General features: G+C 35.1%; 1 protein-coding gene across 1 annotated transcript; it reads right to left on the bottom strand.

Moving 5' to 3' along the window:
* Positions 1-13945: 13945 nt before the first annotated feature.
* Positions 13946-61149, bottom strand: EIF3E (eukaryotic translation initiation factor 3 subunit E). Its single transcript, XM_019750651.3, has 13 exons — positions 60993-61149; positions 55647-55761; positions 54005-54122; positions 51056-51098; positions 49837-49941; positions 44604-44729; positions 43799-43923; positions 32183-32309; positions 30634-30735; positions 29206-29315; positions 15514-15616; positions 15106-15240; positions 13946-14138 (listed from the first exon to the last, which is right to left on the bottom strand). Exons 1-13 carry the CDS (start codon positions 61080-61082, stop codon positions 14100-14102), a joined length of 1338 nt encoding a protein of 445 aa, XP_019606210.1. The 5' UTR covers positions 61083-61149; the 3' UTR covers positions 13946-14099.
* Positions 61150-72089: the final 10940 nt, after the last annotated feature.

Genomic DNA, 72089 nt, shown 5'->3' with positions numbered 1-72089 from the left:
AGAGGAAAGACCCTGAAAGGACACACCAAGAAGGTGGCGATCTGCAAGCCAAGGAGAGCGGCCTCAGAAGAAACCAAACCTGCTCATACCTTGATCTTAGCCCACAGAACTGTGAGAAAATGAATTTCTGTTGTTTAAACCACTCAGTCTGTGGGTTTTTTTCTTATGGCAGCCTTAGCAGACTAATACAGTGGCCAAAAAGGACAAGTATCCACTAAAACTCACAAGAGATAAAAAAGGAATAAAATTATTTTCTAGTCAGACTAGTCATTAGCCATGGAGGGGTTTTGACCGGGATGTTGGAAAATGATTTATATCTTGATGTGGGTAGTGGTTATGGAGGTGTTTGTGTGTGTGTGCGTGTGTGTGTAGCTATATGTGTCTAAAATTTCATTGAGCTATACATTTTAGGTTTGTACATTTTACCATATGTATGTTTTACCTCAAATAAAAAGTTAATTTTAAAAAAACTACCACAAAAATGCTTGGCACCAGTGTTGCTGGCAAAGTCGTATTTTCAAAGACTAGACATTTCTCAGGCTATACAAATTGCCATAGAGTTTGTAAGTAAAGCTATTGAATTAGTTTTATGAAATTAGCATAACTATGAAACTGAGACAAGAGGACTGAACCACTTTCACATAGAAATAAAGATTTTAAAAATAAATTATTAGCAAGACACTTCAAAAGTACATTAAAAAGTTAATCTTTCACCAGGACAATGCAGGATTCATTCCAAAAATGCACATAGTTCACTTTTGAAAAATTTATTCATGTATTCTACCACAGATGTCAGTAGATGTCAAATGCCATTCCATAAAATTAACAGGTTGTTAGCAAAGTAGCAGAATAGAAGACAAATATGCTAAAGGTAGTAGCTTTCTTTTCAGTCAGCTAAAAAAAATTGGGAAGAACGATTGCATTTGCTCTAGAAATAAGAAACATAAAATAATTTTAATGGAAATTATGTAGGGCTCATTTGACAAAGTTATAGCCCTTTCCTTATATAAAATCAGCTTCAAATGTAGAAGCATACCATCGTCCTGAATGAACAGGCTAATTTTGCAAAGATATCATTTCTTCCTAAATTAGGTATGGGGTGGCTTTGTAATGTGTCAACTTTCCTTTCTATTTCTCATAAAAGTAGACAGGAGAGATTCTTATGGGAGACTTGAAGAGTGAAAGTGAAGCAGCAGTCATTTTATAGTTTGTACACATTGTCACTGATCTGTACTTTTATCTCTTGGTGTGATATAGTGTCCAGGCCTGCAACGCTCTGCCTTCCCCTGGAGCCTCCTTCAGCTGCTCTGACTCTTGGGCCAGATATGTGTTTGGCCCCTTGACCAAAGGAAGACAGACACCCACAACACACCACCAAGGGCAGAGCCAACCAGAAGAGGGACTTGTTTCACTTCCTGTGAAACAAGAAGCCCAGGGAGTGAAATCTTGTCCTTACTCTTCCCACTTTACCTCCATCTTTGCTTCCCAACTGCTTGCCCGCTGGACTTCAAACTCCAGCATTACGCGCAAAGAACGCAGCCTTGCAGACACTGTTTAACCAGCTCCTACAATTGCATAAGATCACTTAAAGGCAATCAAAAAGCATCATAAATGTTTAATGTCTTTGATATATAAAGAGTTCCTATGAATAAATTCTTAAAATGCTAACAATAGCTGAAAAATGGAGGAAAATATGAATACTCATGTCAAAAAATGTAATTGGTCATTAGACATATGAAATCAATATGGAATATCAATTTTATTTAGAGAAATACAAATAAAAATAAAAATTGCCTACCAATTATAATTTACTAAACTGTTAAAAACCAAAGTCTAATCTCACTTACTGATAGTGAGAAAGTAAGTTAATATATGGTTTTAAGAGGTCAGTTTGGCCAAACATATCAAGAGCCTTGAGAGAAATAATTCTGCTCTTAGAAATCTAACCTAAGAACACAATTAGCATTTGTACACTTAATACACAAAGATGTTCCTTGCAGTGTTACCTATGCTAACAAACCACTGCATACAGTTATTTGTAAATAGGAAATTGTTTTGACTATATCATGGTACATTCATAAGATGAAACCATAAGTCTCCATTAAAAATTACATATTTGAAATATTAAAATAATAAGGTAATGTCCATAATATAATGTTACATGAAAAGAATGGCCTACAAAACTTTGTAAAGTATAGGTTACATTAAAACTTATAAGTGAAATTAAATATAAAAGTAGTAAAATAAAGGACTAGAAGAAAAATACATCAAAATGTAAGTGGTGATTATGTAGGGGATTATGAATTTTTTTTACTTTTTTCTTTTACTTTACTTTTCTTATATTTTTTTCTTTATGCTTTTTTATATTTAAATTTTCTAATATTTTTATAATCATAAGAGATAGGTGTTATTAATATACCAAATCATTGTTCCCTGATGATGGGATTAGGGGCAGGTTTCTGGTTTTACGGAGTCCTAGTGTTTTTTTAATGTATTGAATTTATAATCTGACTTTTTATAAAAATCACCCTTTTCACATTATACGTAGCCTCATCTCAGAGGCCAAGTGAGAACACTTGAAAGTCTCTGACGTTCCTGCAAAAGCTGAGCAACCTTTCTGTCCCTCAAAGTGTGAGATCTCTGAGCTAGAAGATGAGTAGAAACAGTTAAACTGATTAGTAAAAGTCTTTCCAGTTCTAACTGTTTGAAAACTCTCATCTAATTGTTTCCAACAAATGGTTCTAATTCTATCCTCTTGGGCCACACAGAGTATATCTAATCCTTCCTTTACATGCAAGCCCTTCAAATATTTTGAAGTTTTCATTTTCCCTGGTCTTCTCAAGGCTAAATATCTCCAAATTCTTTAAGTATTTCTCATAGGTCATGATTTTGTCTTTTCAACTCGATGCCATCTTTCAGCTATGTTTCATTTTTTTCACATAATAAATGGATGAGACAACCTTATTGACTAACCATGAAAAAAATAAAAGGTCAATGGTAAGAGTTTTAGATTTATTTTTCAGTACTATTTATTAGAAAGGAATTTATTTTTCCTTTTAAAAGTTGAATTTCCAGGAACTGTTCACTCAAGTACTCAGAAAATTCTAGGCTAAGGATACATTTTACTAAATTATTTAATTATTCCTGGAAGCAGGGGGGCAGTATGGACTAATGTTCAGAAGCAGAGGCTCTGGAATCGGACCATCTGGGTTCAAATCCTTCTCAACTATTTATAGCTATATGACCTTGACCATAACTCTGTTTCCTTCTCTGTAAAATGGATGGTAATAATTGGACACATTTCATAGGTTACTGAGAATTAAATAGAATAACGTATGTAAAACACTTAAGTCACAGTGCGTGGCACACAGTAAAGTCTTTTTAAGTGAAACAGTTTATATACGCTCCCAAAGTCATTGAAAAATCTTCAAAATAAGTCTATATGAAGACAGCAACTACATGAAGCATCTATATGAAGGAAGAATGTGATCAGAAAACAAAAGCTATGATAGTTACTAACAGTGGCAATATTTCATTTTCCATTCCCAAATGCATGATTTGATTTAAAACCTGTACTGTTACAAATTCAAGTCAGTGGACACAGACCTTTAATGTGAAGGACAGAGCTTAATAGGGCATGGCAGACCAATTAAATAAATTCAGTATTCCGGGGAGACATGATGAGGGCTTGAGTCATGGAGAGGAGGAGGTAGTTTATGACAACGAAAACGACCATTTTATTGAGTGCTTACCTGGTGCCAAGCACTCTCACTCAATGAAGAGGAACAGGAAGCAGAAGAGAAGGGAAGATAGGGAGAGGAGTGTGGGGAGGGGACGGTGGGGAGAGGAGTCCAGGGAGGGCAAGGGCAGGAAGCAGGAAGAGGGGAAGAGTGGTAGCTCATATGCATTGAGTGCAGGCTCTGTGTTAATTGCTGCACATGAATTGTTTCATTTAATCCTATTAACCTACAAATAGGTATTAATGTTACTTGGCCACAAAGGCCACAAAATTTATAAATGGCAAAGAATTCAAACCTAGCTCTTAACCACTAAATTATCATTAGGGAAAGACTGTTTAGATAGTGGGAGCAAAAGGACAGGGAAGAAAAAAGATTCTGTCTAAATAACAGAATCAGTGGTGATAAGAAATACAGATTTGAGTGGGGACAGGAGGTGGAATAGAGAGTAGAAGAATTTTTTGGTTTTTGCATTTCTGAAGGCACTATCCAAGGCACTCTAAAGAAAATCGGGACATTTAGATTACACTAAATCAGTTTCACAGTTCAAAGGAACTGACAGCTGAAGGTCAAAAATAACACTTAAAAGACAAGGTAACATTCTCAAGCCTTCCTTTTACTCCATTTTGATTTCTGGGAAAGTAAAATGAAACATGGAAGATAACAAAAACAGTTTCCTTTTCTTTTTTTATCAAGGTGGTTTTTTAATGTGGTAAATTTAGAAACGTCCATGTTTGCCTTGATTTGATAAAATAAAATTTAGTAACAAGAAATAGCTTTAACCAATATTTCCTTAAATTCACACACTAAAGGAAGATCCATGCAGGATCCAGCAGCATGGTTTCGTCACGCCATGCTCACTCTCAGAGAAGCACAGAGAATCTGGCTGGTGAATGGCCATGCGCATGCTTTCTTCTGGATACACACCTGATTAAAGGCTACAGGATCAAAGAGCAAAGTGCTTACAAAGCACTTACAGCAAAGTGCTGCAGACCCGAGAGCTCATCTGTGAACTGAATCACTTAAAACTATTTTAAAGGGTCATCACAAAAGGAGTGCTTATTTTTAGAAATGAGTTTTCTTTTGATACAAAGAAAAATGTTGGCCATTTCCCTTATGTTTATAACAACATTCCAATTTAATCTTCAGTTTAAAAATTCTTTAATTATTGCCCAACACTGTTTTGTTGATTGCATAACACCCACATCTCTGATACTAAAATCTAGACTTTTCTACAAGTGTGTGTGTGTGCGCACGTGCGTGCGTATGTATCTGCATGTGTATGCATGTACACACATTTTTTCCTTTATGTCAATAATATACATTAACGTTATGGTTTACAATTTTAATTATTTTCAGGGGAAAGCTATAAACATGAACAACAGAAAAAAACATGCCTGTTATAAAAACATTATATTTTTGCTAATTTCATTTTTACTTACCCAAGTCTTTTTCTGGTAACAGCAGTGGAGCTGGAAAGAAGCATGGTATTGTGCAGGTATCTGTTCCAAAAGTTTGTTCTTTGGAATTCCACATCCCTGTTCTCCACCACTTAAAGTCACTGACATATATATATATATATACATAAGGTCTTCAAGTAAAAGTAACTAATAGGTGTTGGAATTATTTTTAGGGTGATGATTAGAATCTCCTACAGAAAAAGGCTTTCCAATCTAAATTTCCTTTGTTGGTTATCATGACTATCATTGAAAAATCTGGAAGAACATATGCCAAAACACACAACCGCATGTTTTTTGTCCAGTCATACAGAAGAACCCAGTATAATTATTCTTGAATTAAAATCAAAAGCAAGTTTATAAGAAGAGATCTATGTTCTTTTAAATACTGAGACTTCCTCTAGTATTCAGTTGATAACAATCACTGTATTTACTTGACTTTTGTTTATAGTAAAATTAAAAGTTGAAAGCCAAAATGTCTTACCAATTTAAATAAATTATATGAAAAAAACACCACATACCACCTTATACCTATATATGCCTTTGGCATTTCTATTTTGAGCAAATATATTGTTCTAATGTAGTATAACTTTAATTTTCCTTGTCTTATATTGTTATATAAAATTTAATAGTGAACTTTTAAAAACAAACAAGCAAACAAACAAAAAACAAAAGAAGTTTGTGTGCTCCTGGAAGACAGAACCAAAAAAACATTGGGTAAATTAAAAAAAACACACACACATTAGTTTTGCTTCTCTACAATTTAGTCATTATAGTAGAATATAAGTTTCAAACACACAAAACCTCGAGTCTCCTGGTGCATCTTGTGTTACCATCTCTTATTCCACTGGCATTCCTATGTTGGAGCAGAGTGTTCTTAGGATAATTTAGCTGAAAAAAAAAAAAAAAAAAAAAGCTACAGTTCTTCCCTGTTGTCTATTCAAATATTCAGATGTCAAAGGGAGTTTTTGCACTTTTTTTCCTTAGGTGCTCTAGATGGAAGCAATCTGTTTCAGTAATTTGTTTTTTACCTTGATGAATGATGTTTCACCTAAACATTCATTGTTTTCTAATACGAGAAATGTTAACATTTTATGAAAGAAATAATTTTATCAGTATGAAACTATATATTTTTTTCTTTTTTTCTTTATAGTCAACTGTTCTTCCCAGAGCTCCTGAAGTCACTAATGGTCAGACAAGAAAGGGTTGCCAGAGGGTCAAATGGTAAACACAAAGAATAATGTCCAACTTACATTACAAGGCTGTTCTGAGACTCATTTGAATTGATGTAAATGATTACAAGTGAATGTTAAGTAAAAGTGAAAATATGAAGTAAATAGAAGTATTACTACTGTTAGTGAACACTCATTTGAGTCCTACAAGTCTTCAGAGAACAAGCCTCAAGTCCAACGTAAGGGAGTTATGGCTGGAACACCAAGAGGGTTCTCTAATTATGCCATCTAGTCAAACCTGAGACATACCGATCATGTAGAGCTCTGGACGATCTCAGAATCAATGAGACCATCCACATTCCACCCAATATTTTCTAGGGAAGAAATTTCAGTTTTTAAGTAAAAATGATAGCAAAAGTTCCAATACTCATTTGTCACAGTTCCTTAAGTTTTGTCCCTATCGATGTAGTGTTTACATTGACAGCAGCACATACGGCATCAACAGCACATACGGCATCAACGTACTGACCTTTGAATATACATAGATAAAGCTTCTGATCTGCCATTATGGGATTCATGCTTTAAGCTTTGTTTGTTTTGTTTTTAAAAGCCGTGACGATTTTAAGCTGATCTTTGTGCACTGTTTTCTGGTCTCCTTCACATCCAACGGCATGCACTTAGGAAACAGCTGGCAAAGGTTCAACGTGCAAATCTGTGGCTGGAAGTGGAGAAACACTAACTGGCTTATTCACAGATGGACCAACAGCTCTGACCTGATTAGCCAACTGAACAAAGACACAGCTAATCACATGCTTCCTCTCTATACAGACTATTTGTCTCTAAAATTAAGTGAAAAGCTGCATACTCCCTAGAAGAAGAAACCAGAGGGAATCACAGCGATATCCTCCGTTAGACTGCTGCTTTAACATTTCCCAAACATCACCAGTGTACCTGAATGAACAAATGGGTAATGAAGGAGCAAATATGTACTAAGTACCTACTATTATGCCTACTGTGTGGGGACTACAAAGATGAACAAATCATGGTTACTGTGCTTAAAGGGCAATGTAGACGGCAAGGAAAAAATGTCCACAAATAAGTGTAATCCAATAGTATTTCATTTCCCTAGGAGAGCTGCCAGATTTTAAGTCCTGATTAAATACGAGTGTCTTTCTGCGATCCAATTTTTTTTCCCACGCCATTAGGCACATAAGCCATGCATCTCTGGTCCCCAAACAGTTGCTGCCTAGCACTGATCACGTGGAATCTTAGATGTATATCTTTCAGCAGGCAGACTTACATATACACACGTAAGTATACATCGCTTATTTACCTGGCATTGTGCCTAAGTGCCCAAGCTGTTTGCCAGTTCAAAATGTCAACTTCTCACAGCTCAATTGTCCTCGCAACACTTAAAAACAAAATTAATCAATCTGGCATTGTTCTCCCAATCTCATCAGACTAAATGGAAGTCAGCACAAGAGTCACAGTTTTAGAACCAAAATAGGAGATGGCCTTAGATTAATGTTATTTCTTGCAGATTCTAACAGTCAAACAGTTTATTAAATACATGAGATGAAAAATTAACAAAACATAACAGTGTTTGTGCTACCTCTCCAGGAAGTTAACACTTTTCCAGAGAATGGCTTGATCTCTGAGAGAATTAAAAATGCATGGGAATAAATTATGCATGGAAAGCACACAAAACAGTTTAAGAGCAGGCTATTTTCTAAGAGTCTAATTAAAGCCTCATTGGAAGTTTTAAACATTTCACTCTAGCACATAGTTTGGCTCTGATCTTGATTACTTACTTTTCTTACTGATGGTCTTTACTGCTCAGTATTTTACTACTGATCTTGACTGCTAAGGAGAATCTGATTTAGCAGTAGCACTAGAACCAAAAGGGTTTACTTCCCAGCTGACCTCTTCAACACCCAAGCGGGTATTTAAGGATACCTGTATCCCTTCTTTTGTCTACACATCCACCAGCTGGAAAACAAAACAGTGGTCATGTGGGGATCAACAGTAGGCTGACAAACAACATGAGTTCAGAATATTGTGAATTTGGAAGTCAATAGTTTTGTACGCTGTCCAGCTGTTTTCCTGACCTGGTCACTGGGAAGTAGAGAGGAAGGAAAACATCTGAAATCGTTAGTATATCTGTCTTTATTTTTACTTCCACCATGACTAAGGAACAGCCAAGACCAAGGGAAAGACAAGTTTTGAAACTTTTCACAAATTGCAGTAACATAATGATTTTAACAAATCTTCAATTGACCTTAACCATAAAAGAAGTATCTTACAACACTTCATAAGTCTAAGTGTTTTCACCTACAGTAGTACTTACCATATTGTATTATGTTTGTGTCTCAGACATCAACTGTGAACTCATAGAGAAAAAGGCTGTGGAAGTCATTTTTTGTTTGTGTTTAATATCAAGTAGCCAGGCACACAAAGCGGTTAATATTGCCATTAGACAATTAGGAAATCAGAGAATAAGAAATACATGATTTTGTTCAAGATCACCTGATAATAACAATGAAGTTTTTTTTTTTTTTGACAAGGTACATTTATCAACCTTTTCCCTTCAAGTCCATTTTTTTTCCATTCTACCATTCTGAACAAAATTTATTTATTGTTTCATTAATTTAATAATTTATCGAGAGCCGATTATGAGCCAGGCATTAGGGATTCATTAATGAATGACAGCCTAGGACAGGCATTTACCAACTAACTATAGAATTAATAATGTAAATTACAAGTGGGGTAAATAACACAAATGAGACTGACAATAACAGAGAAACCTAACCTTGTCTAGGGGTAAGGAAAATTTTTCCTTGAGAAAGGAAATGCCAAGTTTTCCTTGATAACTGAGTTGAGTTCTGGAGGACAAATAAAATACAAACTACAAGTATATGTGTGCATGGGAATTGGGAGTTGAAGGAAAATTCTCAGGTAGCAGGAATAGCATTGAAAATATCAAAGCATAGGAAGAATTGTTGTTCTTTAGAGAAGTGCTTTTCAAATGTGGATTGATACCAATTAGTGGATTACAAAATAAATGAAGGCAAAAATCACCATTAAATAGAATAAAAATTAATAGAGATCACATATTGTAAGGGTGGGTATTTTATGAAATTTTTGCATTAAATATATAGTTAAAATATATTAAATATATTAGTTATATATACGTTATATATACTAATATGTATATATATATTAGTTAAATATATATCATTAATATGATGTAAAATGCTTTTTTTTTTTTACTCTGTAGCAGTCAAAATATCTTGAAACTACTGCTTTAAAGGACGGAGAGGCAGCCAGTGGGGTTTGAGGCTGGCATTAGATGAGGCTGATGCAGCAAGCAGGTAATAACAAATAATGAAAGCACCTTAAGGATTTAGTCTTTAGGCCAAGAACAATGAAGGATTTTAATCAGGGGAGAAAAAAAACTGGTCAGAATTTAACTTTGAAAAGATTACTCTAGTTCTATACTATAGAATACAGGAGAGAGTAAGGATCAAGAATAGTTAAAAAGAATAATTTAGAAGCTAATTTATGCATAAGTGATGGATGATAACTTGGGCAAAAATGATGACAGTAGATTCAAAACAAAATATAAAATAAATTTAAAGAATACAAGTGGGCATTGAAAGTATAATAAAAGAATAAGAGACTAACAAAGATGAAAAAAATAATTGAAATATAAAATCAGTGGATGTTTAACAGCAAACTAGACACAGTTGAAAGGATAATTAATGAACTGGAAGGCAGATCTGAAGGAATTACCCCAAGTGCAATCCAGCACAGGTGACAATGATAAAAAAATATGAGAGGAAGGGAGGTTTTTCTGGAGTGGAAACTCAAAAACTGGAGGAACCAGGAAGAAATACCCAAAGAATAATTTTCTAGAACTGATGCAAGACAAAAGCCATTTTTAGAATCAGGAGGTCCAATGAATCCCAACCAGTATAAATAAAAATAATATTCACAGTTAGACACATCATAGTGAAACTGCAGAACACTAATGAAAAGGAGATCCTTGAGAAAAAAAGTCTAATTACAAAAGGAATGAACAAGAAAAATGGTATTGTATAAAATGTCTCATTTTTGAGGTTTCAATAGAAAGGACAGGAAGATGATTACAGTAAAAGCTTTCCTCATATTGTTGGGTGGACAGAGATTAATTTTAAGACTTTAAATTAAAACATGTTGAAATTTCTATGGTTACCCCTATAATAGAGTATTGCCCAACTAATAAGAGAGAAAAATGGAACCATATAAAGGCAAGAAATGGGAAGGACAAATTGGAACAAATAGAAAGCTCATAATAAGATGGTAGAAATAAAACACATATATTAGTAATCATAATAAAAGGAAATGGATTTAACTCTCCAGTTAACAGACACATGGTTGTCAGGCTGGTTCCAAAAACTCCAGAATAAGCTAGAAGCTGGAAATACCCTGTGTTCATCAATACTTCAATGAATTAATATGGTATATTAAGATAATGTAATACTACAAAGCAGTGAGTGAACTACAAAATGAATAAAACATGGATGAATCTGTGTTGGGAAAAGCAAGTCACAGAATATCAAGTATGATTTCAACTAAACGTGAAAACAAGCAAAACTAAACATTTTTGTTAGAAATACAGACACACACAAACACACACACCAGGCATGCCAAATGTATACAATTGGACACTTTCGTCATTGTTGCTCAAGCAGTTTGCCATAATCAGAAGTGTCTGGATGCTGATGATAACCACTTTGAGCACCTCTTGTAATTGTGGAAGTCAAACGTGACTTGTATTCTTTTTGTTATCAGTATATATTACAATTTTAAGTTTTCCTTTCTTAAAATGTCTAACATGTTTTTGGCACCACACACACACACACACACACACACACACGATAAAACCGTAAATAAAAGTGAAGGAATTATTAGCACAAAAATCATGATAGTGGGTATTTCTTAGGGGCAAAGAAAATACAATTACTGAAGGGCTCTTGAGTAGGAGGTAGGAGGTACTGTGTGTATGTGTGTGTGTGTATAATACTTCGTATTTTAAAAAGCATAAACACAAATCTTTGTGAATGCATAGAAACTCAAAAGACAACTCTTCAATGTAAGCTGCTGACACATAGTCTCGCTGTATGTTGAATGGAAACAAAGAACACAAAAGAAAATTAATCAGTACATAATTTGTGCTCAACAACTTACTGGGACAGTTTACCTGTTATCAAAACTTCAGGTTAAATCCAGAACTAAGTAATTTGTTTTCATGGAAACCAAAAATGCACTTAACGATGAACAAATGTTTGGTAATGTGTAAAAATGGCCATTCGTTTTTTTTGTTTTTTTACTAGTAATCCATAGTAGCATTATCGCTCAAGTTCAAAGGGCAACAATATGTGAAAAGCAAAAAGTATTAGAAAAAGTGAACATTAATTATTCGTATAATGGATAACCTTAAAGAGAATAAAAAATCAGATATTCTTCAGTTTTTTACGTTCCAATAGGTTTTTTTTTTTTTTTTTTTTTTTTTTTGGTAAGGCCACTAGTATCCAATGATTATACTGGTTAAAAAATATAGAATACCCTTTTGCTCTCATTTGATGACAATGTTGGCAAGAGACTTAGTAGTTTCATGGATCATAAACATAATTTACAACGTACTGAACACATATACTGGTTAACCCTTTGTAAATTTAGTCTGGAAGGATACATAAGGCGACGATATAAGGAGGGGCAGTGTGATATAACTAAAAGCTGGTTTCCAACTCCTTGCTTTCACATTTACTAGGTGTGACCTTGAGTAACCATCTGAGTGTTTCCTCATCAATAATATACAAGTATTAGCATGAAAATTTCAGTGTTTCCAGGCATAAGTGAGGCACTCAAACATTTGATTCCTTTCCTTCTCCTTAGGGTTGTTTAGATAGATGTAAAAATGCCTAACACACAGTAAATGCTCAATATTAGCTTTCTTTCTTCCCTGGGGTTTTCTATTGGTCCACTAAGGCACTTTACAGAACTTAGACTTGCTTCTCACTGCTGGCTATGTAATCACCTAGAAATCTTTGCTATTAATGTGGCTTGGTCGAGCTGCTGTCTTAGGATAAAAAGTGAAGATTAATGTGCCTCTAAGAACTTTTTGGCTTTCAGTCACTGGCGAAGAGGTAAACGGGCACTTTAACATCCTTCCCATTTCTACACAGCTTGAGTGATGTACGCAATTTTAAATTGTTTTTATCTAACTATAGATCTATTTCTTATAGGTCTACAATTTCAATTTACAGAATTAGCTTTTCCACATGAGGTAAGAAGGGTCTGTTTCTATGTAGTTACTGACATGCTGCTTTTTGATACTTTATGAACCTCTACCCTTTTTTACTACAAATGATCCTCTAAATCTGGCATTTTTCACACTAGTTATAGATGAATAAAAAAGTAGCATGTGGCTTACCCTGACCATTAAAGCTCCTTCCAGCTTCAGCACCACTGGGGTACAATTCAGAACCAACACTACAAACCTGGGGTCTGAAGCCACAGCACATAGGACAAACTTGGCCCATATTTTCTAAATTTAACTGAATGTCGAGGATGGCCTGATCAGATATAAAATAAAAGAATATAATTATCATCTTTTATCTTTGTACCACACCTTGAAAGTGGAAACAGAAATTTCTGTTGCCGGACTGGGTTTCAGTTCAACAACCAAAGAGAAAATCAAACCAATTCCGTGTAAAGGAGACTCAATCAAGACTTTATATACTTTATAAATATCTTGGGTACCCAGTAAACTCTTTGTGTGTGTGTGTGTGTTGGTGGTGGTGGTGGTGGTGGTGGTGGTGGGAAGGGGGAGTGATATTTAAAATATTCAAGGAGGCATTTATAAAATTTATCTAATATTCCTATTTAGTCTCTGTAGCTGGCTAGTGAGTGACTAAGGAGCCATTTTAGGAAATTATGAAACAGCAGCTTTACTTGTAATAACCTCAAGCTGGAAACCACCCAAATATCCTTCAATAGGTACATGGTTAAGCAAAGTGGTACACAAATACCATGGAGTACAACTTAGCAATAAAAAGGAATAAACTACGGGTATGTATCTGACAACTTGGATAGATCTCAAGGGCATTATGATGAGTGTTAGGTCACATACTGTATAATTCAATTTCTACAACATTCTCATAATGACAAAATTACAGAGATGGAGAACAGATTAGTGGTTGCCAGGGTTCAGAGCAGGTGAGGGTGGCAGTTTTATGATTACAAAGGGGTAGTATGAGGGAAATCTTCGTGAGGATGATAGTTCTGCACCTCGATTGCAGTGATAGTTGCACAAACTTACATGTGAGAAAATGGCACAGAGCTATTCACACATACTGTACCAATGTCAATATCCTGGTTTGGATACTGTACTATAATTAACATAAGAAAAAAAAAATGGGGGAAAACTAGTTTTAGGCTATAGGGAACTTCTCTGTACTATTTTTGCAACTACCTGTGAATCTATAATTATTCCAAAATAAAGTTAAAAAAACACACATGTGTATACACAAGGAAGTTCACAAGATAATGAAACAGCAAATTTTATTCAAATTCTCCAAATTTTATACTTAATATGTTCATTGTTTCTAAAATGTATGTCACCTTTTATATAATGGTATTATTATTTCATCTTTCTTTTATAGTTTTTTTCATCTTTTCTTTACAGTTCTTCAGTAGAAGCCAGAGTCTTGAGTTGCCCAATTAGGAGCCTAAAATACACAAAGATATAGGGTGAAAAGACAGTACTTTCTGAAAAAACATAGAAGAAAGTGATACTAGCATTTCCTTTTAGCACTACTCCTACCAAACCATTCTCTAAGATTTTAACAACCTGTATAATTACTAAATGCCAGATGTCCCACTTAGAACAAAATAAACACATTAAAATATCATCCGATATAGTTTTTGACCAATTATAAAGTATAACAATGACACTATTACCAATATTATAACAAAAAGCAATACAAATGGACCCTAAAGCATATAAAAAACCCATTAGAAATTATTTTTCAGGCTCAGTTATTCCAGACTTGGTTGGAAAAGGCATTGACAATAATTTCCTAATTCTTCTTTCTCTTTTAAAATGGAAGGACTATTCTAAGGACACAAACCTGTTGCTAAAACTTCAAACAAGGTCCTTGAATATTCCACAACTGCTGTCTAAAACTTTTCTATCCTCCAGTTACACATAAACATAATGGCTAAAAAGCATTAAAGGTAGTTTGGGATTCCAAAATACAGTCATTCAAGTTCTTTTAATATCTAATACATAGAATCTCTATCAAAAAGGTTTTTTTTGTTTTTGTTTTTGACTTAGTTATACATGAATATTAGAACACAAATTTCAAGCACTTGAAATGTCTACACATATATCTTTGGTCAGTATCAAAATGGTATGTTGACAACCGTGAGGAAATGAGTTTTATGAAGTCCCACAGAAAGAGTAAAAGGAAAAGAAAAACAGGGATACTAAGAACACTTAATTTTTTTCAGTTCCCTTAACTAATACATATAATACATCTCAGAAAAATTATTTTATTAAACAAATGTTCATTCCCCCAACGAATACAAAATCAGATACAACCCATATTAACATGTTCTCAAATTAGGTCCATGTAACATTTATGTTACTTTATTGCTAAATCTCATACAGAATAGAAAATGTGTGGTTCTTACCTCTGACCTACTATTCTGATTAAGTTTCTTCTCAATATTCATTGCCAACATCTGGCTTCTAAATGAAAGGCTTTTGGTCTTTTCAATCACTTGCTGATAGGGTGAGACTGCATTGTTACCCATAACAACATGACCCTAAAATGAGACAGAGGGAAATTGATCTTGTAATGTTAATGACTAAGTTTCTCAGTTAAGTCATGAGCATGATATAGCACTACATGACTGATGCACATATTTTTATGCGCTGTAGAAAGATGACATTTATCCAGCAACAAAAAATAGGAGGTTGCTACTGCCTTCAAAGACAACACAAATAGAATAAAATGTTCTAATGAAAACTTCACCCCCAAATCATAAAATAAACAGTAACTGACATCTCGTATGTAGGATAACTAACAGAATACTCACTAATTTAGAATCAATCTTGGCATCCAGTCGTGCATTTCTAATCAAATTTACAATCCACCTTTCAGCTTCTTCTGGAGTCATGTTCAGTTTATCTGCCAACATGCTAATGAAAAAAGTAAAAACAACATTAACTGAGTCTAAAAACTTACTTTTGAGTATACAGTCTTTGACCCACACTTTGCAAAGAGACTTTTAGGTATTTATGGGTCACTTTCTCTTAAATACTATGAGTCTTAATAGCTTCATTGTTCATGTTTTCTATTATCTTATACTATTGTCTTATACTACCCCATTTCACCAACCAAACTAGAATCCTTAAGGGCAGGGCACCATATTCTGCATCTACAGAAATCTTCTGACTTCCAGTAAAGTACCTTCTACTTAGCAGGTGCTCAAGTAGTAATGATCTAAGGGAGAAAATGTTTTATAACGTGCGATGACTATACAAATTAAACCCAATACAAGGAGCATCAGTAATTAAGTATAATTAAAAAACACAACTAAAACTCAGGGCTGCTATATATGTCCATACTGTAAACTCTGAAGTTGTACACTACATAACCTAAATGGTCACTGAATTTAAGAGAAAAGAGATTTAAGAGAAAAGAGGGGCACGCCATACACACACGCATACACGCATACACACACACACACACACACACACACACACACACACTGACAGGGAGGGAGGTGACAGACACCAAGATCCTAATCTAAAGTCTCTGATATCAACCAATCTGCATTTTATTTTTCCAGTTTATAATCAGGTTGAAAAAGAGGCGATGCAAGGCTCTATTTAACAAGACTAAAGGCAAGCACCAGCCTCGGCGGTAGGCAAGTCAATCAATCAGTCAGCTGATGGAAAAGTGTCAATGTTTGCACGATAGATTTTAAGGGCATATATTATAGTACATGGTGTTTATGCTGCTGTTTAAACACAAACATTTTTTCACCTGTCTTCACTGAAGATAATGTGATAACACACACTTGCCAGGCCTTCCAATATTATCACTGGTTTGAAGAAAAGAACTATCAATAACAAAGTCAATCCTTAGACTATTATAAACTAAAATTCCTGATCTGACAGCATTCCCAATTTTAAAATATAAATGTTTAAGACACCGGCAATGATATAATTATGTAATCCCAGAGCTCCCAACCCAATGTTACCATCCTAATTAATAAAAATACCTTTATGGGACTAATATAATCTGTGCTACCCATATTTTATGTGTATTGCAAAGAGTTAATAATTAATTTCATTCAAAATGTCAAAATTAAGTTAGGCTATCAATAAAACTATTACAAATGAAATTACAAACTAAATCTATGAAGACACACTCATTTAAAATGTACGCTTGAAATATGCTTGGAGTTAAAAACATCGCAAGTGTAAGCCAACTCAACCATAAAACTTCCTGGATTTATGTGTCAAAATTTTGTTCTGTGTTTTTATGACTAATTTTGCTGTAATTATGTAAAAGAGCATAAAAAACAATTAATTCTTGTTAGTGACTATTACTTCAAATGGATAGATTTCATTTTATTCTCTTTATCACTGTTCTCTAAACCTCATTTTCTTAAGCTACTAAAAATAGGGAAGCACATCATTTTCCTTAAATAAGCAAGCGTTTTCTGACTAGGAAAAATTCCTACAGCTGTTTCCTGTGGCTTCCGAATAAACTCCTCGTGTCTCCTACTGGTGCATGACTCATTTTAGAGGCATATAAATTTCATTCTCCATTGCTCAAGTAAGCCAATGTCTGATACTTTTATCCAAAGCTGCTACTCTAAAGGTAAAGAACAGATTTTCTGAAACATACTCATTATTGTATTATCTCCTATATTAATTCACCATTTGCATGCCTCCTGCATCTCCCAAAATACAACTCTTTAAACTGAGACCAGGCCATTTTACTCCGAAAGCACTAATGAAACAATCTGCACTAAATATATTAAAACTCCAATTTTCAAGATCTCTATAGTTTGCTTTTAAAAATCAGAAACATTATTCCCAGTAAGCCACTAATTATGTATAGTTGGTATTATGAAGATCTTTAAAAAATGCTTAAGGCTGTTTAAATAACTAATATTATAATTCAACACTCAGTCTTGAAGCCTAGGTTATCAGATTCCACTTCTTGCTGTCCATATCCAACCAAGAAGTCCTATGAATTATCTCTTTATCCACTGTGTCTTCTCTAATGTCCTTACCAATTTACTCTCATCTTCAAAGACTCTCCTCTTCACCAGCCACACTAAACCTGACTGTTCATTAAACATACCATGTTTTTAACCACGTCAGGGCCTTTGCACATGCGGTACCTTCTGCCTTCCTCTACCTCTTTCTTCACATAGCTGTTACATAGGTTTCAGCTAAAACAGCACCCTCATAAGCCTTCCAAGACACCTCTCCCAACCGTGACATATCTGTCTGGTACTTTCATAGCCCTCTATTTCTTTTCATAGCATTCATAACTGCTGTAATTGTTCTGTTGAATATCTGCTTTTATGACAGACTACATATGTAACCCAAAAGCACGCATCATAGCTTCCCTGTCCACTGCTATACATCCCGCAATTAGCACAATGCCCAGTTACTCTTTGGTTTCTACCCTAGTTCAGGCTCCATTACTGTTTACTAGTTTTCAAGCTAACCTACCTCGAGTCTCTCCTTAATCTATTTTACATAGCTGCCAGGTTAGCTGAAACCCAACTCATCAGTTTATCCCCAGGTTCCTTTCAAAACTTTAATAGAGCCCTTCTACCAACACAATAAAATTTCAAAATTCTAAGTGTCTCATTCATGGTTTTCTGCAATTTAGCTACAATCTAACTTTTCAACCTCCCCTTATTCTCCCTCATGAATACCACATGCCAGCCAAACCAAACCAATTCTCTACCTTCCCTGTCATTCATTCAACAAAATATGAACTGTGTTAGATACTGGTGACAAAATACAGTCTGTTCCCCACCTTTATAAAGTTTAAGCTGGGGGTTGGAGTAGGGGACAAGCACCTAATCCACAAAATATATCAACTATTATGAGTGTCGTGATGAAAAAATGGAAGGAGTTATGTGAGATGCAAAGAGTTCACGAGTTCTAGTCTGGAGATTTAGGGACAACTTACCTAAGAAAGCACTTGTGTGAGATTTTAAGATAAAAAGAAAATTCTATTTTGTATAACACCACCTAGAACTCATCTGTTCTCCTCTTTTACACCCATATTCTAAATCTCATATTCCAACATGGCTGGGGAAATTTGGCAACATGCATCAAGACACATAAACGTCTGCACCCACTTTGGGGATTTAGTGTTTTGCACGTGCTTCTTGATCCTTTACTTATTAAATCAAAGTCAAAGAAAAACTTAAAATAAGGTCCAAGAAGTATTAATAAATTATTGATGGCATCTCAGGTTATGGAGGCTACCAATCACTCTGAGAGTGAATTAAAGAACTGGCAACAGTCCAGTTTCTTTTAAGTAACAGAAAAATACACACAGTAAAAGAAATTAAATAATTAATAGAAAAAATACTCAAGTTCTTTTACATTCTACTGATTTTATGCAAAAAAGTGAAGATTTTTAAAAAATGTAATTTTCTATTAAAGCTTAAAATACAAAGTTGCTTTAAGTTATTCTATACCATGCTTACCTTGTATTATTTAAAATAACTCTGTTTATCAATAAGCTAAGACAAAATGTGTTAAAATGTAGAATTTCTGAGAAAAATATTTAATTCAACTTAGATTTTAAACACAAAAAATAATTTCCAGATTATTTAATGTTGACAATCTCACCCTTGTCTGTAGGCAGTTTAAAGTAGACATTTAAATATTTTGTGTAAATCCCTTATACACATCTTTTAGTTCATAGCTTTTCTGCTCAAGTGACACAACATGATAGTGAATATGTTAAATAAGAAATATATATGGCACCACAAAAGTCCCCAAATAGCCAAAGCAATCTTGAGAAAGATGAACAAAGCTGGAGACATCACGCTTCCTGCTTTCAAACTATATTAAAAGCTATAGTAATCAAGTATGGTACTGGCATTAAAAACAGACAATAGAGAGAACAGAATAGAGAGCTTCCGCACAGCAAAGGAAACCACTGATTTAAAAACTTGATTTAAAAATGGGCAGAGGATCTGAACAAACATTTTTCCAAAGACACACAGATGGAGTAACAGGTACATGAAAAGATGGTCAACATCACTAATCATCAAGGAAATGCAAATCAAACTACAATGAGATACCACTTCACACCTGTTAGAATGGCTATTACCAACAAGACAAGTAGTAACAAGTGTTGGAGAGGCTGTGGAGGAAGAAGAACTCTCATACACTGTTGGTGGGAATGTAAATGGTGCAGCCACTACGGAAGGCAGTGTGGAAGTTCCTCAAAAAATTAAAAATTGAACTACCATGTGGTCCAGCAATTCTGCTTCTGGATATTTACCTGAAGGAAACAAAACCACTAACTTGAAAAGACATATGTATGCCCATGTTCACTGTAGCATTATTTACAATAGCCAAGACATGGATGCAACCTAAGTGCTCACAGATAAATGAAAGGATAAAGAAAATAATACACACACACACACACACACACACACACACTCACTCACTCACACGAATATTATTCAGCCATAAAAAAAGAATGGAACCTTTCCATTTGTGACAACATGGATGGATCTTGAGGGCATTATGCTACGTGAAATAAGTCAGACAGAAAAAAACAAAAACAAATACTGTATGATCACTAAAATAAACAAAAATCAAGCTCACATATACACAGAACAGATGGTGGTTGCCAGAGGTGAGGTTTGAGGTTTGGGGGAAAAGGGTGAGAGGCTTTAAAAGGCACAAACTTCCAGTTATAAAATAAATAAGTCATGAGACGTAATGTACAGCATGATGACTATAGTTAAAAATACTGTATTGTATATTTGAAAATTGCCAAGAGTGTAACTGGGTGGTGACGCATGTTAGCTACTTACTGTGGTGATCATTTCTCAATATATACAAATATCAAATCATATTGTACACTTGAAACTAATATAATGTTGCATGTCAATTATATCTCAATAAAAACTAAAACAAAAATTATTAATATCCTCAAAAAATTAAAATGATTGTGAGACTGCATCCATAAAATAAAACAGTTGGAAGAAGATGCTGAGAAAATCTCTGAGTATAGAGCGAAAAAACCAAAGAGATGGAAAACAGGAGAAAAATATAAAAATATATTAGAAGCCTGGTCCAGGGTGTCCAATGCCCAAAATAGAAGTTCCAGAAAGAATAAATGGTGAACAGAAAAGAGAAGACCTTTAAACAAATAATTCAAGAAAACTTCCCAGAACTGGAGAGCGTGAGTTTCCAAACTAAAAGGGTCCAGTATGAAAAATTAAAATAGACTTATACTACAGCATACCACTGTGAAATTTCAAAGCAATGGGACTAAGGAAAAAAATTCTCCAAATTTCTAGAGCGGAAAACAAAAGATCCATATAAAAGATTAGGGGTAAAAATAGCTTCTGACTTCTGTAAAAAGAATCAAAAAAGCAACAGAACAATGTCTTCAAAATTCTGGAATAGAGTAGTTTTCAACCTAAAGTACCATGCTTTGCAATACGTTATTGAAATATGAGATGTTTTAAAACAGACATTTCTAGATGTGAAAATTTTTACCTTAAAGCACTCTTTCCTATAAAGTAATTGAAGGATATGCTTTACCAAAATATAATAACAAACCAAGAAAAAGGAAGATACATTATCTAGGAAACTGAAGCTCTGTAACAAGATACAGGCTAAGGGAATCCCTATGACAAAGGGAGACAAATATGCACCAGGCACAGAGATCAACAAAGTCCAGATTTTTTTCAGGGAGATAAAACTGATAAAATAATCTTGAGAAGAGATTTATAAACTGGCAAAGAGTTTGAAGTGGCATTAATGATAGACATTAAAAACAAAAATGGAGGGAAAAAAGTGGCAATTATCAACTCCGGGGAAAACAATGAACAGTAAAACACATTACAAATCTACCTTATTTGAAACAATTTGGTGTCAGTTAAAGAATCAAATGACTATGGTAACAGATTACTGAGTTCAAAAAGGTCCTATATACAAATGATATGGATGGCCTTTCAAAACAGTGGGGGAAAAAGATAGTTTTTCAACGAATCATGTTGCCTAACTATTTAGGGGAAAAAAGGTAGATGTCTTCCTCACTCTCTATTCCTAAATAAAACCCAGAGGGATTTAAATCAAAGAAATAAAACCATAAAGGTCCTAGAAGAAAACATAGGTAGGGTAGCATATAAACTTACTGAAAAAATAACTTGTAAATACAACAAAATTCAGTACCATAAAGGAAAAGATTAGTAACTTTGACTACATAAAAATGTAAATCATTCCTTCAGGGGAAAAAAAGTACCCAGAATCCTAAGTGCTACTTCAAAAGACACAGTAAAAATAATTATTACACTCGCAGTTCAATTTCATTACTTAAGCATGTTCATACCTCTAGCACAAAACAAGATACTTTTCTTGTTTCTGGGCAGTAATTAAGATCAGTAGTCCCACTTAAGAACATAAGACATGTAAATCTAAATCTAGAGAACCAATTTCGGTTGATTTTCTATCAGGTTTCAATGACTAATCTTTTAGACTAAAAATCTTTTAGTCTCCCTTCCACAGCCCCTGCCCAAAGATATCTTTTAACAAATAAGGATCTGGGGTCTAGCATTTCATATGCTTATTAATTACACCTTTAAATAACCTGACTTTTCAAATTTTATCTGATAAGCACAATGTATTTCAAATATTACTGACTTTAGCATTAAGCTATGGGAAGTTCTGGCCTGCTTTTCACTGAAGACTGTGACCAACTATTTAGCATATTAAAAGTCCTCCAATCTTTAATAAGGGTATGCTATAACAACTAATTAAAGAATAAGTGTTAAGTATAAACTATGTTTAACTGCAACATTATGAGGAAATAGGAGAAAACAGGAGAAATGATAAATGCTGTGTGACAACTTAAAATTCTCACTGAATTTTCCAACATCTTGTTTAATCAAAAATGAACGTATTACTTTAGTTAACAAAGTAATGCAGTGATAATAATGGTTTTTTAAACTATTTTATCTCCATCTGGAAATGCACCTTTCTATTTCTAATATCAGGAAATATAATTATGAATATACATTGTTATGTGGTAATAAGAACTTTAAGAATAAATATTAAGATCTAAAATGTTTATAAAATAAGCAAAGTATTAATAGAATGTCTTTATAACTTAAAGAAATGCAAGAGCAGTTGGCAAATACCTTCTTTTGTGAAAAGCCAAAACTAACTATAGGAAAATTATATTAATATATGCTCCAACATGTTTATCATACACATTCAAAATATTACTTCCATACTTTGTTTTTATCTACAATTGAAAACTGGTCCAAGAATTATTCTAGAACAGCTTTTCAATTTCAGACACACACCATATCTGATAAACTATTCAGTTATGATAAATTAAATCCCACCACAGTAATCTTTTTTGACAGATGTTGCATACTTTATGGTAAACAGATTTGTAACTTATCCTACAAATCTATAGGGCTGTATATAAACCGATAAAAACATTCTTAATATGCATTTTTATACAGATATGACTATCACATGTGCTTACAGCTATTTGGTCAAGAAACTTATCAACAGAGAATGTTTCAATCACAAATGGAAAGTTTTTAATAAACAACCCCGGGTTTTAATACTATTCTATTCAGCATCTGAAATATGTCCACTGGGGGAAAGAAAGGAGTCCAGAGACAAATCCTTCCAGTTCCTCCTCCAAAAGCTGATCGAATATCAAGTAACTCTAATTAGAGGCAGAGATAGGCCAGCATAAACTAGTGAACAGAGTAATTTGTCATAATTAGTATACAGTGGAAATGAGTCTGTTTTGGGGCTTAAAAATACTCCATTAAATTATCAGGGTTCAATGAACCTTCAATCCAAATTACTTCTCTGGTTTTCCTATATACAAATTACGTCCATGTCATTCTCTCTTATTCTATATTTTTCTTTAAAACATCTACCATAATTTGTAACTTCATCTTTAACATCTGTTTCTTCTGGATTTTAAGCTCTGAGGTTGTGCTCCCTACTTTCTACACTCTAGAGTGCCTGGCCAGAAGAGTTGTACATTCACATTTGTAATATTTTCTTCTTTGAACTGTTATACTGCTATTCAGTTATACTGCTATTAACTAATTATATCATAATCATGTCATAGTGCATTTATCCTTGAGAAAGTTGAACACTATCTTAAAAAAACGTTTTTGCACAGTCTTAAAAGGACAAAAATTATAAAAATGGAGAACAGATAAGTGGTTGCCAGGGGTTAATGACGAGTGGGGCAGGTGGGTGGGGTATGGCTGTAGAGGAGCAACTTAAGAGCTCCTTGCAGAAACAGAAATGTTGCATATATGAATAGATGAATGTCAATATCAGTTGGGATACTGGTTTGCAAGATGGAACCACTGGGGAAAGTGAGTAAAGAAAGGGTATCTCTCTATTATTTCTTACAAATGCTTGTGAATCTATAATCATTTCAAAATAAAAAGTATAATAATAAAAAAAGAGATCTGGCATCAGAATTATTTAGACGAGCTTTAAAACATACAGATGTCGAGATCTGCCCCAGAGAATTTGGGTTTTTGTTTGAGTTTTTAGGGGTCGGGCTCTATCACCATTATTTTCCCTTATTTCTTTTTAAATCTTCCCTCTTGGTTCTAATGTGCAGTTAGACTACAAATCACTAACGTAGAACAATTATTCCCCAAGGCTAACTGCAGAAGAATCTCCTGGGAAGGTTTCAATCCAGATTCTCAAACTTTGATCCCAGTGATTCTGATTCAGGTGGGGATAAAGCTAGAAAATCTGTTCTTTTTGAGTTGTTCTTTTTTTTAAGTTTTTCAGATGATTTTGATGTACAGGTAGATTTAAAAACCTCTGGATTAGAGTATGATTTTTCTACATACTGTTTAAAGGTAAACATTAGCTCTACTGATCATCATTTTGGAGTCTGCTTGGTACTTATAGTACTTATAAAAAGCCCAAATTACATGCTTAGCATTATTTTCAGCCTTATTCCTAAACCACTAAAACGAAGACATCTTCCCCTTAGACTGAGTCCTACTGAATGCTCCCTTCTTGAACCTTACAACCTGAGATCTCATTGCTCTAAGTAGAATATTAATTTTTTTCATATGAAGCTATGCTTTCTTCTCTGTCCCTATAATTTTTTCCCCCCAAAGATTTTATTGGGGAAGGGGAACAGGACTTTATTCGGGAACAGTGTGTACTTCCAGGACTTTTTTCCAAGTCAAGTTGATGTCCTTTCAATCATAGTTGTGGAGGGTGCTGTTCAGCTTCAAGTTGTTGTCTTTTCAATCTTAGTTGTGGAGGATGCAGCTCAGCTCCAGGTCCAGTTGCCGTTGCTAGTTGTAGGGGGTGCAGCCCACCATCCTTTGCAGGAGTCGAACCAGCAACCTTGAGGTTGAGAGGACGCGCCAACCAACTGAGCCATCTAGGAGGCCGCTCAGCTCAAGGTACTGTGTTCAATCTTAGTTGCAGGGACTCGAGGAGTTGAACCAGTAACTTTGTGGTTGAAAGCCCACTGGCCCATGTGGGAATCGAACCGACAGCCTTTGGAGTCAGGAGCACAGAGCTCCAACCACCTGAGCCACTGGGCCGGCCCTGTCCCTATATTCTTAATTCATTATACACTGAAGATATTAAACCACTGATTTTTTAATCCATTACTCTAGCAGGCTTTAATTATGAGCCTAAAAAATTGGCAGCCTGGTGCAATGGTTCTCAATCCTGGATGTGCTTTGGAATAACCACCCTTAAGATAACAGCATAGTAGCTCTATTACACATCACAGCATAGCATACTCAGAATATCGGATCCAGAAAGTTTGGGGTGGTTTCAGGGACTCTGTATAAAATAAAACAAAGTTCTACAGAGATTCTGAGACACAGTTAAACACTGACTTATGGTTTCCATTTTTATCCTCTGGCTCAAGTGATACACTAATGCCATATTGGTCTAAATCTGTTATTTCTAAAAATATCAATTATCACAATGAAAACTAAAACATTTATAGTGAGGTATAATACAATGAATGTCAGAGACCTATTAGCCCAAGCTGTTATTAAACGGGACTTAACCAGCTTAATTTCTGAGCCTAAAGTTTCCAAGTTACAAACAAGAAGCTATAAAACAAAGGAGCTGGACTGAATCAGTGTTTTGTAAAACTGTGTTTCCAGAAGTCTTAGGGTTCTACAGAGGTGCTTTAGCAGCCAGGAGACAAGCTAAATAAAGGTACAGGCTAAACAGGGTGACGGGGCTTTGATTCAATCAACTTACCCATATACAGTTGACCCTTAAACAATGCAGGATTAGTGGTGCCAACCTGCCCCACACAATGAAAAATCTGCACATAACTTTTGACTCCCCCCAAACTGAACTACCAATAATCTACTGTTGACCAAAGCCTTATCGGTAGCATAAACAGTTGATTAACACATATTTTATGTTATATGTATCATGTACTGTATTCTTACAACAGACAAAATGTTTATAAAATATTACATTAGAAAAAGTCTCACACACACACACCCCCGATCTAAAAACCATGGTTCTGTAACTTGAGATCTAAGCCACACGTTAAAAGTGCACAAAAAGCTACACTTGGCTATTGGATACCATACTGAACAAAGTAAATATAAAACGTTTCCATCACTGCATAAAGTTCTACTGAAAAGTCCTATTGTCAATGATTCGATAACTGTGTCTTGTTGAATGAGAAGCTCCTTATGATTTCTTTCAGCTCCAAAATCCATCCCCAATATTTGAAGAAAATGCATTAACCTACGTATTTGAAATCATCTTAGTAAACCATTTCACAGATAGCAAAAAATGTTTAAACAATCTAAGTAAAAAGAAAATACTATCGCTGGAAGAGAGAAAAGATTTCTGGATTTTAGAAAAGACAACTTACTGAATGAGAGAAGATATCTGCCAATGACACATCCAACAAGGAGTTAATATCCAAAATATATATGGAACTCATATGACTTAACATCAAAAAAACAAAAAATCCATTTAAAAATGGGCAGAGGACCTAAATAGACATTTCTCCAAAGATAACACTCAGATGGCCAACAGACATTTGAAAAAATGCTCAGCATCACTAATCATCAGGGAAATGAAAATTAAAACCACAATATCACCTCACACCTGTCAGAATGGCCATCGTCAATAAATCAACAAACAGTAAGTGCTGTTGAATATGTGGAGAAAAGGGAAACCCCATGCACTGGTGGTGAGATTGTAAATTGATGCAGTCACTACTGAAAACATTATGGAAGCTCCTGAAAAAATTAAAAATAGAACTACCTATGAGCCAGCAATTCCATTTCTGGGTATTTACCTGAAGAAATCCAAAACACTAATTCAAAAAGACATATGCTCCCCTGTGTTCATTGCAGCATTATTTACAAAGCCCAAATATGGAAGCAACCTAAGAGTCCATCGAGAGATGAATGGATAGAGAAGATGCGGTACATATATACAATGGAATACTACTCAGTCATACAAAATAAAATCTTACCATCAGTGACATGGATGGACCTAGAGGGTATTGTGCTAAGTGAAACAAGTTAGACAGAAAGTCAAATACTATATGATTTCATTTATATGTGGAATCTAAAGAACAAAGAAACAAACAAAACAAACTCATTGATATAAAGAACGAACTGGTGGTCATCAGATGGGAGGAAGATAGGCGAATCGGTGAAAAAGATGAAGGGATTAAGAAGTACAAATTGGCAATTATAAAATAGTCACAGTGATGTAAAGTACAGCATAGGGAATATAGTCAGTAATTTTGTAATAACTATGTATGGTGTCAGATCGGTACTAGACTTAGGGTGATCACTTCATAAGGTATATGAATATCTAATCATTATGTTGTATATCTAAAACTAATATATTATATGACCACTGTAACTAAAAAATAAATTTAAAAAAGAAAAAAACTACACTGATATAAGTTAAAAAATTCTTAGGTAATGATGTCACATAAGTTTATAAAGCAGTCCCACTACATTGTCTTATTTGAACAGCACCTCTCTCTTGAGTAGACAGGACAAATACTTTATCTATTTAATGGTAAGGATAGTAAACTGAATTCAAAGAAGCAAAATACTGAATACAAGTTCCCAAAAAGAAAGAGCTAGAACTGGAACAAACCTTACTCATGGTATCTCAGAAGCCAACACCAAAGTGACAAAGCATTATCATGGACAAAAATATAAACTCACTAATACAAAGGAAAGAAATTCATTCATTTAACAAATATTTACTGAGCATCTATACTGTACAAAGTTAGTATACTAGGTGCTAAAAATATAAAAAGGAGAATCAGCTTTCAAAAAAACAAAACAAAAACGAAACCCAAGTGACCAGATTCTAATGAGAAATAGGGAAAATTTCACAAAGGAAACTAAATGTTATCATCTCTCTTTCAAAAGCTCAATTTATAAATCTAAAAAAAAAAAAGGCAATGCTAGAATTCAGTTACCTACTCATTGTCCACCAGAGTCCTACATATGATACAGCTATATCTTTATTTCACAACCAAAAACACATTAGAAATTTGCGTGTATTCTTTAAGAGAATCAGATTTTTAAAATCATAGGTTTGCTAGCTATAGTAAAGTACTAATAAAACTAAAGTCAAGGCTTCAATTCCCATAGGAAAAGCCCATGATTACACTATACTTCTAGCTCAGAATAACCACTTCAATGACAACCCACTAAAATTAGGCAAGCAAATATGGATGCCTTAGCAAAAACAAATGGCACTAAAGAAAAACTTTGGTCTACACCCAATTCCTAAGAGGCAAACATTAAAGTAGTAAGATTTTAAATATTTATGGAGGATTTACTGTTTTACTTCATCTACGGTCAAAGGGATTGGTTATTTTTCAAATTCTAATATGTAAAATTAGTTTCTAATAGGTTATGTAAGTTTCACATTTTTCCCCAATATTTTTCTCACACAACAGAGAAAATTTCAACTGAAATTCACCATAATTTTTCCATGTTTCAACATTTTATGATGTTATAGGAGTTTACTATATGAGAATTCAAATATATAATCAAATAAAACAAACTCAATTAACTAAAATGATTACCAAATGTGGTCTTTCAACAGTATTTCCTATTTAGTAAGGGCTAAATCCTTATTTGAACTCCTGTGGAAAACCATTCTAAAACTGGATACTTCTCTTTTCTTCCTACATAATGGTATAATAGTACTCTTTTAAAAAAGTAACTGACAATCATAATATTGCCTTGAGGTTATCATTTTCAAAAATCATGCTGTACCACATACAAGAAAGCTAAAAACGGTATTTTTGAGTCTATAGCATCCCAAAATTCAAACTAGTCAGGGTTTTTAATAAATCTCTATCAGACCGTTTCCTTTTTCTTCTAAAGCAAAGGGAAATAAAATCCAATTAACTGGAATCCTATTAAGTGTAACTTTACAATAAATGGAAATCTCCAAGAATTTAAAAGTAGAAAATACAAATCAAATTAGGATGTTCTTACTTAATGCTGATACACTGATGGATGCGACAAAAAGTCTCAAATATAAAGAGACGGGCATTTTCAATGAAATCCTCAAGACAAGCCACCAAGAAGAAGTCATTCACAAGCACCTGTGTGTATAAAATATGAAAGAAAAAAAATTAAATGGCACTGACCAGCAATTTGCAAAATCTGACTCAAAAACTTTTTGTGTGTCTTACTCATTGTTCCATTCACTAGAACTTTCTCATCTAATATCACAAGTTCTAACATCACAGCATTTTCTAAAAACACTATGTTCAAGCCTCTAATAACTTAAGCAAATGAATGCTATAAGAAAAAAGACCTAAGAACTGAAATGTTTCCTTGTTCCACTAATGACATGGGCAACTTTGTGACAAAACAGCTTTGTCTAGTCCATTATCCTACATAAATTTTCTGCAAATAACCTACTGTTTCCAGCTATTTAGAATGATTATGAATGGACTAAAGGTATGCGTATTTCTGTGATAGTAAGTAGACCTGTAAATCTACAAAGGAAAAAAATTCAAGCGACTCCTAATCCACAGACAGTATCATAATTAAAAGAAAGAATTTTAACTTAATAGCAACCAAGTGCCCTCGGCCTTAGCATTTCTTCTTAGCATAACAAATGTACTCCAATATTTAGTAATGCCATATGACATGTTAGTAATATTGATAATGATTACATGAACACATATCATCACACTGGATTCTAATTTTTCACGTTGTCCAATGTTTGACAATCATCTCTGAGGGTATATTTACATGGTAATTTTTTTCTTAGAGAAGTAAGATCTTGGTCCTTCAACAAATTTGGCCCATTTTTGTGCTAACACTTGGGTTCAAAAATAAAACTGACAACTAATAACTCGTGGATTTGGTAAATGCATTTGGCAGGTAAATTCTTAGGTTAATTTTTTAAAACTTGAAAACTAACTTATTCAAAAAATCATAAATCTAACTCTTTCAGTTGTTCTGAAGATACTTTAGTTACTAACAACCAACAGAAGACATTGTAATTATAAAAATTCACACTCTTAGCAAATGTTAAATCATGTGAAAAATTCTAAAAACAGGCCCACTTATAGAACAAATTGAGAAGCACAGCTGTGATATGCAATTCCAAACAACCTTGCCCATACATATGAAATATTTCACGTAGTTACTTATTCAGGATAAGACATGGAATTATGGGTGTATGTATGAATTTATAATACTGCCAATGTTTTCACAAACTGTCCTACTAAAAGGGATACACACATGGCAATATTAAAAATGTCTTCACCCTTGCACATTTCTAAACAATATGCAACTTTAAGATTAATATAAATTTCTGATATAATTACTTTAATAAAACACTGCAGTTAACTCTTACATATACAAAAATTTAACGTTACCAATTTACAAGTAAAAATTCATACTTACAGATTCACATTCTCTCAGCTTTTTCTGAGCTCCATCAAAGTCAAAGTTAACATATAAGCATTCAACAAACTCTGTAATTGGGTCTTTATATGTGTAAGACTCCTGTAAAATTAAGTCAAAGGTCAAGTTGGCTCTAATTCAACATTGTTTAGTAGACTGCTCCTAGAATATCCCAATCTTCTTATTTTCTCCCCCCTTAACATTAATTTCTAGCAAATTACCTAGTATTATCCTCTCAAAGCAATTGCCCATATCCTGATTTCAGGACACACCTTAACCTTTTAATGGCTTCCAGATCAAGTTCTCTAAATTCTCATCCTAGAACGATTCCAAAAGCTTTTGAATTCCTCTCCTGCCCTTAGTTAATAAACAGTGATGAACGTCCCCAAATATAAAGGTATTCATACCCTATTGAATGAAACTGTCTTTTAATTTATTCTTACATTAAACAAGCAGGTTCTTTTCCTAACCCGTAGTTATCGCTGAGAAACTCAATGAACCAGTAGGGCTGCAATGTTTTATACAACATGGGGACTATTTCCATTGTCTTGTATGTAAAGGTCACTACTCTCGAATTGTGTGGACAGTGACCTCCCAACAAACAGTTCTAGGCTCCAGATCTCTTCACTCTTTGCAATAAAAGCAACACTAACATCCAATGCATATTAAGTACCCACCTAGCAGAGAGCAATATTCGTTCATACCACATCACTAATATATCTGTAATTAAAAGACAGTAAATGCCTATTTGGGGCTCTTGGGCTCTTCTCTTTTCATGCATACTTTTTTCCTTTTTTAAAACGTTTTTGCCTTAAAAAGAGTAGTACTGTAGAAAAAGAGGTTAAACCTGAAGTTCAGTCATGTTTTAAAAATCAATAAATTCCATTCTTTTGCATGTGGTTTTTTTTATATACATAATAGAATACTATTCTGCCATAAGAAAAGATGAAATAGTGCCATTTGCGACATGGTTGGATCTTGAGATTATTATGCTAAGCGAAATAAGTCAAACAGAAAAAGTTGAGAACCATATGATTTCCCTGATATTTAGGATATAAAACTGAGGGGGCCAGCTCGGTGGCTCAGGTGTTTGGAGCTCCGGCTCTCAACCACAAAGTTGCCGGTTTGACTCCTCAACTCCGGCAAGGGATGGTGGGCTGCGCCCCCTGCAACTAACAATGGCAACTGGATCTGGAGCAGAGCTACGCCCTTCATAACTAAAACTGAAAGGACTGTTCCCCCACCCCCCAAAAAAAACTGAAAGCAATAAAGGAACAAGACAAACAAAGAAACAAAAACTCATAGACACAGACAATGGGTTAGTGGTTATCAGAGGGTAAGGGAGGAGGGAGGTGGTAGATGAGGGTAAACGAGATCAAATATATGGTGATGGAAGGAGAACTGACTCTGGGTGGTGAACACACAATGTGATATATAGATGACGTAATACAGAATTGTACACCTGAAACCTATGTAACTTTACTAACCATTGTCACCCCAATAAACTTTAATTAAAAAAATAAAATAAAATAAAGATTTCAGTTTTTACCTGTTGAATAACTTTGACCAGATCTTTTAGCACCTGCCGGCGTTTTCGAACATCTTTGTTTGTTATAACTGCTGTAGTTAAATAGCGAAGAATATGTGGACACATCGTCTGAATTGCATTAAGGTACCTAAGGTAAAAATACAAAGGCTATTTAATAACTTGCCCAGTATTTCTAGATCTATAATCACATGTAATTTAAAGAAATCACTCAAACTGCTCATCGTATTTCAGTTTTTAAGTAACCTAAGATTGCAGACACTGAAGAATGATTTTAAGGGCCATCTCCTCCAAGGAAATAAACTAAATGATAAAAATGCCAGCTGGTATTCCCTAATTTGGAGTGAGGAACTCACTTATGAGTTAAATAATCCTATTATCACTGTTGAGTAAAAGGAATTTTGAAAGACCTTTATTCATTCCATCAGTCTGTTTCAAAAGACTACTAAATATGACTTTCAGTCATTCATCTATTAGAACAAACATGTGAAAACCTGTGTGCAAATCATTCATAATAAGCAGAAAATAAGGGACTTACATAAATTAAAGAATTCGGGAAATGAAAGACTGGAAACTATAGAGAAAGAAACTATTACAGTATTACAGGGCTTTGGTTAAATTGGTAACACTGGGAATTAGAAAGGAAGGACTAGATGTCAGACAAATGTCAACTGGGCCTTGGCTGATATGTAGTAAATCTTGCTATTCTGATGATCAGCAGCTGGCCACCCTCTGTCATTTTGGTGTTTATCCTGTATTTCTCCCCCTCGTTTTCTTTAAATAACTCCCCAATTTTTATACAATAAGTACCTTACAATGCCAGGAACTATGCCAAGCTTAGAAATGTGTCAATCAAGTCCACTTTTATTAGCTGAATATTCAAGCCTGAAAGTACCCATCCACCTCCATCTCCCACGACACCATCACTGAACTGCTTCCTGTTTCCTCACACTTCACTACACAGATTGCTGTTCCAAACAAGCCTCTGAAACCTAAATTCTACCCAACCTTCCTGGTCCAGCTCAGATACCTTATCTTCCAAGTGTTCCCAGACTACGATATTAATAAATCTTTATATTTTGTCATATTGTAGATTCCTCATAAAATGTGGTTTGAACTCTTTAGAGGACCCTAGAATCTGACAATAACTTAACACTTACTACCTAATCCCAATTAGCCCCACTTAAATCCCCTTTAAGCAAGGCAGGGTATAAAAAGAATCAAAACACACTCAAGAATAAAACAATTTATAGGGAAAGATTAACTAAACAAATCAGCTACAAGTTTCATTACCTGAAAAATTAAGGCTGAGATTAGGCAGAAAATTTTAAACTGCAATGCTCAGTCAGAACACTTATTTGCCTCTGTACTCTCTTGCCAGATTTCATGTACAACCTCAGGAAAGCATGACTGGTTTCCTTAATATCAGTTTTGAAGTGGCTAATTTTAGTAGGCATTTATGGAACTCACTCATAAATGTATCCATATAGGATAAAAACTAAGTTTATTGTTTGCGATGTTAAACATTCATTTTAACTCATCCTAACTTTATGTCATTGCACCACATATATCTTCTATTTTTCTGGAGGATGACTTCCTTGGGAAATCACTTCTCTATTTCTGTGAATATATGGCAGGCGCTTGCAAAATCTACGTAAAGGGCTAAATAATGAACATTTTAGGGTTTGCAGGCCAAGAGGCAAAACTGAAAGTGTTGTGCAGGTATTTACATGAAGTGAAAACAAACTTCCAAAATATTTTATTGACAAGGCTCATAAATACAACAGTTGAACAGAAAATTTTGTAACACAGGTTTACTAATGTAAAAATGGAATTTCTTTACTTAATTAGGTTCAAAAGTTAGTGACCTGTATCATTAAAATTTATTGTAAACGTTTATCTGTAATGAGATTTTACATATTTAATCTTAAAAAATTTCACGTTGTCTTGCTCCATCCCACCTGGGAGGTGGATCATCCCTTTGCCCAGTAGATCCACATTATGCGTATGTACCTTACCCGCCCATTAGTTACTTAGTAGCCACCCTGGTTATCGTATCCACTGTTGTGGTAGCACAGTGCTTGTGTTCAAGTAACGGCTCTTTTACTTAATGGCCCCAAAGCCATTCACATAATTTTATTACATATATTGTTATAATTGTTCTACTTTACTATTATTGTTAATTTATTACTGTACCTAGTTTAAATTAAACTATTATACAATATGCATTTATGTATGCATGTATAGGAAAAAACATAGTATATATAGGGTTTGATACTATCCATGGTTTCAGGTATTCACTGGGAGTCTTGCAACATTATCGCCCACAGATAATGGGGGACTGCTGTATGTAAAACAATGAGCATGGCTGTGTTCCGATAAAAATTTATGGACACTAAAACTTTCATGTAATTTTCACGTCACAAAACATTATTTTCATTGTTTTCCAACCATTTAAAATGTACAAGCTATTTTTATATCGCAGGCCATCAGAAAAAAGGCAGTGGGCTAGATTTATTAGACCACGGTCCATAGTTTGCAGATCTGGAACATAGCATTACGACGACAACTCCTGACTTCCGAACAGCAGGGACTCCCTACCATCTACGTATGTATGTATGCATGCATCTGCATAGATTGATACATAAAGGAGGGGAGTGAGGATTAAGGGTGATTCTTGTGACGTTATCTTAGTTTACATTCTTAGAGGGATCAGTAATTATATATTTAGGAAAAATACAAGCAAGACCACAGATGTGGATTACAGCCTACACGTGACCATTGTGTTCTTTTGCTCTACTTCCTTCTTATCATGTCCTTTCTTCTCCATCAATTGGAATTTAAAGGCCAGACCAATTTTCATCTTCACTGAACTCTTCTAACTTCTCCAGACCTCACTGATAGCTGGCACACCTATTTTAGCATGTACAATAAAATACATCTGTACTAAGTTATATATGTTCTACACTACTTCTTGTGTTATTTGTTTGGGTTAGAAACTATGTAAGAACAGAGGCTATACCACCCCTATTTTTGAAATCTAACTTTATATATATATTTTTTTTTTTTTTAAATAAGAGCCTCAAGTATTTATTGTGTTCTGAAGTGTAATTTCATGATAGGTCGATAAAAATGTTTTAGCTTATTTTTTCTCTAGCACAACCCTGCTCCAGTTGTACAATTTTATGAAGTTTTTCTTCAGTTTTCTAATTGCAAGTCAGAACATTTAGTAATCAAACAGTAAGACAAATATGCCCCAAAATAAAAACATTTAAATATCTATGATGTGCAGGATGTTATCAGAATATAAAGAATAAAAATTCTGCCCTCAAATACACTTATAATCTAGTTGGGGAGATAAGGCAATTGTAAGTTTTTTGTTTAAAGGCATTGCATAATTAAATACCAAATATATGGCAGACACAATATACAGGACTTCATGAAGAAAGTAAACTTGAGTTGGAGCTTGAAGAACAGGCAGACTTTGGATAGGTAAAAAAAGGACACAATGACATTTCTAGAAAGACAAACTAAAAGAACAAAGAAAAGGGAGAACACTTAGTAGAATTTCAGAAGATGGGTTTTTAGATGGGGATCTTAGAGGTCATCCTGAGCTAGAGCAGGTAAAATACCTCCATGAAAAATATCAGGAACAATTAGAAAATACAGGAAAAATAAAGGAAGAAAAGTCAGTCAGGATAAATTCTGGACACTAGTTGACTGTTAATAGTAAAACTTGAAATTTCTTAGGAAATTTATGTTATTTTTATTTAGGAAACAAAACACTCTTGTGTGAACTGAACTTTGAATCTACTTTTTTTAACAACTGGAGAATAACTAGGGCATTGTATTACAAACGCATTCTTTTCCCTAATGATGTCTACATTTGGTGGCAAAGCCTCATCTGTAATAGCCTTCGAACATTGCTCTATCTTATACCTGATACCTAACTTATATATTGTTACATTTACAAGTTCAAAATTTTCAAATGTGTAAATCATCTCCATTTTAGATTCAGAATAAATTATGGCAGAAATGACAATATATATGATGTAAGGGACTATCACCTGCACTTGCATCTAAACTTTCACTTCAAGGACAAAAGTATAATTTATCTCCAAAGTACTGTTCTGTTTTTTTTTTTTTAAAGCCTGAAATCACAATCGATATAAACTATCAATTTAACATACAGTCTATGAACCACATTAAAATGTATTACTGTGCTATTAGAAATTAAAAACAGGAAGAATATGATATTTTCTTCATTAATTTCTAGTATCTACCAGAGACCACTGAAAAACATAATGACTGTAGACATATCAATGCAAATGACATGCTATGTAACTATTCTACTTAATATGCAATCCAGGAAAATGAATGAAATAATGATGTCAAGCCAACTGGGAGTATTTTCATAAAAAGTTAGAATCAAGCTAAAATGAAAATAAGCCATGAAGACATTACTAATGAGGAAGAAAACAGGATGGTAACCTGACAGTATTTTGGTGGAAATTCAAAATTGTAATATGACTGAGTTTTCTTTTCCATATTTTGCTAACAGGCTGTTTCTGTTATTTAAAAAAAAAAAAAAGTTTTATAGGCACGAGGGTTCTCATCGGGTGGGAGAAAATGTTCAAAAACTGATTTATGATGATAGCAATCACCACTTGGTAAAGTTACTAAAAAAAAATCACTGAATCATAAACAAAACCTTCTGGTAACCTTAACATAAATCAGAGTAGTGGCATCCTACTATATTAGTAGTCACTATTCTTTTTCACCACTACTCTTTTGCATTAAAAGAAAAAAGCCAGTTTCAACTATATCCTAATAGGCAGTAGAAACTATTAATTTAAAAAAGTCAACCCTTGTAAATTAATCTATTTAATATTCCGCATGACTAAATGGAAAATGTGTATAAGGCTCTTCTGCTATATATTTTAGTGTCATGGTTGTCTTAAGGAAAAGCCCTTGTATGACTGAGTTAGAAGCTGAACTTGTTGCTTTTCTCATAGAAGTATTTTTACTTGAAAGAATGACAGACAAACCAAAGCTATTTAGACTTTGGCATATGGAAGATATTTTCTAGAAAATGAAGAGTTTATCCTTCAAGAAAAATAAATGATAAAATTAGAGCTTTCAAAAAATAGAATTTTAGGAAATTTGTATATATGTCACTCCTACTTTCCATTATTTAAACCCTTTTAATGGGGTCAGTACTGATGTTAATGAATGTCATTTTTTTGGTATTGTATATGGTCAACATATTTGGAATACTTGTATAACTCACTGAGCCAGTATTTTCCAAACAACTAATGCATGATGTTATAAACTATGCATGGGTAAAAAGATCCATTTAAAGTACAAGGCCGACCAATATATTTTGGAATACCAGCATAGTTTAGAATCCAAAAAACTGAATGATATGGTTTCAGATTCCACATTACAATAACCTTTAAAAAACCACTACTTGTAGAGTTTTGGTGTATTATCAAAAAAAATATTCACAATTATCTGAAAAAGCTATTTTAGAAAAACACCTCTCTATGTATGTGTGAGGCTAAGTTTTCTTCATATCCTTCACAACAGACTGAAAAAAATCAGGTATGAAAGCAGGGATAAAAATCTAGCTGTCAATTAAGCCAGAAATTGAAGGGTCTGCAAAAATGTAAAGCAATGCCACTCTTCTCACTAAATTTTTGGTTTTTTAAAAAGTAGTTTTTCGGTGGTGGTGGTGGTGGCAGCGGGGGGGGGGGGGGAGGGGGGCAAACACTTAAAAAAAAAAAAAAGTTATTTTTCTTAAAAATAAATGTCCACTATCATCAACTTAGTATTTGCCAATTAACATACTTTTAATTTCTCAGTTTTAATTTCTAATACACTATATATCAATAGATTTAGCCAACAAACAAAACTGCACTCACTAAGTCTTAATACTTAATAAAAGGATTCCAAGACCAAAAAGTTTAAGAACCATTTACCTGTAACAATAATATTCCCAAAGATAATTCTGATGTTTATTGTTTTTTCTTCTAAACGTCCAACAGCTCCTCAGTGTGTATATCTAATTTGGGTGTTGAAGGGGGTAAAAGGCTGTCATTGAATGTTCCAATAGGGTCCTATTTGCCTCACAAAGTTAAATGGAGAATTATGTCCCTATATACATACTTTTTGTAATGCTCCACAATGACCAATAAATCTATCATAGCTGAGTCCTTTTAGTGGAATCGTTAAAAAGCTAAACAAAACAAAAAACATCTCACAATTCCTTCCTCAGTTAACTGATATGATAAGGCTACACTTCTGTCACCTGGGGTATTTCAGGTTTTAGAGAATACCATGCAAGTATATATAGTATTTCCTGATGGTTTTTATTTTTTATTAAATCACTTGACATATAAAGCCATTTTCGTTTAATTTTTTTTTCCATTTTTGAAATTGAATTATCAGTTTTAAGATTAATTTCAACATTTTCTAATATATTGCTAATTTTATTTTCATTACCTTTGTTGTGTTTTTCTGTTTTTCTTAATGAAGGTTTTTAAAAGCTGAATTAAGTACTCAAAGCTGTGAATTAATTTCTGAGTGATGCTTTGGCAGACATTTCATAATTATTAACATTTAACCTCTTCTTTGATTCAGTTATTTATACAACTTTTAACAATTTTTAGTTTGACTGTATTCTGTCCAAAAACTACAATCTATTAAGTTTCTTTTTCTTTTCAATTTACTGAGAGATTTTAAATGGCATACAGCATTGTCTTTTTTGTATATGAACCATGGAAATATAAATGAAGGCATTAAACGTATTTGTAGACTATAGCTTGATAATTTAATAAATCTTAATTCTAAATTGTTATTTTAACTATATATATGAGCATGAACCTTTATCTCACTTTAAAATAAAAAAAATTGACTTTTTTACATTGTTTTCCTTTTGTAAAAGTTTATTATATTAAAACTTTCTGTAATCTCAATGAACTACCTTTCTATTTCTAATATCCATTACAAATGGTTCTACTAGTAAATTACATATATTCTGTTGTAATTTCATATAAGCCACAAGGTTGTCAGGAATTACTTTATAGTGTTTCACCCTTATTTGTATTATAGAATTTTCACAATGGGTTTGAATATTTTTTTTTTTAATTTTTCTTGTTTGCATGCTTCCTTTCATTACTTGAAAATATACGAAAGTCAGCTGCATTTAATGTTCCTTTCTGGATATACACATAACTGCAAAAACCACAGAAGACTGGCTCCACTAATAAGTAAGTACCATGGAATGCCCTTTTCTAGTGATTTCTACAACTGAGTTCAGGAAGGGCTGTTTTATCCTTAACCCCTCTACTAGGTGTCAAAAATGGAGCCAGCTGTCACAGACTCCCTCTGGGGGAGGGGGTCAAATCTGCTCATTAAAGGTAGGCTCACCCTCCTATCTTTGATTTTGGGACTATCAATCAACTCTTAAGACAATCCTACAGGTTTTACTATATAGGAGGAAGGTAAAATACAGCATGTTAGTGTTGCTTTTAATCTCTTTTCATTTGAATGCATGATTGACTAATCTCTATAAATACTGAGAAATATATCTGTAATTCTAGAATTTGAAATTCTCATTAAGATTTCTTTTTCTTTTGGGCCGGCCTGGTGACTCAGGTGGTTGGAGTGCCATGCTCCTAATGCCGAGGTCGCCGGTTCGATTCCCACAAGGGCCAGTGAGCTGTGTCCTCTATAGCTAAGATTGTGAACAACGGCTCTCCCTGGAGCTGGGCTGCTGTGAGCAGCCGGAGGTTGGTGTGAGCAGCCGTGGGCTTCTATGAGTTACCGTGTGCTGCCAAGAGCAGCCGGTGGCCAGCGTGAGTGGCCGGCAGCCATGTGAGCAGCGAGCAGCCAGCGAGAGCTGCCCTGAGCTGCTGTTGAGTGGCTGACGGAAAACTAGCGACCGACTGCCTCAGCGGGGGAGCGCAAGGCTCATAATACCAGCATGGGCCTGGGAGCTGTGTGCTACACAACTAGACTGAAAGAACGGCTTGAACTGGAGTGCGGGGGCGGGGGGAAAGGCAGAAGAAGGGACCAAAACAATAAACTAGTTTAAAAAAAAAAATTTTTTTTTTTATAAGGTGCATGGACATCTTAACATTACAGATAGGTATGTAGCTGCTTTACTCACTCACCAATATCCCCAAATTTCTTGCAATGATTTACCAATCATTTTTCTGGATATTCCAGATTCACCCAGTATTGGTTAATCTCAACTACTGCATGAGATTGTATTGTCAGTATCAAAAATAAAAAATCCTCTTCTAAAACATAACGGTTGCACAAGGGTACAGGAAAAAGGTACTTCTCAAGAATGAGGGCACAAGGGAAATTAGACTGCCCTCAGAGGATTAAATACACAATGCACTAGAGCAGAGAGATTAGTTAATTCACTAAGAGAAAGCTACCATGTTTCCCCAAAAATACCTGGCTGGGCCATCAGCTCCAATGCGTCTTTTGGAGCAAAAATTAATATAAGACAGCGTCTTATTTTAATATAAAATCGGGTCTTTATAATATAATACAATATATTATAATGTAATACTGGGTCTCATTAATTTTTGCTCCAAAAGACGCATTAGAGCTGATGGTCTGGCTAGGACTTATTTTCGAGGAAACATGGTACCAAATCAGGAAAACTTGAAAAGCTATTAACGTATTCCAATCAATATGGGGTAGTTAGAGGAAGAAAGACAGAAGTACAGTGAGAGGTATTGATCTGAAATGGAATTCATGAAAAGATAAGTAAAAAGCAAATCTTGAAAATGCCATTCGAATATTTACATACCATAAAATGTTCATGATCTGGCCTTAGTGGCAAGAATATCCTTATGAAAATGGACATATTAGGACAGCTTAACCTGATGGTGCCATTAAACATCCAGTCACATAAATTTTCTATTCTGATTCCAAGGACTCATAAAGAAATCTTCTGTTTATCATGCTTCCTATGTCCTAAACCTACAGCATCAGCACAATCTGACCAAATGTTTCATGTACTTAGTCCTCTTAGCACTTATACTTCTCAGTATAAATTATTGTTGGCCTTCTGGTTTTATATATCAGTCTTTTGGAGGCTGGTTCAGCTTTGCTCTTCACCAATCTTCCCCTAGGATACTGCCAAATAAAGCTGCGAGCTCACAGTGCCACAGGCCAGGCAGGACAAAGGTAATACCGCACTTGCAGGATCTTATTTTAGTGGACAATGGCTTTTTTAACCCCTCCCATGAGTTTTTACTTAATTCAACATATGGACTATGATTTATATCTTTCAAGGTTATAACTAACCTATCATAGCATCCAGCAAGCAGTAAAGTATATATATAATTTAAAAGTTTTTATTTATACAATTTTAATATACATTGAGTTTCCCACAAGTAGGATTTGAGGAACAGAGCAGACAGAATGAGGCAGTTACGTACAAATTAGTGAGTAATGTGAATCTAGAAAGAACAGTTGAATGCTATAAAGTATCTCCAATAAAAAAGAAATAAACCTAATGCTGTGCAAATTATAAAACTTTATCTTCTGTCATTAACATTTAAAAGTTAATGCTGGAACACAGGCAAAGACCACACACTGTCTTCCACCACAGTCAATGCCATGTAATTTTTGTTTTCACTTTTCTCAAGGAAAGAAAAACATAATTTCCTATTAAAAACTCCTTTGCCCATGTTCAGTTTTATCATACTGGATCAGTATGTCATGTTAATACTGACTAAATACATTTATACTGAATTTAAGTTGTAATGTTAATATGAAAAACAAACCAGCCATATGTCTGTTAAAAGTGCTTCTATTTCCTTTTATTTAAATTCAGGGGAACACTTAGCATTTAATGCAGACAACACAATATACACCATTTAAAAATGGCTCTCTGTTTCTACACACAAAAAAATTACTGGCACTTCATGGATGGCCAAATATTTTTTTAACTTTTATTACCACTAATTACTTAAATTTCTCTTAAATTCAAAGTCCTGTTAGTTATGATAACAACTTAACTGCAGAGGTCAAATATTTTAGTCTTAAAAATCTTACTAAAATGAGCATTTAAAGACCATGTTTATTAATGTGACTAAGTTTAGATTATGTCTCACCAACTTATGCAAAAATATTGCCACAGAGTAGTAATTTATGTTTAAGACTTTGAAAATTACAAAAACAATTTAAAAACAAGATGTTCAGTCTTCATTGATGTTTTATATCAGAAGGGTATGACACCATCAATTCCTAAGCTTACTTTTATAAATAAATATGCACTTTGGAAAAAAAGATAAAATGTTAATTTAACAATCAATAATGTGACAGACATCAAGTGAAATGTATTTATGTCTTCATTTGGGTTAACAAATAACAGAAATAAAGCTCAAAGTGTTTATGTGAAATTTAGCCAATACAGTCAGTATTAGCCAAACCATGAAGCAACTGCTAAAGTACGTTATTATAATCTTCGGCTCTATTAATATAAGCACGTGTACTGGTCACAGAAGCTAATGTTGCCACTGTAATCCATAAAGCTTAGATCTACCCAGTTTCCCCCAAAATAAGGCCTAGCCGGACAATCAGCTCTAATGCATCTTTTGGAGCAAAAATTAATGTAAGACCCTGTATTATATTATACTTATTATATTGTACTATACTATACTATATTATACTATACTAAACCCAGTTATATGATAGTAAAAGAAGACTGGGTCTTATATTAATTTTTGCTCCATTTAGACACATTTGAGCTGATTGTCTGGCTAGGTCTTATTTTCGGGGAAACACAGTAACAATCCTAGAATGTAAAATTTCAATTTTAAGATCGTTATAGATAAACTTGTGATTATCTAAGGAAAACAACCAAAATACTAAACAATCAGAAAAACTGTTACTTGATAAAACCAGATATTTAGCCTGAAGGAAGGAGAGACAAGGAAAAATTATCCTCAAAAATCTGAAAAGTTTTCTAAAGCAGTCTTGCTTTCTGTTATTTCAATCAAATACGAAATAATGGGCAGAAGATTCAGAGGCACTGATCTTAAGTGGAAAAATAAATTTTTAAAAATGATTTCTAGCTAACAACAAAGCAGTGAATTTCTTATCGCTAAAACTGGATGATCAAGTAAAGATACAAAAGGGATTTTCCTGGGATATATATATTCCTTCTAAACAATAGCCCAGTGCCTTAATTCTAAAGCTTTAATATATAGATGGATTTCCGGGGATCTTGTGAAAATGCTGATTCTGATTTTGTTCCTCTAGGGTAAGGCCTGAGAATCTGCATGATACTTACGTTGTTGGCCCAGGGACCACACTGAAATAGCACTTTCAAGGGCTCAGAATACATGTTTATCAAATAATGTACTTAAGAGTTACATACAAGCTTTTTTAATTAACAAGCATACGGGTATACACCACATGAAGAGGGGAAAACATGGCTGACAACGAATTCAAATGTCAAAGTGAAATACATTTTTAAATTAAAAAAAAAAAAATATATATATATATATATATATATATATATATATATATATACACACACATACTTTCATATAGTTAAAACCTAAATTATATAGTAAAATAACTCACTGTGGCTGGTAAAGGAAGAGATCAATAATGTTATCGCGCCCTTTGGGGTGGTTGAAGAAAACAAACAGAGACCAGTGAATAAGCCACGTTCGCTGCTGAAGAGACTGGAGCGGAGAACTCACAGACTAAAGGGTTAAAAAAATGTACACATAAAAAATATTAATAAACAAGAAAGAGGCAACGGAATAAACACTGCTGACCTCAGAATTTTAGTGAAAAACGAGAACCTTCTAAGGCATGCAATAGGATCATTACCATCCAAGTCCAACCTCCTGGACCCTCTACTCTGCACGATCCTCAATATTCAAAATTTCTCTGTTCTCAGAGACAGATTTAATAATGTCCACTAAACCATTTTTACAGAGGCTGTAAATTATACTCATTTTAGAAAACATCTTAAAAGCAAGAAATGAACTAAACACTCCATAAGAAATAGTTTTATTAGACAACTGTAGATGAAAACTGTCATCTTCTACACTTCCAATAATAAATAGCACTAACAGTGTTGTGTCATTTTCACTGATTAAAAAAACAGTAGGTTGTAACAAAAACGAAAACTGAGTTCTTTTCTCTAAGAGCCAAAAGAAATCTGACAGCTTCCTTAAAGCGGATTCAGTGAAACCAACCAACCCACTAACCCACTGATTTTTATGTAAGGTCAACAAAAGCTAATCTGAACATTTTAATTTGGTTTGTTTCTTCTTTCTTTCTTTTCCTTTTTAAAAGTATACAGTGTTTCCCTTATCAGAAAGTATGAAAAGCACATAGACATTTCAGAGAATCACCCTAAAAAAGTTTAACTCACGTTATTATCTATGGTCTCTTTCAACCGTGTAAGGTCTTCCATGGCTGCATCCCAATTCTGCATTAAAATTTCAGAGGCTAGTTTTCCCCAGAGTGAACTCAAAGCATTTCTATCTGTTGCTGGAACCTGTTTAAGATATCATAATTAATTATATTTGAAATACTCCAGAAAAGAAAGATAATGTGTATTTTATACCCTACAAATCCATCTAGCCTACTAAAAGACTAGCTTTCTACCCAATACTCCAGTTATTAAGTCCTATTGGATCACACTGGTTAAACTAATTCAAACAGACTTCCCTGATCTTAATTATACTAAAAACACTCAAATCTGTAATATTCAGCCTAGATCAGAAAATAAAGAATAACTTAAAACAAGGATACCGCACTAGTATGTTTGTGGTAACCCATTTCAGATAATTTATACACAACTAATCAAATTTTAGGCACCTAAAAACTTTGGAAACAATTAGATTCAGAGGTAATTTGTTGCTAAAAGCACGGGACTGAAGATGTGGGAAATCAAAACTTGTGGGTCTCATTGACAATTTAGAGAAATTATTACCAGTACAGAAAAGTTCCAAACTATGACATAAACAGAAGGGACTATGGAGACAGAAAAAAAGGTCTGCTGGTTAATAACAATTAATTATTATCAAAGAAATATGTACTGAACAATAAAAGTTCACTTTCTCATATAATCTTAATAAAAATCATAGAAGGTAAATAATAATTTTTATCCTCATTTTAAAGAGGGGAAATTGATGCATGAAGAATGTAATTTGCCCCCAAATTATACTTCAAATCATGAATGCAAATCATGAATCACTGCAGTCTTAACCTACACGAGGACTGAGGGCCACCTTACCTCTTGTCGCCACACCTATAAAGACTACGCTAATAAAAACTAGTAAAGTAGGACACCCAAAGAAAAGCAAGAGAATTGAATAGTAAGACTCTGAACGGATCAGGTGTGCTAAAGAGCAGAAGCAAGTGAGGGCAATGGAGGTAGAATGCATTTCTGCACTCCAAATTAAAATGTTGAATTTAATTTTTCATTGAAGCATTTACATGACAGTATAAATGTAAAATACGAGTACTATCAGTATATGTTATATTTTCAAATTAAGTAAAATTGCATGGGCAGAACTGGAAATCCAACCACCAATAATTCTGGCTCTACCACTTACTATAAATAGCTGAACTATGTGTACTTTAGCTTCCTCATCTATAAAATGGGGATTGTAATATAACCTACCTCAGCTGTTGTACAATTTAAATGACATAGCAAATGTGAAGAAATTATAGTATCATCTGATAAATAAAAGCTCAGGAAATGTGATTACCAAATGACAATGAGAACAGAAATGATGATATCAGAGTAGTATAGGTTGTCTAAACTATGAGGACCATAATAATATTTAATACTGACTCTGCCTATACTGAGGTTCTTTCTTTGATGGCAGTAATTAACTCAAATGTACAAAATAACATTAAGCAAACTCTAAGAACCAGCAAATAACATCCACTAAAAAAACTTGTAAATGAATATTCATGACAACTCTATTTGTAGTAGACAAAAACAAAGTAATCCAAATGTTCTCAATAGCTGAATACATAAATAAGTTGTAGTACATTCATATATTCATAGAATGGAATACTACTCAGCAATAAAAAACATCAAACTTCTGATACACACAGTAACAGAAGAGTCTCAAACACTTGCTCATCAAAATAAGCCAAGCACAAGCTTATGTATCACTCCACTTATACGAAATTCTACAACAGGCAAAACTAATCTAGAAGAATAAAGAACAGATCAATGGATAAATCAGGATAAGCTATGACTGCAAAGGGGCACAAAGGGTCTTTCTGGGATAACAGAAATATTCTTTATCTTGATTTGGTGGTAGTTGCACAGTACGTGCATTTGTCAAAACTCACTGAAATTAAAAAATTGATTTATAAAACCACTGTTCAAATTATAAAGGATAAAATGTTTGATACTTACAAAGAAATGAGTATTAAAATATTTCTTTGAATCTAAGATGCCATTAATTTTAAAATAACACTACTATTTTATGTTTCTAAAACCAAAACCACAACCAATTCAAGACACATCCCAATTTCAGATGTTAAAATGTGATAAATTTTGTATCTGAGAATCAATATGAAATAGGTATCTTTTATAATGACATTATCAACCTGGATAAATCAGATCTAAAATTTTGGCCAATATCCTAAGGTTCCAAAATTCATCATTATGCAAGCTTTCTTGAGTCAAGGAAGAGTACCTTTAAGTCAAATGGTAGGTACTTAACAGTAGATAAATTTTAAATTCTGAGCAGGAAAAAAACTTACAAAAAGGTGATCACAAACAGTCCTAGTATCTTAAAATCACTTTTATTTCAAACAGCTGGTGGGCGCGGGGAGGGGTTATATTTTGGAGTCAGACCAAAGGCCACAGCAAGGGTAGATTTTAACAAAATATAATTCAAATGCAGTGTTAAAAACTTTAAAACAAAAATGTTTAAAAATTTCGACCAAATCTGCTTCACCAATGTCATTTCAAATTAATGTATTTCTTACAGTATAAATCAAAGAAGTTTCACATCCAAATAGGGTGCACCTAAACACTCCCTGCTGTATTCTAAAAGCCACCAAGTCTTTTTAAAATAAAGGTAGATTCTAGGGTCACACAGCTTTAATTTATACAACACTGACCTACAATAGGTCACTTGGAGAGTCAAGTTCTAATCTCAGATCATAGTTACAATGGTTCTTTCATAGCTTATGTTTCCCTAACCATAGATTTAAAAGAATAACCAATCACCAGAAAAGAATTTAGAAATGAAAAACGGCTATTGCAAAAAAATAAAATTAAATAATAAGTAAAACTTTGACAGTATTCGTCCTAAATCCAAATCACGACTTTCATCTTTGCTATTAACAAAATCTGAAAAAAAAACCACATAGATTTTATAGTATTGCCTACCTCAACAACAAAAAAAGTAAAATAATGCATTTTTTTAAAAGAAAACAGCTTTGTTAGTCTCTATCAATATGTCAACAGGAAATAACCAATTCCTACCTACTTCAAATGTTTGAGGCACAAGATGGGGCAAAAATTTAAAACTAAATTGCACATAATTTCTAAACACTATCCAATGACTATAAGTTGACTGCTCTTAAATGTAAAATAATTAATTTTGTGTTCTGATCTTTTATTGGTATTGAATCACTTAACCAAATGTCATCTGAGATCCAGCACAAGATTTTTTAGGCAATGTAAAAGCTTAAAACTAACCCAGAATTTTTTAAGATTGGAAACTAACTTGGATCTTCATATCTTAAAATGTAAACCTAAAAACTCCCCAAACTTTTAAGTATGTACCTATCACTTGTAGAAATTTTCAGACTTATAAAATTATAAAACCATACTACATAAACATAATGATACTATTAAAACCAGAATACGTTATATGTGTTAGGATAAAAGCTTTTTGTAGCAGCACAGCAGGTTTTTTAATCCCCAAAAGGTTCATGCGTACTGCTCTGGCTCACGTCCATGTCATTACAGTTGGCTCTTCATACTAACCTGCTTTCAAGGGTGGATATGCTAGAAGAGTTTCAATATCTGGATTTCCAGCAGTTACCTTAAGTTTCCATGTCTTAGCAAAATGGCACATTCACTCACTGACCAGCAACAATAAATTTACTGTGCTAGAACTCTAACATGACACTAAATCTTCATTCTCAAAATTCACTCCCAGCATTAACAAATGATATGAATAACCAGCTCTTTTCATGTACCTGTAATCATATCAGGCTTCTGATTTTACAATCCTGGTTTAAGCTGTTTACATTTCCAAAGTAATCAACTTTTCCTCTCCTAAATCCTTCATAATATTCAAAGTAAAACTGATGGAATTTTCTGATAAGTCACTACAAGTTTAGCATCACTGATTACCTTCAATGCACTTGCAAGCTAACCACAGTTAATCTGTAAATTAAGAATTTGCTTACAAATGGGAGCAAGAGAAAAATATTAATTTTCCAAATCTTGGAAATAAACTGAAAATCTTTATTTGTTTGAAGAATGGTAGTTTTAAAAATGAAAGTTGTCTAAGTACTTTTTATAAGTGTAGGAATTACCTGAATTAATAACACCAATTCCCCACCACCACCATTAAAAGAAAAAAAAGAAGAATATTTAATTTCCAAGAGAACAATCCAAATAGCAACCATAAGTCTTTTCTTTGTGGCATGTGGGACTAAAAGAAAAAAGGCACCACAAAATAAAACAAAAGAAACAACTCTTCCAAGGTTGGAAGACACAAAGTTCCTGTCTCAAGAGGAACTATTTCCCAACTTCTAGGATTAACTAGAGAAATCAGAGACTTAAGCAGTTGCTTACTAACTCAAAGTGAGTAACAAATTAGAATTAGAATTTAAAACCAGAGCATTTTGCTAACTCTACAGGCATTTATTAATACAATGACCTAAACAGAAGGCAGAGTGAGAAAGAAATCTGTCAATATGAAGGCCTGATTTTTTCTCCAGCTTCACACAAATTCTCCTTTTCTAATAAAAGAACTGAATCTAGGAACTTGTCAGACATATGACGAGAACAAACAGGGCACATTATGATTAGGAATTTGCTCTAATAGTACCATTTAAACCCATCTACCCTCTACATAATGAAAAACCATTGAACTTTGTATTCTAATAGCTGAAGGTAGAAATGGAAAAGAGTTGCTATTGAGGCATAAAATCTTTTCAAATATCATTTTCCACAGTTGTTCAGAACAAGTTAAAGAAATATGCAAAGCATTAAAAATTGAATTCTGGATTCATTATCCAGGTACAATGGATCTGTTTAATAAATATTAAGCACTCACAAAGTGTCACTCACTGTGCTGTATGGTAATATTGTAACAAATTCATTACATGATAGAATTCTGCCAATGCTAAAATCATACAATTATACATAATACAACAAATTAGCGGTTCCCACTTTTGAGGATTTCAAGGTCAAGTTCAATTTCACTTCAAATTTTGAGGCTCTGATATAAAGTTTCCTGTACCTATTTGTTTTTTCTTGGGGAAAATTTTTTCCCTCTCTCTTTTTACCAATGACTGGTGAAAACAATAGACAGACCCAAATCTATAGACATGTTTTGAGAATCCAAGGGAATCCCACAAAAGAGATGACAAAGAAAAAAATTACTTACCAACACTCTAAAGAAGTAAAGATATTCTGCTGCTCCAGAGTAATTCCCACATTCATATTGGAATTTTGCATACCTGTAGAGTGTATCTAAATATTCTTGCCTAAACTAAAAATAAATAAGAAAGAAGGCTAAAGTTCTAGTTTTTAATTTTGAGTTTTAAAATTCAACCCATTTACTCGTTTAAATGCCCTCAGAAGTCAGTTCCTTCAAAGTATCCCAAAAGTTCCCACCAAAAATAAACACCATGATCAGAGAACCACATAACCCTTAAAACATACATCAGGAATTGGTGGATTTAACATTGACAGTTCTGGGCTCTAAGAGTTATGAATTGTAATGACACCTACTTTGTTACGATACAAACTTGAATAGCTACTGAAGGTCTGATATGTGAGACCCTTAGCTGGTGACTGAGCTTAGTCAACTAGCAAACATTTGCATCCCTATAGGTTTGGTGATTCTGTACGAATAATATGTACAGTAAACTGTTCTCTCTGAACACTGGCCCCAAAATCATGCCAACTCTTAGAGCTGATACAAGCAATGTCAAAGTGAATAAACCTAAGAGAAAGGCTCTGAACTAGATCATTCGAACTAGATCATTAACAAATTCACCACACATTTTACATGGAAACCAGAAAAAGTAATTTGCACAGTGGTCAGCAAACCGCTTGTTACAGTAATTGTTAAATGAGATAAAACTTGAATGCAAGTTAAAAGAGGTAACTGTATATAAAGTCTCACAATCTGAGTTAACACAAAGGACAGGAGATTGGGAGATGGCTAGAAAAGCCTGTAACATTCCTTTATTTGTGAATTTGGGGATTTATGAAGGCCCTGATAACATCCAGGGCTACAGTATTCTACAAGGCAGCCAAAATATTAATTCTATTGCTCAAGGCATTTCTCATTCAAATTTAGTTCTGTCTTTACTTACTTGTTAATCCATCAGACATATAAAATGCTAACTATTATACGATGATTCTGGAAAAAATAAATCAAAAGTTTTAAGACTTTCTGTTATCTAGTAAGTACTATAATTAATTTCCTATCAGCACCAATTTTTAAAAACTAAAGTTTCAAAAACATACAGGCATTAGGATTAATAAATTAATCTGTAAATTGTATTCTTGTCAAGCCAGGAACCTATCTATACTGCACTATTCTTTAATTACCCTTATAATATGACAACTAAAAAAATTTTAAAGATACCACTTACACCATGCTTGTCCGCCAGGTAGTCAAATAGCATACGGCCATCCCTTAATCATAAAAATACAAAAGTTACTATCTTCTAGTCCACAGAAAACAAAATAAACATATCCTTCTAGCTTCTTACCCACATAAAGCCGTATCTTAATACCTAAACACTAGAAGTAAAAATATGATTTCTAGAATAAAATAAACAGAACATTACATGTTTTGAACAAGGAATAGGAACTCAAGAATTCCAAACTTTAAAATTCACTTTCAAATTTCTTTGGTCCTAATTGAAAATTACGTGTTCTGTTTCACATCATCTAAGATAAGGTCTTGAGAAGTTTTTTAGGTAATAAAACCTGAACATGTTGACTGTTGTTATAGTGAGGTCAACAACCTACTTAGGTAGCAACCTACTGAAAATGGTACAGATGGTCCCAGATTTAAGATGGATTGACTTACGAATTTTTGACTTTGCGATAGTGTGAAAATGAAATGCATTGCAAATTTTGTATTTTGATCTTTTCTTCGGCTAGCGTTATGTGGTGTGATACTATCTCATGTGCTGGGGAGCAGCAGAGAGCCACAGCTCCCAGCCAACCATGTGATCACAAGGGTAAACTACTGATACTTTACAGTATATTCTTTGTGTTAGATGATTTGCCCCAACTGCAGGCTAACAAAAGCGTTCTGAGCACGATTATGGTAGACTACGCTAAGCTACGATGTTTGGTACGTTAAGTGCATTCCCAACTTAGGATATTTTCAACTTAACGACAGGTTTATCAGGACTTAACCCCATTGTAAGGTGAGGAGTATCTATATTTGCTCTCTGGAGGGTACATTTCCAATAGATAACATATTCTTATTATGGAATAGAGATTGGAATAAATGTACTGTACAAACTAGCAGGAATTAGCCCTATATACAAATTTTGTCTCCCTCCCAAATTTGTTACTACTACTACTCACAGGATGGTGATTTAGCCAATTTACTGGTGATTTAGCCAATTTACAAGATTAATAAATCATGCCTAACTTATATATCTATACTACATGCCCTATATAATCATTACCGATACCAAAGTGTCAACTCAATTTAACTTTTTTTTTTTTAGCTTTGCATAACTTGAGATGTTGGCAGGGTGGCAAAAGACAATTTGGTGACAAAGACACCAAAGAATAAGTGATATATGGGTCCAGTTGCCCACATTGTGGGCATTTTCAAAAATGAAAATATTATCTTATGTTCCTTATAAGAAGGAATGCTATAGCATGTCTTTCAGCAGCACAATTTTACTTATGGAATGAGGAGTGGATATGTTATCACTAAAATTAACATGAACATATTATAACACTGAATATGAAATATGCATGAAATTTTAACATAAAAAGATTTCAAAAAAACTTAACACTGTCTGTGGATCAACTTTGGTGACATTCCTCACACCCCTCAGGTATATAATCACTGTGCCCTGGCTGATGGGGTATTTCTGGGAAAGTGTGAGAAGGACAACACTATATGTTCAATGAAATTTAAAAAAAGGGAATCGGCAGGATGAGGTTATTACTTTGAAAATAAGTAATCAGTTTAGAAGTTTAATTAAATTACAAGCTTTAAACACACAATTCTATCATTTATCTCCAAATTAGTGCCTATTAAGCTACAAGGAATCCTCTTTCTAATATTTGGTGAACAATTTTCATATTCATCTTATTCATATCTTAATCCCAATAACTGTGTTGAAGTGGCTAAATTTAGAATTTAAATCCTAAACTTTCTGTTGTACCCTAACTTCTAGATTATTTCAGCTGTTCCTCTGTGGACACTAACATATGACTTGAAGTTCTATAATTACTTATTATAAGTACATACAGGCAGCTTAGTATTGTGTGTGTATATATGCACACACACACACACACACACACACACAGATAGCTATATATAAAAATACATATTGTACGATAGCTTTATAAGATACAGCTATTTCTGTTGTATGTATATATATTGCCTGTATATATCGTATAATATGGTGTAGTACAGCATGATACATTATAATATGGTATGAGCAGTAGTGAAGCGTTTACTGCTTTTTGAAAAAATATCTGGTAATACTTTCCCAAATCACAAATAATTCAGAGCCAACCTCTCCAAAAATTTGGTTTGATTATGTAAGACCTAAAGGTAAATGTGGCAAAATCTTCAGCAATTCCTCAAGTGAATATGTTGGTGGCTACAATTTACCACAATAGAAATATTCGATTTCAGTAGATTTTTATTTTTAAACATTTTTAATAACCTAAAGGGCTTCAGTTAGTGGTATATATTAAGTCAGAGTAAGACAACATGGTTTCTTTGGAAACCAAACAATAAGTCTATTTCTAGTTAAGGGGAAGTTAGGAATAAAATAACCTTATCAGTTCTACTCTACCCTCCTTGGCCTGGGCATCAAGGTTGGAAGGATATGAGAGAATGTAGCAAACTGATAAAGTAAGCTCAGGTTTTCCTTACAGCCAGAACCCATGGGCTCTAGGTACTGCCCAGAGACAGTTTCTCAACCTCAGTAACACTAACATTTGGGCCAGATCATTCTTTTCTGGGGGGTAAGGTACTGTCTGATGTGTTATATATGTAGGATGTTTAGTAGCATTCCTGGCCTCTCCTTAGTAGGTGCCAGTGTCACTTCTCCTGTTGTGACAACTAAAAATATCTGCAGACATTGCCAAATGTCCACTGGGAAGGTGGGAAAGAGGCAGAACTGATGTAGTAGAATCAGCCTGGGGTAAAGGGTAAATAAATTCTAAAAAGAATTTAGTATTAATGTTTATTATTAAGGCCTTTCTGGCCCTTACACAATAAGGATAAATGAAAATAAACAAATAGATAAAGGGATCCTTTAAAGTTTGAATTAACATTTGTATTAATCCAGAAAAGAGAATTTCTAGAATACAAATTAAGAAGAGGTTACCTGGTTGACTGCATTTGCCGTGTAGTTTCTGGATCTTCAAACATCTTCACAATTGGTTCTGTTTCTGCCTGAAGCTGTTTCAGTTGTGCAACAACTGTGGTTCTTTTTTCTCTCAAAGCTAATTAAAAATGCAAAGGAGTGCTATAACATTAAACTATACTGCTCCCCATAAAGATGTCCCTGAAAAATTTTCATTTTATTTAAATTGTTCACCTTATGTATTAATCCCTAATACATTCATATGCCAGTAACCATCTACTCAAGAAACTGCCCCAGGTCAAATTTCTCCTTTCTAGCACAGCAAAGGCACAAGAAGGAAGAGAGAATCCTCTTCTTACACTTAAGAGAAACTGGGGAATAGACAAATACAGTCTGGGGCAAGGAAGCGAGGCCTGTCAAGCAAACAATTATCATCTAATTCTACATTAGAGAGATCTCATTCCCAGTGTTTTTATATTTGTTTTCACTGAATTCTCTCAGGTGAATAATGGTATTACCCCAGAGTTCTCAACAGTGATTCAGAGGAATTTACATATCATTACTACAGGTTTTCAACTAGGTTGAATAGAATTTAAACCCAATCAATAATCTCTTTTTTCACTATAAATGTAGTTCCATAATCTCTCAAACCCAATTCTATAGTTTCTTTTTACTGCATCACAAAGAGAGAAAAATCACACATAACTTAACCTGCTAGCATGTTTTAAAGTTTCAATAAGAAATAATTTACTTTTTCATCACAAACTAAAATTTAAAGAGCTAATTTTACTGCAGGGAACTATAATATAAGTCACAGTGATTAGGTTTAATATAATAATTCTGCATTGCATATCACAAAATATACACTAGAACAGCATATCTCAAACACAAAAGCGGATCTGTGATCAAATTTTGAGAAATGTCAATTTAAACAAAGTAAATTGTACTTCTCTACTGAAAGAGTTCTTAGAATCTTTAAAAATGCTATGTGCATAGAACAAATGATATAGTATTTTAGTATTTTGCAAACTTATAGGGCCATTTTGGTTTTTTTTTTTTAAAAGAAACATCTATTACCACAGGAAACAAGGATTTGGAAAACACTATACTGTTATCAGTCTTCTCCAATTTGAGTACTGGGCCTCAGCCAACAGTTTCTGATTACATAGATCTGGGGTATGGCCTGAGAATTTGCATTTCTAACAAGCTCTCCCTGGTGAACTGATGTGATGATGCTGGTCCTGGGGACCATATTTTTTGAAGACCATGGCTATATACCCAGATATTTCAAGATGAAAAATAAATCTCTAAGGCACATAAGAGACTAACTGAAATAGTAAACAACAACAATAAAAACAAACCTGCAGTATTCTCAGATAATTCGAGGTAACAACCCGATTCATATAGTACAACTTTAATGATCTATACTATGAACTGAAAGCACTTGATGACCATGTTTTAAAGTAGTTTCACATCTTTTATGGTAAGCAAATAATATGCTTTAGGAAACCTATAACCTTAATATTACCTTTCATCCCGAGGACTTTTAAATCATTCAAATACTTATTAAGACTTTTGGCTAATGCTCTTCTATAAATCACCAACTTTAATACACACATTCTCATTTCACAAAACATGCTTCAGTTCTAATAACAAAACTTACCATGAGGAATATCATCAGAATAAAGGTTTTTGTATACATCCATAGCAAAGTCTACCATGTTGGTATCACTAAGAAGGTCCAATTTTCCTTGTAACAATTCTTTTTCATTATATATCTGCAAGAAAAAATTACTTTCTGATAAATATATTGAAGTTCCCCCAAATAAACTGATTAATACTAAGACTAGTTTACCTGGAAATATACTTCCTGAAATACTATTTTTTAAATAGAATACTATATACTATTAATTCACCCTCTTGTAAGAAGGCAATCAATCTAGACATAAGAATACTTTGTTTATCTAATAATTTAAAAATGAAGGCAATTACACAATGCAAAGCCTTTCTCACCTACTTCTGATTTATTATCTTATTTATGTGTCCCTACAAGCCATCTTTTACCCTTTCTAGAACAGGACTGTGCATAAGTAACCACACCAACTCCACTGATAAACACATATAGTTGTCTCCTCTCCACATCCAGGTAATTAGAAACCAACTTTTTCTTTCTTTTTTTTTTACTGTTTTAATATCTACATCCACATTTTTCTTTGAGGAAGCTTTTTCTTTACCCCCATATATTCCTTTACTTAACAGTCACAGTCCTTTATAATGCCTCCCCATCCACACCACTGAAACATAACTAGTATCCATTCTCTAAGTCAACCACATCATATCAGGTTTTCGCTATGCAAGGAGTTCAAGAAACATAATTTAACCCATAGTACAAGGACCAAATAAGTAAACTCACATAAACATGAAGTGTATTGAGCAATATTCAAGGAGTCTATACAATAGTATTTAGAGATAGTAATCGAAATTTTAAAATTTAATCAAATAGTCATCAACGTAAGGCTTCAGCAAAAGAAAAGGTTTTTGTACTAAATTTAATTTTACCAAGGGGAAAAAAAATGCCGGAAAATTCCACAACCTTTCACTGTCCATCAAAAGAAAACATGAAAATGGTCAGATGGTATATAGTCATGAGATCAGAACTGAATCTTCCAAACTACATAAACAATTCCTACAAAACAGTATAAGACAATCCAATTGAAAATGACTAAAACTTTAACAGGCACTTTAGAAGAGTTTAACCAAATGACCAAGACCGAAAAGGTTCTCAAGTTTATTAATCATAAAGGAAATGCAAATTAAAACCACACTAAAAACTAAAAAGACTGACAATGCCGGAGTAACTTTATCTCCTAAAGTTAAACATACATTTTGACCAGGCAATTCAGCTCCTAGGTACCCAAGAGAAATGGGTGCATATATTCAAAGGACATCTCCAATAATGTTCATAGCAGCGCTATTTGTAATAGCCGAGTCCATCAACGTTAGAATGGATAAACTGTGACATTCTCACAATATGCATTAACAAGCATCATTGAAAATCAACAAACCCCTGCCATCCTAACAACTTGGATGTCCTTCACAATGTTAAATGAAAGAAATCATACAAAGCAAGTACAGGGTGGTGTATGCTTAATTCTATTTATATAAAATCAAACACAGGCAAAACATTCTAGCATCAGATCAGATCAGGTGTGAGTAATGATTAAGAAGGGTCAGAAGGAAGGCTTTTAGGATGTTTGTTCATGTTTTACTTACTGATCTGGATGGTGGTCACATCAGTGTGTTCACTTTGGGAGAAAAGCACTTATATTTGTGCATTTTTTTGCATGAGTGTTACGCACGATAAAAAAGTTTACTTAAAAAAACTGAAGCTCCCTTTCAGTCTGCCCTACAGAAACCCTAGATGAAAACACCCTTTTCATAGTAATATGCCACCTCTCCTTGATACCCCATTAATAGCTTTTAATTTGTATTGTCTCTCCAACTGTAGGTTCCAAGCACTGCTCCTCTGCCATCAGACCTTACAGGCCTCTTCATAAGTCTACATCTACTTATATCACCTTCTCTAAAATTTGCCTCATAGACACACTTGTTCTGTAAAGGGCAGATAGTAAATATTTTACAATTTGTGAGCCAAGAAGCAAAAACCAAGAATACTATGCTTAAGTACTATAAGAAACAAATTTCAACAATTTCTTTTCCTTTTTGAAATAAATAATAATAACAATGGAGTAAATTTTTTTGTAATGTAGATCTATTAAAGAGAAGAATGGCATTCTTTTTGGGGCAGAAACTATTTCACTCAACTGGGGTATAACATTACAGTGTTCTGTAATTGAAAATGTTTGTGAACGTTCACTTGTTAAAAATTACTTTTAGCTTACAGATCATACAAAACAGGTAGAGAAGGCTGCATTCAGTTCACAGGCTAGTTTCCCAATCCCTGGTCTATTAACCCCTCGAAAACAGCTATTTTTAACAAATTCAAATATTCTGACATCTCTTCCTGCTACCTCCCACAGATCTTACATCCATACTGATGATTCTCCAAAAAAAACTCAAGCCATAAAATTCCTTTATCCCGCAAATTACAACTTGCATCTAGTACCTCATCTCTAAGACTTCCAACTTTAACTCATCACCTCTTTCAGCATTACCATTAAAATGCTTCCCCATCTCATCATGCCCTCTGCTTTTTCTAATTTTATATCACCTTTTTTGGCTGTAACTTTCTATATAAGTTTAGCTATCATTTCTAACTATTTCAAATATTTTCTCTTTAGCTATATCATTGGATTCCATCCATTTTCTCCAACCAAGCACAACTCAATGTCAATCTCTAGCTCTGGGGAAAAAAGTCATCTATTTCTTTGTTTTGGTTAAGAATGACTATAAAATGTTTCAAAACTAGGCAATATATATTCAATCACATTTGTGCTTTTCTCTGTTGATCAGCAATCCATTTCATTTCTAAATGATATTTACAAGTCTATCTCCAAATATTTCTACACCACTTCAAAAACCTTCCACTGATCCTCTCACTCTGAGAATGACCATCATTCTCTACAAATGTATGGTTTCCAGCCTCAGCTGGGCCCTCCAAACTTACCAATCCTTGTTACTTGTCTTTGGTTGGTTTCCTCAGTCACTCCTTAAACCCCCAGTTGGTTGTCTCACTCCCCTCTCAGACAGGATGGCCTAGCCTCCTGATAGAAAACATTCAGGAGTATTTACTCTGTCCCAGTAGGCTAGGTGCTTTCTATGCATTCCCTCATGTAATTCTTCTAACTCCATGAGATTCATGGTAGTACCAACATTTTATGCATGAGAAAGGCTTAGTTAAGATGAGAAAGAAACTGCTCTTAAGTGCACAGAGGTGTTACACAAATGACAGAGCCAGGATCCTAATCTAAGCAGAAATCCAGCGCCCAGGCTGCTGAACACTGCCTGGTCCTGTACTTCACCTGAGAATAAAGAAGAGCAGATACAAATATGTATTCATTCATTCATTCATTCATTTATTACATAATCATTAAAAACCTTTATGCCAAACTCTATTTCCTGTGCTGAGAACACAGCAAAGTATAAAACAAAGTTCTTGCTCTCATGGAGTTTATATTCTCCGACACACTATAAATATGCCAAATTGCTGCCCTCATGTATCACAATCGCTGACTCTCCCAACCATCTAATCACAACTCAAAGCCTCTCTTCTTCAAAAGTCCTTTTGCCCACCGAATAAAATCTGTGTTGATAATATACTCTTCCAGTACTTCTCTGACATTTCCTAATTTTTGCCTTATAATTATAGACCTTTATCTCCTCTAAAGTATAGGTGAATTTTTAGCGGTGAGATGTCTGGATTTTACGTTGGATTTATCATACTTCCATGGCAGTCCTATACTAAATATGCCAGCATCTGTCTGTCTTCCTCTTGGTGTCCTATGAACATCTTACCAATATTCTCTCCAAGGAAGAGGGTATTGGGCGCAGTATCTTCCACTGATTCGCAGCGGCCAATCATAGTTTTGGTCTTGCCCTATGAAATACTAATTTACACTTACACATTGCTCCATTTTATCTGTCTTGAAAAATGAAAGTGTAAGGAACACATTACAAAAATATGAAGTTTGGCTAGTTTAGAAGCATTTCTAGAAGTAGCTGGTAAAGGATTTCAAAATATGGTATTTCTCTATTCCCTGATTTGTGGTGAATTATCCTGACTTACCCAGGAAAAACACACAAAAAGAACAAAAACAGAAGGCATACTAGATTATTATATTCAAGCTCTAAACTATAGCTTTAAGTATATCCCAGGTGAAGAAAACCAAGACAAAAACATATCCTTTCAAGATAGGCTTCACTTGAAAATTTATTGAAAATGAACTTTGTTGTTCCCTAACATCAACTTTAAAGTTATCTACATGTTTAGAAAAAGATATACGAATTTATGTAATAAACCGTAAATAACAGGAACCCTCGAAAAGTTATCAGAACAATTTAATGTTTGTTTGTTGGGCTTTTTTGTTCTATTGTTGTTGGGACACATAAAAGCTATTCCCCAAATCTCGAATTCCTTAAGTAGACCTATGTTGTAATCTGCTTCCAGAAATAGAATTCATTTATTTTTCTGGCCAATATTCTAATCCCTTCATCACAGTAATACTGTATTATAATTATTAAAATGCATCAATTTCGCAATAAACACAAGGTATAACTAAGTTCAACATTTTAAAACTTTTAGGACTCATTAATTTTTTTTAAAACGAGGTACCAGAACCACATAGCTATTCAAGGTAGTCTAGATTTCTTGAATAGCTAAATGAATGTTGACGACCAATTCAAATCACACGAAATCTATTTAACTATAACTGGAAAACAACTTTTAGGGTAAAATTTTGTCGGGTTAATTTGCTTTTTGTTTCGTGGGGTGGAGGTCCCCTTCCTCCCCCAACAAAATAGGCTACGCCTGTAGGAAGTAGGTACTTATCAAAAGACCAGGACTACTCAATGCAAAGAACTCACAACTTCCTGGCAACCAAAGTGCTAGATATTTAAGCGGAAGAGGACCATTCCAAACGATCCGGCAAGCCCAGCACACCCTTGCCACAGTTCCTGAAAAAACAAAGTATCAAAATCTCTAACCCTCCCATTCGTTTTTAGAAGTCGGCCCGAAGCTCCGGAAAGCTCGGGCGTTATCCCCGTGAAGTCGGCAGCGAGTCGTCCACCTCCGACAGGAACGGACGCGGAAGTCCCTTGGACACCGGCACCTCAAGAAGCGAGGCGAACACCTCGTTCTCCCCTGGGGGTCACAGTGCTACCTCTCTCCACCTCACGGCCCAAGGCCGCGGGACCAATCAACTCCGACACAGGACCACACCGGCGGCCGCCTCACACGTGTGTCAGGCCCAGGGCTCCCGCCACTGCCTGTCGGCCTTGCCCCGCATCTCCCGCGCTCCCACGGCTTCCTCACCCTCAAAGCCCCGCTCACCTCCTTTACGGAGAGAAACTCAAGCAACGGAAAGACCAAATGCCGATCCAGAAAGTGCGCGATGCGGGTAGTCAAGTCGTACTCCGCCATCTTGTCAAGGAAAAGGAGAGTCTCCCCTCACTAAAACTTTATTGACAGCGCCGACAAAGGAACAGACAGGCCCCCAGCGCGCATGCGCAATGCTTCAACTCGCCCAGGGGAAGGGGCGGGGTTCAGGCCGCGGCGCCGGGAGAACAATGTCCCGGGCGCGGGGCCTCCTTGGCTCTGGGCTGTTCCGGGACTGGGCGGAGCGTTGGGCACTTTTCTTTTTCTCGCAAGTTTGTCAGTGTACTGCGGTCCGTTCCGTTAATAAATACTGAAAACTCAGAATTGATTGCTGAGGCAACGTCGATTGCATTGCGATGCGGCGGAGGACGAGATAAAGAGGCCCCTGCGCTCCAGGACGTTACATGCAAGGAGGACTAGGAGCTTTTATTTGTCATAGTAATCATTTTGTAAACCGTTGGTTAGATTGTTTCAGACAGACAACAAGTAAAATAATTTCAGATTATAGTAACAGCCATAACGTAATGCTTCTGTGGGGGTGGTCAGGTTGTGCTTTTTTTTAAAGATCTAATTGAGTTTATTAAGTGATTCATGAATCCGGCAGCATCCTATCTAGTAACTAGAAGGGTGCTCCCAGGAATTGAACAAAATGAAAGGTCTTTATAGAAATAACTATGAAGCAAGGGAGGTATTAACAAAAGAAAAGAAAGGATTGATTTTGGGCCAGGATATTTTTTTGGGGGGAAGAGAATGGGGAAGGATTTGTAATCATGTAGATTGCCTCAGTTATTTCAGAGCATAGTAAGAGCCCCAACGCAGTGGAGGTGGTCGGGTTGGATCTTTTCAATTAGATTAGCTAGAGAAGACTCAGATGGGAATTAGGGTGGTTAGAGAGGACTCAGGGTAACAGTTTAGCTGAGAGTTGTAAGAGATGGAGGTGACCAAAATTAGAGTCTGGGTGAAAACATACCTGGTGGAACCCACAGCAAAAACAAAGGCCATGACACAGAAAGGACTTGGTGTGTTTCAAAAACGGAATACTGAAGAGTGAGGTTCAAGACTTTGAGAAGGGCCAGGTCATGATTAAGATAAGGAATGTGGATTTTATCGTAAGGGCTCTGAAATCTCCTTTGCTAATTATGTCTCATCTTTCAGGTCTCTTCATTTTGTAGTGCCTTGGGGTCTTTTACCTCTTCTCTATCTAGGCCATTGCCCTAAGTGTCCAACCTAAGGGCTTTAAATGAAATCTGCGCATTGACAACTCCCAAAGTATAACCCTATCCAGACTCGTAGTTAACCGCAGACTCACATATCTTCAATTGCCTACCCGACATCTCCACGTTATCATGTCTAAAACCAAACTCCCCCATGTAGCTCGTCAAAAGCTGCAACTTTGACACTCTTCTCCAGCTCAGTGAATGCCAACTCCATCTGTCTAGTTGCTCAGACCCCAAACCTGGGAGCCATCTTGACTTTTTCTTACACTCTATTTTGAATCCACCAACCAATCCTTAGGTTCTAACCTTCAAAGCAGATCCATATCCAATCAGTTTAAACCACCTCCAAAGTTAATCCCTAATCCAACCACCTTTATCTCTTGCTTTGATTTTTGGAATAGCCTCTTTACTGATCGCCTTGCTTCCCCTCTTTTCTTCCTGTAATTTATTCTCCATACAGCAGCCAGAGTGACTTTTAAAAGTCAAATTATGCTCAAAACCCTCCAAGCCTTGTTATCTCACTCAGAGTAAAAGATATATCATAAAATGTCATAAAAAGCCCTGGATCATCTGGACCTGTCTGACTTTTCTCTTCCTCTTGCTTACTCTCCCCCAATCCTAAGTAACCACTAGTCTTTCTGTCTTGTAGATTTCCCTATTCATAACTTTCATGTGAATGGAATTATATCTTATGTGGTCTTTTGTCTGACTTTTACACTTACCGTTTTCAAGGTTCATCCAAGTTGTAGAATGAACAAATACTTAATTCCTTTTTATGACCAAATAGTATTCCGTTTCATGAATATACCACATATTGTTTACCCATTCATCCATTGATGAGCATTTGAGTTGTTTCTATGTTTTGGCTGCTATGAATAATGCTGCTATAAACATTCGTGTACACGTTTTTATGTGGACATATGTTTTCCATTATCTTGGGTATATACCCAGAGGTGGAATTGCTGGGTTATGTAGTAACTCGATGTTTAATTGCTCAAGAAACTGCAAGACAGTACTCTGATTTTGCAAGACATTACCACTAGGGGAAACTAGGTAAAAGGTACACAGAATCTCCCTGTATTGTTTCTTACACCTGCATGGGAATCCATGATCTCAGAATAAAACTTCAATTTTAAAAAATGATTCCTAGATTTTGGACTTATGAAACTGGATACCTACTGGTGACTAGAATATGGGGCTTGTGGGGGAGAAAGGCAAAGGAATATGTATGGGTGCTAAAATTAGGAATTCTATTTTAGACAGAATAAGATCCCTGTTAGATATGTAAGAGGTGATATCTAGAATGCAAGTAGAGACACTATTTTGGATCAGCTAATCACTTACCATGCATGTAACCTTATAAAAGATATTTTCAAAGATTTGGGAGTATGATATGGTCTGGCCATTATACCATTTACAGTATTGTTGGGAAGGTAAGGCAGAATTCCCATGAAGCAGAGAATACATAATAGTATAGGCTGCTAAATTGTGGGGAATAGTCCTTGTAACCTGTAACAGCTGAGAAATGATAATCTGAAGTTTCCAGGAAGCCCAGACACTAAAGTTATCATAGAATATAGGAAAAGAGGAAGTTAGAGAAATAGCAAGAACTGAGGCTTCACGCAAAAGTGAGCTTTGACAGATGAAGGAAAGAAGCAGGTAGCAGTATGGAAACTTGCCAAAAAGGAACAGAGAGCATCTTTAAGAAGCAGAGAGAAATAAGATGCAATTTAATTTGGCAAACATTTTAAACTTTTATCATATGAAAAGTGCTAAGCTAGGTGTTAATGGGAATATATAATCAGAGCTAGTTACTGGCCACAGAAGCTTTCTGTCTAATAGGTGACAATTATCCATTCATTTGTTCAATATAAATTGAATACTGACAATGTGCTAGGCTCTGTTCTAGGTTCTGGGAATTCAGTGGTAGAGAAAACAAACCACCTTCTCTATAGAAGCTTATATTCAGGTGGAAGGAGACAAATAAAAAATAAAAATATATACTTTTTTAGTTGGTAGTAAGTGCTATGCAGAACAATATGCAAAGTAAAAGAGAATGATGGGGAAAGCTTGCTGATTTATATAAAGTGGTCAGGGAAGGCCTGTCTGATAAGGTAGAATTTGAAAAGAGACATGAAGCAAGTGAGGGAGCCTGTGGCTCACCAGAGGAAGAAAATTACAGGTGAAGGAACATTAAGTATAAAAGTGCTGAAGCAAAAGTGTGCTTTTTGTTTGATATCCTTGAGGAAAAGCAAGGAGTCTAGAAATTCAAGAGTTGATTAGCAAGAGGAAGTGTGGTCTAGAAGATGAGTTCAGAGGGAGTGATGGGCCAGATGATGTCATGCTTTGTAGGCCACGGTAAGGACTTGGGTTGTATTCTGAATGAGGTGGGAAGCTATTGGAGGGTTTTGAGCAGAGAAGTCACATACTCAGAGTTATGCTTTAAAAGATCACTTTGAGGGATTGGGGGAAAGGAGACAAGCATTAACAAAGAGACCAGTTTATTAATAGACTATTGAAATAATTCAAGGAAGAGATGATAGGGGCTTAGAAAAGAGAAGTAGCAATGAAAGAGTTGTGAACAGAAGTGAAATTCTAAATGTATTTTGAATGCAGAGCTAGCAATATTTGCTAATGATTAGATGAGAGAAGGGCCAAAGGTCTAAAAGAACTGAGACGATTTGCTAAGACAAGGAAGGGTGTGATAGATACATGTTTTAGAGGCGAGAAACCAAAGTTTAGTTTGGGACATATTATGTTTGGGATGCCTCTTAGATAGCTAAGTGGAGATATTGATTAGGCAGTGGTACATATGAGTCTGGAATTGAAGAGAAAGGTAAGAGCTGGAGGTAGAAATTAGATCTTGTCAATGTGTTGAAGAAATTTAGACCCATGGGACTAAATGAGATCAGAGAATGAGGGCGATGGGAAGGGATGAGCAGGGCTAAATGTTAGGCACTTCAGCGTGTGGAGGTTAGGACAGTGCAGATCAAGTAAGGAAGCTGGAGGAGTGGCCAGTAGGTGGACGAGAGAAGAGGAGGAGCAAGAGAAATTACTGTTTCAGGCACCAAAGGAGGAGAGTGGTCCAAGCAAGACGGAGCAGTGGACTATGTCAAATGATGCTGTTAGTTCAAGATGACAACTGAGTTTTGCCTGTCAGCTTTGAAAATGTGAAGGTTATTGATGACCTGGATAAGAGCAGTTTCAGTCAGTAGCAGATGAAAAAGTCTGTTTGGAGAGAGCTCAAAAGATGGGAAGAAAGGAAGTGAAACAACATATGTAAACAGAGCTTTTGAGGAATTTTACAAGAAAAGGGAAGCAGTGAAATACAATGAAAGATATGGCGTCTAGGGAGGGTGTTTTAAAGGATGTGTGTATGCTGAGAGACATCATATAATACTTATGTAAATAACTGTAATGGAAAGATAGAGTATTATGCGAAGCTGCAAGGAACATGGGAAGATCGTGGGGTCCCAGTCAGACTGTGCTCAAACAGAGATTGATTCTCAGTGAGTGTAGAAAACAGGCAGGAAGCTTGACAGATTGTATGTCTTTTGCATTGGGTCTGCTGACGTTCACAACACATATGGAAGAGAGTATTGCATGTGGTTCAGGAACAATTTGAACCCTGTAGAGACATAAAAACAGGAAAGTATAAGAAGTATTTGAGAAAGACAACTTGGGAAGTTAGCTGAAGATTGAATACTATCAGGGAGGATATACTAGAAAAGAAAGACCAGAGCCAAATAGTAGAAAGCTTATGTGAGGAATTTGGCATTTATCTGAGGTTATGAAGAGCCTTAAAGTATTTTTTGAGTATGAGAGTGAATAATCTTATCTGTGTTTCAGGAAGGTAACCCTGACAATGGCGTGGACTGTGATTGTATAGATGAAATGCAGCCAGGCTGTGGAAGGTCTTCCAAACCATGCTGGGAAACTTGGATTTGGTCAGATAGGCAATGGGAGCCACTCATTAAGTTCTTAAAAAGAAAAAGACATGAAAACAGTGGTGTTTTGTCCTTTAAAATTAAACTGGAAATGATTTACAAGATGGATTAAAGTGGTGACAGATTGGAAACTCTGCTGATTTGCCTGGCTTTTCTTCTGGAATTTTCCTTGCTGGTTTGTGAAAATATCTTGTTTCTTTTTATAAGAGAGATTTAGTCCCGAATATGGAAAATCTGACTTTTTTGCTTTAGTCTCTTTCTAGTGTTTTAGTTAAAAAGAGATATTACAGGAGGAAGGACAGATAAGAGCTCACCTGCTAGTATGTAGGTGGTGTCAGATGAAGACTTTGATTCTCACACATGCATCAAGTATTATTGAATGCTTTCCATTCGCTGATCACCAGCTCAGGCTCTGGGGAAACAAAGAAAGGAAACTAATCCCAGGCACAAGGAGTGTGCAGTTTAATGGGGGCAGCAAGCATATAAAAAGTACAATAATTATAGCACAATATGGGAGACTCTATGCACAGAGTGCAGCTTGGCATCCAGGGGAGGAAGTGACTTGCTGCCAGAGAAAGCTGGAGCTTCATGGAGAAGGCAACCTTTGACTACCTCTACCTGAATAGATCTTCAGCTGCCTAAGAAAAGGTGAAAGGATGTTTCAGACAGAGGGAAGGAAGCGCAAGCACACAGGCTTAGCCTTGAGAAAAAGCACAGGGTCATTGGTGACTTTGAGAAGGTCTCTGTGCCTAGAGAGTAGCATGTGTGATATCGAGTGGCAGGACATGTAAGGGTCAGTTGTCAAGGGTGCGGTGGACTATGCTGAGAAGTTTGAATTCTGTCCTGCAGGCCAGTTTTCCTCGTGACTCTTTTCCGTACATCCTTCTCTGTCTTTCTAGTTCAGGCTATGATGATCTCTCACTCAGACTATTGCGATGGTCTTCCAAAGGGTCTCCCTATCCGTGGTCCTGCACCTGCCTACCTGTCCTCCACCCTGTTGTCTGGGTGACCTATAAGGTCTGACAATTAAGTTCGCAAACTTGTTGCAATGATACTAACCTATTTTGATATCAGAGGGATTATTCATTATGAATTTGTACCAACTGGACAAACAGTTAACCAAGTTTACTATTTGGAAGTGCTGAAAAGGCTGTGTGAAAAAGTTAGACGGCCTGAACTTTTCGCCAACAATTCATGGCTCTTGCATCATGACAATTTACCAGCTCACACGGCACTGTCTGTGAGGGAGCTTTTAGCCAGTAAACAAATAACTGTATTGGAACACCCTCCCTACTCACCTGATCTGATCCCCAATGACTTCTTTCTTTACCTGAAAAATAAAAGAAATACTGATAGGAAAACATTTTGATGACATTCAGGACATCAAGGGTAATACGATGACAGCTCTGATGGCCATTCCAGAAAAAGAGTTCCAAAATTGCTTTGAAGGGTGGACTAGGCACTGGCGTCGGTACACAGCTTCCCAAAGGGAGTACTTCGAAGGTGACCATAGTTATATTTGGCAATGCGGTATGTAGCACTTTTTCTAGGATGAGTTCACAAACTTAATTGTCCGACTTCGTAAATGAACATCTGTGCTGTTATGAGTTGAATTGTGCCATTCAAATTCATCTGTTGAAGTCCTTAACCCCCAGTACTTTAGAATGTAATTGTATTTGCAAATAAGATCTTGAAAGCGGTAATTAAGTTAAAATGAGGTCATTCGATGGTCCCTAATCCAATATGACTGGTATCATAATAAGAAGAGATTAGGACACAAACATGTACAGAGGAAAGACCATGTGAAGACACAAGAAGATGATAGCCATCCATAAGCCAAGGAGAGACCTTAGAAGAAACAACCCTGCCAGCACCTTGATCTTGGACTTCTAGCCTCCAGAACTATGAGAAAATAAATTTCTGTTGACCACTTCTTTCCTTTTTAAGACCCAGATGAAGCGTCGTCTTCCCTATTTTGTGTTTCCCATTAGCAGAGCATATTTGAAGTAATCACTCCCTCCTGCCTGTCTCTGCTGGTGACAAACTTTCATCTCAGAGCCTGTAACATTTGAGCCCATTTTTAAAAACGTGTTTCCCCCTACTAGACTTTAGACATATTGAGTAAAGGACTATGAATATTCATCTTTATGCTCCCAATTCCTATCTCAGTTCCTGGCATATAACAAGTACCCTAGAAATGCTCTAGAAATGCATAGAGCCTGGATATCCAGATCTGCATGTGCTTGAAAGAAATTCTTCCATATTTTGCAATAGTGTACTGTCAGTTTTTAGAATGCTCATGTCTGCTAATTAGCTCTCTTGGATATTTCTAAATACCACTAAATAACATTATTCTTAATCTAATCACCCTTTTAATATACTGGATGCAGACGTCTATTGCATTTTTTTTAAAATATTTTATTGGGGAAGGGGAACAGGACTTTATTGGGGAACAGTGTGTACTTCCAGGACTTTTTTCCAAGTCAAGTTGTTGTCCTTTCAATCTTAGCTGTGAAGGGTGCCATTCAGCTTCAAGTTGTTGTCCTTTCAGTCTTAGTTGTGGAGGGCGCAGCTCAGCTCCAGCTCCAGTTGCCCTTGCTAGTTGCGGGGGCGCAGCCCACTGAGCCGGCAACCTTGTGGTTGCGAGGATGCACTCCAACCAACTGAGCCATTCGGAAGCTCAGCGGCAGCTCAGCTCAAGTTGCCGTGTTCAATCTTAGTTGCAGGGGGCGCTGCCCACCATCCCTTGCGAGACTCGAGGGATTGAACTGGCAACCTTGTGGTTGAGAGCCCACTGGCCCATGTGGGAATCAAACCGGCAGCCTTCGGGGTTAGGAGCATGGAGCTCTAACTGCCTGAGCCACCGGGCCAGCCCCTATTGCATTTTAATATGTCTGCTTTCTTTAGTTATATTTCCAGTTCATTTATTTAACACATTTATTTGGTCCCTACTCCGTGCCAGATACAGTGCTAGGTTCTGAGAGTAAGAAAACAACTAAAATGCTGTTCCTGCATAAAAGAACTCGTGGTTAGGTGGAAGAGACAGATACATAAACCAATTAAGCTGCAGTGTGGTAAGTACAATGATAGAGGTGTGTATTCGGTATTAATGGAATGATTTAATTAGATGGAAAGCATGGACACATCTTACATCTAGGTGTTTGCTAGGTTCTTTTTTGTTTGTTTGTTTACTTTTGTAAAATGATTATTCCTTCTTGGAGTATGTATCTTTAGCAGGTGACTTTTTCCTGACCTTACAGCCTTGCTCTGGAGGGACCTTATTGGAACTCTTTACGTACTGATTACACCTAATGCCTGTGTGACAATTTCCAGAAGCCTCAGTCCTGCTGTCATCCTCATTAAAGAATCACACGGAGAGAAGGCGCCTTCAGAGGACTTAAATTCCCTTCTTTCTTCACTTACCACCTCATATAAAGCTAGGATTGACAGGTAATTCTACTCAATTCTGGGACCTTGTAATATGTGAAGTGAAGGATATTGGGCAGAGGGAACCATCACTGCTCTTTCTCATCTGTCCCCAGCGCTAGGCCCTGGAATGTGGCTACCCCATTCTTTAGGGGAAAGGCGCAATTCCCAATAGTTGGGAGTATCTGAGAGGAATCTGAAAGAATTGTGATGAATCTGAGTTGACAAGCTAACGTAAACCACTAGCCACTTCAGAAGATAAAATACCATGTAAATGTTCACATACTTCTAATTCTCTGTGTCTTTAATACAATATTCTGTGTCTGTATTATCTGTCTTTAAAAATTCCTGCAGTCCAAGTAAACACTCTGCCTGATTACCAGACCAACACGGTTGGTTAACGTACTTACTGATAGAAATACAGTGACACTGACATGCAGTACAGACTTCTAATAATGACAATTACCACTTGAACACATTCTCTTGTGTGATAACAAATAGCTTCGATTATCTGGCTTAAAATCTTATTTAGCATTTATTTGAAGATTTTGATGTGAAAAATATGGGCTCTTTAAGAAAGGAATTTGAAAATAAATGTTCCATGTTACTTTAAGTTATGCATCTCAAGCCAATGCTAGGATTTACTGGCTATGAGGGAATTAAGCTAGTATTGTATGCAAGTCAAGTTTCTTCTGATCTAGCCAAAAAATAAAAAGTAAATATTGAGATGATGTTGGGAGCCAAGCAGAATTTTAGCCTGGAACTCAAATAGGAAAACAGGGTGTTCCAGGGACTCCAGAGGCTCAAGGCAGAGCAGTAAACTAGGAAGAAGAGTAATGCTGTTCATACCTGTAGTATGTCCTCTGTCAGGTTGTGTTCACATCTATTTACACGACTGTCTCTTCCACTAAACTACAAGCTCTATAAGGTCAGTGATGAGTTGTATTTATATCTATACCCAGGCACCTTTTGGAGGAAATAAAGAAAAGGGAAAGAAGACCTGTAGGGAGCCCCAAAGTGGAATAACAACTGGGATTCATGGGAAGGCACTTGAAAATTTTAATATGATCAAACTAACCAGATGATAAGAGACTATCGATATGGTTAGAGAAGTCTCGCATGACTTTGCTGTCTAGAATAGCTTCCCTCAACATTTCATCACCTGTTTATTTTCCTCCTAGTGCTTATCCCAATCTATAATGGCTTTATTTATTTGTTTATTGGTTTATACCTTTCTCACCTCAAGGTAATTCTGTGAAGGTGGGAACCTAATCTGAGGTTTTGCTCATTACTGCCCAATAACTGTTTGTTGCACAATAACTCTTTGCTTTGAATGAATTCATATATGTGATTTAGGTCAAATGAATACATCTGTGTCCTGAAAATTTTTTACATGATAAAAAAAACTTACTTAAATACCAGGATACAGTGGGCACATGGGGAAGTAGAACCATTGACAAAAGAAGGCACATGAAAAATGCTTTGCTCCCTGGTACTTGATCTCTGAAAGGGAGAGCTCTCCTTTTTATTCTCCTAAGTGACAATGGAAAATTAACTCAATGTCAGTGAAAAAACAGATTTGGTATTCTTATCTTTGAAGGCTTTGTGGAGTCCCAAAGATAGCAGATGAGGGAGTTGTCACAGTTGTTGAACACCACTTATTTAACAATAGTGTTCTGTGCCTGCCACTTGACAAAAACTGAGTGCAGCCACAAGATACAAAGAGGCCAAAGAGAAAGACTGTAAAGCAGCAACAGGTAAAAAGCAGAGCATCTTTTCTGTAGCAGCCGGAAAAAATCAATGTAGTAGCTGTGCTCCTTTATTTTTCATTTCCTTTTTTGATTTTTAAAATAATTTCTTTAAAATTTTTTTTTTTAATTTTCTCTTTTTCACTTGCTATTTTTCTTAAGGCATTGTCTGTCGTATTTATTTGCTCTTCTATTTCTATGGGTTCATCTTTGTGAAATTACTTTTTTTTCTTTTATTTTTATTTCTTATCTGAGTTCTGTCACCTCAATGCCAAGCTTTTGTAAGTGATTTACGATGTTTTTCATACCTTGATTCATTTTCTTCGTGTCTTTTAGGCTTGTTCTGAAATGGTAGGTTACAGTTTGTAGGGATGTTAGATTGCTCCGTATTCTTTTTTCTTATAATAATTTTGTATTGGATTTTTCCCTACATGCTCTCCTTGTGCTCCTTTCTCTGGGAAATTCGTGGGTTTTTCTTTTTTTCTTTTTCTGAACTTTTACAGTGAGGTGGATGGAGATAGGCTTTTCTGACTTCAGCACGCTCCCTCTTCTGTTGTTTTCGTGCAGTAGTCAAAACCTTTGTGGCTCGCTTGGATTCCCTGGCCCAGTCTCCCACCCCCTAGACCTTTTCTTCACTTTGTCTGTCCCACTCGTCCAGGTGCTGCTGAGATTTTATTCCACTCGCAGCAAATTCTCCTCCTTGTTGTGGGGCCA

Source organism: Rhinolophus sinicus, chromosome 6 (assembly GCF_057876585.1).
Source record: "Rhinolophus sinicus isolate RSI-liver-muscle chromosome 6, RSI-T2T, whole genome shotgun sequence".
Classification (NCBI taxonomy): domain Eukaryota; kingdom Metazoa; phylum Chordata; class Mammalia; order Chiroptera; family Rhinolophidae; genus Rhinolophus; species Rhinolophus sinicus.
This window is presented reverse-complemented; position numbering and strand designations above follow the sequence as displayed.

Excerpts from the sequence above, each read along its gene's own strand:
- EIF3E (XM_019750651.3), bottom strand. The coding sequence starts at position 61,082 with ATGGCGGAGTACGACTTGACTACCCGCATCGCGCACTTTCTGGATCGG. Across the intron at positions 51,099-54,004 it reads CGGCAAATGCAGTCAACCAG|GGATGGCCGTATGCTATTTG; the intron begins GTAACCTCTTCT and ends TTTATGATTAAG. Across the intron at positions 14,139-15,105 it reads ATCAGAATAGTAGGTCAGAG|GCTCCTAATTGGGCAACTCA; the intron begins GTAAGAACCACA and ends TGTGTATTTTAG.